This window comes from Papio anubis, chromosome 6 (genome assembly GCF_008728515.1).
Source record: "Papio anubis isolate 15944 chromosome 6, Panubis1.0, whole genome shotgun sequence".
Classification (NCBI taxonomy): domain Eukaryota; kingdom Metazoa; phylum Chordata; class Mammalia; order Primates; family Cercopithecidae; genus Papio; species Papio anubis.
The window spans coordinates 160,305,625-160,377,713 of record NC_044981.1 but is presented as its reverse complement, the minus strand read 5'-3'; positions in this window follow the sequence as shown (position 1 = coordinate 160,377,713).

Sequence of the window (72,089 nt, the reverse complement as noted above, 5' to 3'; positions counted from 1 at the left end):
AGAATAAGCAGTTGATGACATATTTTATAATGTTAAAAGTCATCCATTAGGATTCCAAGGCTTGCCTAGTTCTATCAAAATTTAGTCCATAGTTTATGAAATTACTACATGCGAGATGCTTTGCTGAAGACCTACATGCCTCAAAGCCTTTCATCCTTACATGAACTACATCTGTGAGATCAGAATTATTGGCCTCATTTTCATATGAAGAAACTGAAACCCAGGGAGATTAAGTATTCTTGCCAAAGTCTCATCATCAGAAAAGAGTAGACTTAAGATTTGAACCATGATCTTACCCATGACACCCTCCAACCTGTCTGCCTCCCTCATACTTTGCATTTTAGGGGAAAAAAAACTTGTTATACGTTGGCAAAATTTCATGAAGTGTTGAAAACTCCAAGAATAAAATGATATCGCTGTGATCAATTATCCTATAGAGAAGTTAAATGCTGATTAGCCACTTACTCTAACACGTTACCACAAATTGTTGCTTTATGCCAACAAGCATTTTATGGACCTAAACCTTGCCAAAAGCAATCACTGCAGACAGCAGGATGGATGTAAAAGATGGAAAGAATCATAAAATCTTCATCTCCATAAAGCTAGCAGAGGAGTCAAAGTGAGTTAACCATTTGATGGGCTGATGTGTATACATCAATTACAATAGTTTAGACTGCAACCCTCCCCACCGAGATAGGAACCATAAGCTTTCTCTTTATATATATTCTACAAGCCCCCACAAAATGATGTCTTCAATCCTTCAGTAGTAAGTGTTGTTCAAGGCTCAGTCTGAATGAATGAATACTGTTTGGATGCAGTTGCCAGAAAATCCAACCCAATCAATGTTGCTTAAACACATACGTATGTAAGTGAGAAGCTCAGGGTACAACTTGAGCCAGAGGCTTAAATACACCAAGACTCACTTTCTCTTCCTTTTGCTCTTGGCTCCATTTCCTCTCTGAGAACCTTTCTTAGACAGTAGGTCTTGGATTTGTTGTTGTTGTTGTTTTTATTTTTTTGACAGGGTCTTGCTCTCTCACCCAGGCTGGAGTGTAGTGATACCATCATGGCTTATAATGATGGCTCAGCCTCAACCTGCTGAGCTCAAGTAATCCTCCCACCTGAGGCTCCAGAGTAGCTGGGACTACACGCATGTGCCATCATGCCCAGATAATTTTATTTCTGTAAAGACGGAGCCTCACGATGTTGCCCAGACGAGTCTCAAACTTCCAGATTCCAGAAATCCTCCCACCTCAGCCTTCCAAAGTGCTGGGATTACAGGTTTGAGATCCCAGACAGTAGGACTTCCGTAGAGACAAGGATGTGTCTACAGTTTCTCACACCTATCCAAGTTCAAGTCCAGAGATCACTGGAACCAAAGTCCTGAGATTCACTGTGATTGCATTAGCTTAGATTATGTGCCTTCCCCAAGCTAGTTATTATGGGAAAACGTGCTGTGTGCTCAGCTCAAGACTGGTCGCATGTGCCCCTTCTGGAACCACAGTCAGAGCCAACTGAGATCACTTGGAGGGGTTGTTGAGAGGGGTTCACTTTCACATGAACATGAGGATCTGTTACTGAAGAATGGTGGAAGACACACCTGAAGGCAGACAACGTATTTCCCACCTCGCCCAGACATGGAAGCATTGCCTGCTGAGTCTGTGATATGCCTTGAAGGCTCTCCCAAGCATCAGGTGACATCTGGTTCTCAGTCCAGCCATTGCCTCACAGTAGAACTAGCAACAGGCTACTCTGACCAGGACCACGCCACTAATGCTCATTCAAAATGATTTCTCTACTTCTTCTCAGCCCGTCCCATGGACCAACCTGGGGACACCTTGTTTCCCACCCCAGCCTCTGAGTCCCAGCAGCTGTGGCAGGGTGACCTATCTGATCATGGCTGTGGTAGGAGACCCTCATTGCTTCCCAGAACTGATTTCTTTCTGTAGTGGATAAGAGAATGGTAACTACTGGCCAGGCGCAGTGGCTCACACCTGTAATCCCAGCACTTTGGGAGGCAGAGGCGGGTGGATCGTTTGAGGTCAGGAGTTTGAGACCAGCTTGGCCAACATGGTAAAACCTCATCTCTACTGAAAATACAAAAATTAGCCAGGCGTGGTGGCGGGTGCTTGTAGTCCCAGCTACTTAGGAGCATGAGGCACAAGAATGGCTTGAACCTGGGAGGCAGAGGTTGCAGTGAGCTGAGATCACGCCACTGCACTCCAGCCTAAGTGACACAGGGACTCCATCTCAAAAAAGAAAAGAGGATGGTAACTATTTAACCTCACCTCTCTAGGTAGATAGAGAAACTGGGGGAGGGGAGAGCAGAGAATGAGGCAGGAAAGAGGGAAAGGAAGAATTAGGTTAATTCAATCCCTTTCCATGGGCAGATGTCCCCTCTCCATGACCAGATGTCGGTTTCCTTCAGGGGAGAAGAGAACCAAGTTAAAAACTGGATGTTAATTAGTGGACCATCAAAGAAGAAATTCTATCCTGGAAAAAAAAAAAGCGCTATTTAATTTTATTTTCTTCAATTCTCCAAAGGCGAACAACTTACAGGTGACAATAAAAAGGCTGATGACAGAGAAGTCCAATCTGTCAGCTTCTCATTGCCAATTTCTATCCTCTGACTAAAGGGATGAACGTGGTTGGGCGTGGTGACTCTCACCTGTGACCCCAGCCCTTTGGGAGGCCAAGGCAGGCAGATTGCTTGAGCCCAGGAGTTCGAGACCAACCTGGGAAATACGGAAAAACCCTGTTTCTACAAAAAATACAGAAAATTAGCCAGACCTGGTGGCACACACGTGTATTCTCAGCTACCAGGGAGGCTGAGGTAGGAGGACCACCTGAGTCCAGGAGGTTGAGGCTGTAGTGAACTGTGATTGCGCCACTGCACTCCAGCCTGGGTGACAAAACCAGATCTTGTCTCAAAAAAATTAATTAATTAATTAAAAATAAAGTGAGAAATGTCCATTTTCTTCTCTACCTATTGTTTGCTAAAACTTTCAGTTTGTAGTCTTCAAAATTTCGAGCTGTCCTGGCCTAAAGATGAGTCTCTTTAAAATCTTAAGAGGAAAAACATCGACTTCCACCCTACAAAATGCTACCTATAGACTACATTGGAGAAAATTTACTTTGTTTTATTATTAATAATTTGTATACAAACATAAACATGAAACGATTTTTTTGAAATAATTATTTTCACTGAAAGGAAATGGAAAGCAACCCCTTCAAACAAAATGTGTGATGCTTTTTTTTTTTTTTTTTAGAAGACAAAGTAAACTATAGAAGCCCCTCAGGCCCAGTAGATTTCCAAATTTAATGGCTAAATACATCTAGAGTCATATACATACGGCTAAAAATATCTAGGTATTGTGCACGTACATCTAAACCTTGAAGCATCGTTCATGCCAGAAACAGTGTAACAATAAAAAGATGAATGCCAAAATATCACCCTCAGAATTACTCATCCATAAGTAGGTTTGATGGGAAACTAAATAATTGTGTTTTCTCATAAAGGAAATCCCAGAGGAAAATGGCAGAAGGCAGAGATGATGCAAAGAAACTATCCATGTTGTTTCTCTCTGAAACAGAAATGCTTTCTTTGGTCATTTTAAACAGAATTGGTACTTTGTGCAAGTATTCAGATACCAGAATTAACCAGACTTGCCAGGCCTCCAGTATCATATTTTGCTTTGAAGACCAGTTCTGGGTGAGTTGTTCTTGCACCCACCCATTTCCTAAAAGACATTTTTTTTCCATTTCACTCCCGTCATTTTTAACTGAATAAGCCCTCTTTCAACTGCGACACTTCCCATTGCTCTTAGAGTGGCGCTGAGGTCCTCCCGTGGCCTCCCTGCTCTGGGGGTCTGGCCCACACCTCCGGTGGCTCCTCCAGACCCCTCCCCAGCTCCTCACCCAGGCCCCTGCCCCTCTCGCTCACAGATAGCCATCACCTGGAAAGGAAACCAGGGGGTGTATTTTTTAGAATAAATTAGTATTAAGAGCCCTATGAATTTTTTTTTAGAATTGGAACCAATTTTACTTTGTCTTACTGTTTTACATTTTCCAGTGAAGTGATCGCAGCTCTCTCGCCTGGTCTCAGTATTTGGAAACGTAACAGCAAAGGCATATGGGGTTGAGTAAAGCCACGTAACTGCCCCATGTTCCCGCCTGGGATTCTGTCTGGAGACTTGTCTGGTATTCACAGCAGCGGAGGTGGCCGGCAGCCACAGCTCAAAGGTGCTGGACACTTTGCTGCCTCAGACCGTCCTGCTGATCCGCCAGGAGCCCTGTCTGTTTATACTGTGTTTAACCAAAGTCCAAAGCGGCCACGAGGCCGAGGCCCCCGTCCTGAAGGCTCCCCCCGTCCTGAAGGCTCCCCCGTCAGGGAGGCTCCCCCCGTCCTGGAGGCTCCCCCCGTCCTGAAGACTCCCCTCAATCCTGAAGACTCCCCCTGTCCTGGAGGCTCTGCCGTCCTGAAGGCTCCTCTGTCCTGGAGGCTTCCTCCTTCCTGGAGGCTCCCCTTATCCTGGAGCCTCCCCCATCCTGGAGGCTCCCCTGTGGAAGCTACACGTCGTTCTTCAGTCTGAGGGTCCCAGACTTCCCATGAGAGAGGACAGCCCGTCATGGAGGCTGCGGCCGTCCTCGAGGCTCCCCCTTCCCCCTGCCCCAGATTCAGACGGGAAAGAAGAGGGGCTGGAAGAAGGTAACTTCCCTGCAAAAACGCACGCGGGTCCCCTCACACCAGGAGGAATGGCAGGAAGGTGCTGACAGCTGGCAAGATTCAACTTTCCAAAGCAGCCATTTCAATAATTCTGGCGATGGCGATTGGGAGTCCTCGGTTCTTGTCTTCTTCGTTTAAAAGAATTTAAACCAGAGACACACAGCAGTAGAGAAAGGGTAGGAGGCAGCTTGATGCAAGAGAGAAAGGACACTGATAGCGAAGTGTAAAAGGGAAAAGACTCTGAAAGGTAAGTTGGAGCGGTGGATTGAGAGGTGAGACAGCAAACGCTGGAGGCTCCCTTCACCGGGGTCCTCCAGGATTCTTCCTAGCAGGTGGGAAGCAGCGCGACTGGTGAGCATGTTCTGGGTGGTCCTCTGGCTGCACACGCACAGCAGCTGCCCCTGCTTCTTCATATGTTGCATGTCTCTTTTGCTTTTTTTTTTTTTTTTTTTTTTTTTTTTTTTTTTTTTTTTTTTTGTTCTTGAGACGGAGTCTCACTCCTGAGACTCCCAGGCTGGAGTGCAATGGCACAATCTCTGTTCACTGCAACCTCTGCCTCCTGGGTTCAAGGGATTCTCCTACCTCAGCCCCCTGAACAGCTGGGATTGCAGGCGCCTGCCACCTTGCCCAGCTAATTTTTGTATTTTTAGTAGAGATGGGGTTTCACCATGTTGGCCAGGCTGGTCTCAAACTCCTGACCTCAAGTGATCCACCCACCTCAGCCTTCCAAAGTGCTGGGATTACAGGCGTGAGCCAAGGCACCTGGACATCTCATTAGCATCTTAAATCTCCACCCAGGAGTGTGTTTTTTACTATTCTAATGAGCAAAGGGTCAGCCTGAGGACAGGTAAAATGAAAAAGCACCTGCTCCCTACAAGGGACATTCCCTATTGGAGGTAGCTGTGCTTGAATGAGCTGGGCTATGACGCAAGGCTGCAGCTAATGGAGTTGACGGTGTGGTCGCCAAGATGGCTGCACCCGAGGACATGGTCACTTCCTTGACTACCTATGGAGGGGAGAGCACAGGAACTCCTGACCTGGAGCAGCCTCAGGGACATGGGAAAGTGGCTCAGGAAGGTGTCCCTCTCCCCTGCAGGAGGCGGGCATAAGCAGCCCACAGCCCACAGCCCACAGCTTCGGTGAGAGGAGAAAGCCAGCCAACCTGTCATCCAGGACTCCAGGGAAGAGCCAGGACAGATTCCGGATGCCAGGTAGGGCATGTATGTCCCCTCCGCTCCCTGGATGTGTAAAGAGGAAAAGAGAATTCCCTGCGATGCAGGAATCAGAACCTCCAAGCGCCTGTTCTCTGCTTTGAGGTCTCTCCACACAGAATGAGCACAGCATATCACAGCCGATCAAGACCCAGTCATCCCCGGTGCACCAGAATTTAAGGCTAAAACAGGATTGAAGCCAGGTGTGGTGGTTCACACCTGTAATCCCAGCACTTTGGGAGGCCGAGGCGGGCAGATCCCTTGAGGTCAGGAATTTGAGACCAGCCTGGCCAACATAGTGAAACTCTGTCTCTACTAAAAAATACAAAAATTAGCCAGGCGAGGTGGTACATGCCTGTAGTCACAGCTACTTGGGAGGCTGAGGCACGAGAATTGCTTGAACCCCAGAGCCTGACGTTGCAGTGATGTAGTGAGCTGAGATCGTGCCACTGCACTCCTGCCTAGGTGATAGAGCTAAAACTCAGTCTAAAAAAAAGAAAAAAGAAAAAGAAAAAAGAAAAAACAGGATTGAGAAGTTCCATCCTATGGAAAAAACTAGGACTGAAGAAACAAATCTGGCCCAGCAGTCTGATTGATGAATGGATGAATGAATCGTAGCTCAGCTCGGGAGACTCAGTAGTTAACAAATGTCAGTATTTATTGGTGAGAATGAAATTATGAGGACAGGATGTAAGATGGAATCAGAAAGAAGAATTTAGTGTGAAACAGGAACTTAAAGAGTGCCAATAAATCAAAGAAATAAACTAGGAAGAAATACCACAAAAAGTTCAAGCAACCCCATTAATAGGGAATGAAATACTAGAAGCCAGAATAATTGAGTTATCCCAGAGAGGAAATCACATGTAAGGACGAATTTACACAACTGTCCTGACTGATAGAGTGAAAGACACAATGAAGCTTCAAGTAGGTGGAAAATACAGAGATACAGCAAATATTCTCAAGAGACGGTGAACTGTCAAAGCAAACCGTGCCTCACCTTATCAGAGATTCCTGCTCCTCATTGATTCTTTCAAGTAATAGGCAGTCAGACTGCTGTTATTCAAACAAAATGGAAATCAGTTCACCAGGAAACCATACTTTTAGGGCTACACAATAATGTGCTATCAGTGACTTCACTAGGAAGCCACAATAAGACCATGTAAAAATGGAAAGGGGCCAGGCATGGTGGTTCACGCCTGTAATCCCAGCATTTTGGGAGGCCAAGGCAGACAGATCACTTAAAGTCAGGAGTTTGAGACCAGCCTGGCCAACACGGTGAAACCCTGTCTCTATTAAAAATACGAAAATTAGCCGGGTGTGGTGGCGGCTGCCTGTAATTCCAGCAACTCAGGGGGGCTGAGGCAGGAGAATCACTTGAACCTGGGAGGCGGAAGTTACAGTAAACTGAGATCATGCCACTGCACTCCAGCCAGGACGACAGAGCGAGACTCTGTCTCAAAAAGATATAGAAAGAGGCCAGGCACAGTAGCTCATGCCTGTAATCCCAGCACTTTGGGAGGATGAGACAAGAGGATTACTTGAACCTGGAGTTTAGAGGACCAGCCACAGGCAGCATAGGAGACCCCATCTCTACAAAAATTTAAAATTAGCTGTAGTAGTGGATGCCATTATCCCCTGTACTACAGAGCAGAGGTGGAGGTGCACTGGAGCCAGGAGTCAAGGCTGCAGTAAGAAAGCTGTGATTGTGGCACTTCCTAGTGCACTCTAAAACAACAAAGAGAAAAGAAGGAAACAGAGAAGAGAACACAAAGGAAAGAAAGGAAAAGGAATGGGGAGGGAGGAGGGGGAGGGAGGGAGGAGGGAGGGGGAGGGAGGAGGAGGGAGGGAGCCCGTACCACAGAGAGAGCCTGTTTGCTTTAGTTCAAGGAAAGACCTCAGCTGAAGGAAAAAGAGCTGCAGGGGCCTGAGATGCAGCCCTGGAGAGGAATTGCGTGTGCTTTCAGAGCCACCTGCTTGGGCATGCCCCGGGCAGCCACTCATGCCCATGCAGGACGGAAGACTTGGAGGTGGCTTCCTGCTCTAGAAATTGCTGGCGTGTGCTGCCTGCTGCCTCCTGGCAGCTGCCTGACACCACAGACCCTGGCTATTTGAATTGAGATGTGCTGTGTGTGGAAGACGCACGCTGGAACTTGAAAATATTTCAGTAACACTTTATATTGAATAAGAATTTAAATGATAGTGTTTTGAATCTATGGAGTTAAGTAATATATATTACTAAAATTAATTTCACCTATTTTCTTTTGCTTTTTTAATGTGGTTAGTACAAAATTTTAAATGTATGTCTCTCGTTATGTTTCTGTTGGACAGTGCTGGTCCAAAACAGAATGTCACAGGTGAGTAAGGCCATTGTCCCTGCCTTTTGGGGAACACTTGATGGCACAACAAAGCAGCCGCTCTGGGCGGTAGGAGTGGCCTTCTCCGAAGGCTCTGGAGGCAGCCCCTCTCCTGATGTCAAAGCAAGAGCGGGAGGGCGCCCTAGATACCCGCACTGTGACTGCAGGTGGCTAGACGACAGCAGCGGTACGGTGGCCCTGCACCTGAAGGATGGCAGAGGCAAACCCCTCCCCCAGGACCAGGAGGATTTAGATCACTCACCCATGTGACTCTCAGGGAAACCCAAAACTGGGGAAGGAGCCTGAGCCACAAAACCACTCTGCCATTCCTGTGACCACGACACTCTTCTATCTCCCAGCGAATGTAGAGTGGACGAATGAGTTATTTAAAAGATAATACATCCTCAGCCAGGCACAGTGGCTCATGCCTGTAATACCAGCACTTTGGGAGGCCAAGGCGGGTGGATTGCCTGAGCTCAGGAGTTTAAGACTAGCCTGGGCAACACAGTGAAACCCCGTTTCTATTAAAAATACAAAAAAAAATTAGCCTGGTGTGGTGGCATGCACCTGTAGCCCCAGCTACTCGAGAGGCTGAGGCAGGAGAATCGCTCAAACCCGGGAGGCGGAGGTTGCAGTGAGCCGAGATTGCACCACTGCACTCCAGCCTGGGTGACAGAGCAAGACTCTATCTCAAAAATAAATAAATAAATGAATAAATAAATAAATAAAAATAATAAGTCCTCATTTGGTGACCTAGTCAGGGAAAAACAGTGAATCCTGGAAACACAGAAGACAGGGTCACACTGCTTTGCTGGATCACTGTGATGAGGTACCGTGGACTGCGTGGCCAGAACAACAGAAATTTACTGTCTCAGCTCTGGAAGCTCAAAGTTCAAGATCAACATGTCTGCAGGGTTGGCTCCTTCTGAGGCTGCGAGGGAGCATCTGTTCCAGGTCTCTTGCCCATCATCTAAATTTTCCTTGTTTTTTATAAGGACACCAGTCACACTGGATGAAGCACCCCCCAGCCACGTCATTGATTAGGACTTCACTGTAACCTGATTCCATCTGCAAAGGACCTGTCTCCAAATACAGCCACATTCTCACCACATTCTGGGGTCTCAGGACTCCAACATATCACTTGTGGGGACATAATTTAATTCCTATCAAGGGAGAAATACAGTAGTCTATTTGAAATCACTCAACTGTAGGCATCTTTAACAGTTCTGTATCTCAATCCATAAAACTCAGATGTAAAGAACTGTAATTTTTCAAAAAATGTTTCTGTATTAGTCAGGGTTCTCTTAGGGGACAAAACTAATAGGAAATATATACATGTGTGTATACGTGTGTGTATATATGTGTGTGTGTGTATATATATACATATATATATATGAGTTCATTAAGTATTAACTCACATGATCACAAGGTCCCACAATAGGCCGTCTGCAAGGTGAGGAGCAAGGAGAGCCAGTCCGAGTCCCAAAGCTGAAGAACTTGGAGTCTGATGTTCGAGGGCAGGAAGTGTCCAGCACAGGAGAAAGACTAGGCTAGGTCCATCCCTCCTTTTCACGTTTTTCTGCCTGCTTTATATTCACTGGCAGCTGATTAGATGGTGCCCACCAGATTGAGGGTGGGTCTGCCTCTCCCAGCCCACTGACTCAAATGTTCATCTCCTTTGGCAACACCCTCACAGACACACCCAGGAACAATACTTTGCATCCTTCAATCCAATCAAGTTGACACTCAGTATGAACCATCACAGTTTCTACAACTTAATATCGGTTAAAGTTTTTACAGCTTAGTCAAATCAACGAACCCTCAACTGTCTTCCCATGTGGTGTCCCGATTTCAAGGGCTCGCATAGTGCAAAGAGCTTTTATTTCTGGGTTGGGTGGGGAGCTAGATTTTTATCTTTAACGTCTTTTATCCAAAGGGCCCTCTTCCGTGCCACCGATTGTCCCATGTGGACTTCAGTCATTGATCCATCAGAGTCTCCATGGACCCCTCTTCATCGTCATCTTCCTGCCCCTGAGGGCCGAAGGCTCCCTCTGCTTCCTCTGATTCCCTAAGCACCAGGCTCATGCCTGGTTTCTGGGCCACGCTGCGGACGTGCTTCCCGGCAATGCCTCCCCGCTCCTCCTCCGTCCACTCCATCCCCACTCCAGAGTGTTGCTCCTTCTGTGGAATCAGATGTGGGGCCGGTGGCAGGTCGGGGGGCAGGGATATTCTGTTGCTCCCACACTCCTCACACTTCCCTGGGCCTCTGTCTGGACCCTCCCAGCATGATGGCTTTCTTCACTTCAGCTGCATCTCACCAGTTCAGTCCAAGAAAATCTCAGCTGAAGAAGGGAAGCCCTCTCTGACTCAGGGCATTTCCCCCGTGTAACTTTTCTATGCTTGAAGGGTCTTTGTCAAGTGTCTAGGCTTCTGGAACACATGAACAGGAGAATGCAAGATTGCCATGTGGCCTACAGCATCTTGGAATGAGACTGGACGTGTGGGATGCCCATCTGCCTGGCCAGGACGTGGGGGTGTCGAAGAGAAAGAGGAGCCATGCGAACCACCAGGAGGAAGAGCCCATTGATGTGCCTCGCCTTGATAAAACAGACTAAACGAGAGACAAATATGCATTCATTTTGTTAAAATTGATCTTGATGGCATAAGAAAATATTTAAATTTGTAATACTAGTGTGCCTAGGACTGGTATAGATTTTATTATCAATTCAGTGAAACTTCACTAATTTGAACTTTAAGAAAAAACTATTTCATAGCTTTTAGGTAATAAAATAATCATGACATAGTTCAAAAAGTATTCACAAGCGGAATTTCAGATGGGCTCTGCTACCTGAATGGCTGCTGCCTAAACACTTTAAAACCTTTCCTTCCCTTAGCGTTTAACCATTCCCCAGGTAGCCTTGGTTTATCCACTGAGCAAGCCCTCTTCTTACAGATTGTACAAAGATGAACTTGGTCCTGAGGGTGTTGGATTTAACACATATTCCAAATGATCAATGATCCAATGATCAAATGATCGAATCAAATTGCGTCTGCTAGTCTAATTGCTTTACTCTCTCTTCAATTACCGATTTCTGAAAGTGGTAGAATCGTCACCAATTTTGAAGTTGTTTCAGTTATGCCACATGCAGCCAATAAATTCTCACAAGGCAGAAATTTCTCTCTATACCAGAAATGAAGATTTTACGGAGTGGTGAGTCAGCTTCAGATCTTTCAGCACCAAGGGGTTTGCCTAATAAGAGTGCTTAGCAAACCAAAGGGAAGATGATTGCAGAGTGATGAAATATTCAAGACGACAAAATAGCTACACACAGAAAGCAATAGCATTTGCCAGATAAGGGGATCCTTTCTCCAGGCTTACTCAAGGTAGTTCCATCTCTGGGAGGCAGCGCCCAACCCTGGGAGCAGATAAACCGTGGTCCAGAACACCTCCTTGGTGGCCTCCTGCCCCTCACTTGCTGCTCTGGGGAGCGCCGGCTTCCCATTAAGATCCCAGTGATCTTTGAAGTGCTGCATCATTTAGGCTTCCTGGATAACTAAATGAGGTTTCGGCTCCCTGTAGCCCCGGCCATGTTCTGTGCAGAGCAGATACTGGGCCCCGGCTCAGGGAGGAACACGGCCATAAATCATTCAGTGTCAGAGCCTTTTCAAGTCAAATCCCTCAGCTCTCAAGCCCATCACTCACAGAAGGTTCCAGGAGCGTCAGTTATGGAAATGCCTTCCAGTTAAGATTAGAGGTACATTTGGTTATTCATTTACTTTCCATTCCCAAATTGCAGTGACTATTTCAGGAATCATTTTTGCGTATCCTGTTTGGTACAATTTTCTAATATAAAGAGATTTCTAAAAATAAACATAAGCTATATATGTAGATTTTTGTGGTATTTGACCCACAAATGGAGCACTTGAAAACAATTCTTAATACTGATGACAAAACTGGAAAGTAACCTGGTTTCAAGTAGAATTCCTGCTGCACAGGCTGGAGAGACACCCGAGAAAGGAACCCACTCATAGCATTTTGTCGGCGTAGTCAAAAGTAGATTCCTAGCTTTTAAATCCATGCATCCTAATCCTTGCAACTTCTGGTGTGCCTCATAAACCCACCCTATAATGAGCATTTTATTTAAGCCAGTTTTAGAGATTAGAACGGAGTTCATTTCCTTCTACTTTTCATTCATGTTACTTTTAATCCCTTCATTCTATAAACTTAATTGCTATTTTGCTAGTCCCCAAGCAGCTAACCTAAGCCTTCTTTAAGCATTTCTTAGTAATTTTCCTTTAGTTATTTACTACATTTTCTCTTTAGTCAGCTAAATGAAACTTTCAGGATATTTCTTGGGTGAATAAAACTTTTCAGATGAAGCACTTGCTTTTTTGTTACAACTAAACAAATTTTATTTTGCACTTCTCCCTCTTGTAGGGGAGCATCAAAGAGATGACAGAATAATTAACGTCAGTCATTAGTACTGATGTTTTCTTTATCTTGGGCAAAACACTCAACATTACATTTGATACAAAAATAAATGAGCGTTTGAAGCAATTGCTACCATTTTCCTCCATCTTGACAAATTTGGATTTTGCTTGGGTGTGTTGGATGTTGCAGCATTCTCTATAGTTTGGAGGCCACACTAAGACAGTTATCCACTTAATCTGCTTGTCTAACTGCGATTTTACTATTTCACAAACACACCTGTTATGGCAGTAGCAGTGGCATTATAAAATAAATAAAAAAGCCTGAAAGAATCCACGGAGGCTTTGCACTATCTAGGTAATAACATTTCATCCAAGGAAAATATTTCCAAGAACAATTCAACTATTTATCTATTTATCCTGTTGGTTAAAATAGCAGCAAACATGACAAGTGGTTCAGAATTTGTCCTAAGACCCCAGCAATATGAACATATCAATAAATAGTGATATCCATTGAATCAGTTGCCATGGTAAATGTGTGTGGGTGTATTTGTTTATAAGATATATTTATTTAACTATATTTATAAGAATATAAAGCTTTGCATTCAGTGTTTCACAAAAGGGAGAAAAGGGATTTGGCCAGTGTATTAGTCTGTTTTCAAACTGCTGATAAAGACATACCCAAGGCTGGGCAATTTACAAAGGAAAGAAGTTTAATGGACTTACAGTTCCACATGGCTGGGGAGACCTCACAATCATGGTGGAAGGCAAGGAGGAGCAAGTCACGTCTTACATGGATGGCAGCAGGCAAAAAGAGTTTGTGCAGGGAAACTCCCCCTTATGGAACCATCAGATCCCGTGAGACGTATTCACTATCATGAGAACAGCAAGGGAAAGACCTGCCCCCATGATTCAGTTACCTCCCACTGGGTCCCTCCCACAACACATGAGAATTCAAGATGAGATTTGGGTGGGGACACAGCCAAACCATATTGGCCAGGTAACAGGAGGGCTGGATTAGTAACAGTCACATGAGTCAAATGTAAATAAAGGTAATGAAAGCAATGTGTTTGTCCTATCAGATCATTAGGGAGCTCACTTCATTTCCCTGTTTGCATCTCTTGTTGATATATCTCTTACCTTCAGCCCTGGCATGGCCTTAGCAATAGCAATTAACACTTCTTTCAGGTGCCCTACTTTACAGAAGGATTTCACATGTGTTTTCTCATTTGATCCTGTCACCTATGACCACAAAGGTTTTCATAACTAGGACAATTATTATTGTCCTATTTCACAGAGAAGAAAACTGACTACTACAGAGGTCAGGTGACCTATCCAGTGCCTCAAAGCTAACACAGGATATGAAAACTTAAATATCCCTCTTCCAATTCTAATGTTCCTTCAACAGCCCTGTTGCTACCTCCCACAACAAGTATTTCTGGGTCTTGATTTTAAACGAAAACTAAAATGTATGTATTTTTTATTATTCCCATCTAGATCAAAGGTTGAGTTGACTGTCACCTGTTCTGATGTACTAGTGGATTGCAAGGATTTGAGTAAGTAAACTAGGCATTGAAACCAATCCTGTGAAGCTCGTATACTTTCTACTCATCATCATTAGTCCTTGAGAATATCGAGCAGGAAAGAGACGCAGCTTGTCTATCGGGGGTTGGCCATTCAGATTAACCACTTGTCCTTATTCCATATGCAGCTAACTTGAATGTGAGTAATTATATGTGGTAATGAGAATTCAAAGTCTAAATGAAGTCCATCAATGCCTCTGTAACAAACTGAAATGGAAATTACTAACCTTGATATAACTACAAAATAACACGGGGTAAATACCAACTGTTTGCTTTATTATTATTATTATTATTTTTATTTTTTATTTTTTTAAATTTGAGATGGAGTTTCACTCTTGTTGCCCAGGCTGGAGTGCAGTGGCATGATCTCGACTCACTGCAACCTCTGCCTTGCAAGTTCAAGTGTTTCTCCTGCCTCAGCCTTCCAAGTAGCTGGAATTATAGGTGCCTGCCACCATGCCTGGCTAATTTTTTGTATTTTTAGTAGAGACAGGGTTTCATCATGTTGACCAGGCTGGTCTCGAATGCCTGACCTCAGGTGATCCGCCCACCTCAGGCTCCCAAAGTGCTGGGATTACAGGTGTGAGCCACCGCACCTGGCCTGTTTGCTTATTTTTTAAGTGGAAGTGTAAACATCAGCTACAAAGAATCTCCTCAAGCACACCTGCCTCAACAACAGCTACAAAGAATCTCCTCAAGCACACCTGCCTCAACAACCTCACTGGAGTCTTGTAAGTTTCCCAATCAAAATAAGATAATGATGCCTGTGGATGTGCTTGGTAAACGATAGAGGTTCACAGAAATGTGAATAGCATTTACAACTTTCACCATCATTATTATTATAGTATCCTGCAGATAGAATAGAAAAGCTTAGCATAACTGTAGTATAAGGTAGTATATTCAATACCGGCAACTTCCCAGAGTAGTACTCAAGCTTCCAGTGTAAAAGAAATCTATAATAAAATCTAAGCCGTCAATACATGGAGATGGAATGTCACCCCAATATAATACAGACAAAGGCAGAGGTGTACATTATTTACGGGCCTTATCAGCCAAACCCTCCTTCTTCCCCCTAGCTCTGCACATCAGAGTTTGGCTGAGATGGGAAGAAAAACAGGGATTGGGTGTGGGGAAGAGGAACCCAAGGTTAAGAAACAATGAAGACCCTCATCTACATATCCCCTGGTCCTTAATCCCCTTATCCTCATCCCCACAGCATCTGAACTCTGTATTTCAGAATGTGGCATTCTTCCTATTCATGTGACATTTATTTTCTCCTTGAAATACAAAACAGAAAATGTTAGTGATTTACCCGAAGGCACAAGCAAACAGCAAAGTTAAGTGTATGAGATTTGTGTGGTTCTTCAAGACAATGTTATAAAAAGCAGGCTCTACATTTCCAGAAAATGTGGAGCCATAGCCTAGTATTTTGGACTTTGTCTCTGAATATATGGGGGTATTTACTTCAATAAATGCACATCTTTACAGGAACTGTAATTGTGTTGTTGCTACTGTTAATAATAATAAATAAATAAGAAAATATACCTAATACTAACCTCACAGACAAGAAAAGTAAGGCCCAAGTTAGGCGTATTCAGAACAGTCCATTCTAGATCAGAGCCTGGAGTCAGGTCCTCCAAGCATCAGCTGATCAGAGGTCCCAGTAAAATGTGGTCTTTCTTAAAGGAAGTAATGATGGCAAGAGGACTGTCAGTTCCGATTTAATATTTTTATACATGTCCTACCTTGCACATTCTTTAAAAATCTATTTATATTCAATGTAGACATAAAAATCAATGTTTCAGCCCAGGGTCTATTCACACCTCAGTACAGTTTATAATGGGCAAGGCAGCAGTGAAATTAAAAATGTTGTTAACTTCCAAACGGGGCTTTTTTGTTGTTTTACGTTTGACATAACTGACCAAATGGGACGTGTTCACTTTTAATGTGGCTTTATTTATTTTTCTTACACTATTTCTTTAGCACTTCTTCTTCTCACATGACATATTAATACATAATTCAGAGCATTTATGTCTCCCTGCACTGTCGGCGTGATTTCTTGTGCTATTGAACTGCTCTATTTATGACCAAATGGCCAAAATGTTCTTATTATTCATTTTGGGGAGCAATTTTTAAAAGCTACTGGTAATTTTAATACCCTTCAGCACCAAATTGCTTTTCTGTGTTCCAACAACTTGCCTAAATTCTGGTCCTGGCCAGTAATAATCTAGGAGGTCTGACCCTGCCGGGGGTATCTGAACACCCCCACATACGCTGTGTGGAGGGATGAGCTCTGTTATGGGGAACAGAACCCAAATGGTCCTCACTCCCGTCATCTGTGGGGCTTCCATTTCCAATTCTTCAAGGCCACTTTCTTAGTTTTAGCTACCTCAGCCCCTTAGCATACAATATAGGTTTTTGTTCGCCTGATTTTTTTGCTAACTTGCATTATTTGGGGGAGCAGCATTTCATTGCCTGGGCTGTCTACAAGGTCCTTTGCAGCCTCAGGAAGGCTGAAGCTGGGGGCTTAGCAACCTGCCTGTCATCCGCGGCTGCTGGGGATGGTGAAGTGCCTTCAGGGGAAGGGTAAAATTGCATGGCATAATTATGGAGCATAGGGGCTGCAAGGGTCCTTGGAGATGATCAACATTTTTATCTCGGGTGAGAAAACTGAGAAATCATGTTACTTGCAAAGGCCACAAAAAGAGCATTAGTCTTGAACCCGAGTCCCTCGCTTTCTAGAATGCACTCTTTCTACCCCGCCTCCAAGGAAGTTTCTCAAAGACATGCACATATGTAAATTTCTGCTAGTTCGTGTCTGTGCTTTACGTCTACCTGCCCAATTTGCCCTAGGGCCTTGGCCACCTGGCCTCAATTCACCATGTGCCTGAATAGAGACTCAAACCCATGCAGATGGGCACATAAATCACCAGGCCTGACTAGCACCCAGCTTCACTCTTCTGTCGACTCTTCTGACTGCTGTTTTCTTCTGCACCAAGCATTCTACAATTAGAAAAAGTCCAAGAGAAGCATAAGGAAAGAGGAATGAAAGGATGCTGATGGAAACAGCAAAGAAGCTTTTCATTCTCCATTTTTTTTTTTCCTGTCTTGGCTAATTAATTTTCTACATTGTATATTCTCACATCTATCAGCTGCAGTCAGGCAGTCTTCCTTGTCAAAAAGATCTAGGTGGAGCCAGTCTCAGCACAGCCCAGGGGGCATACAAGAGTGGGTATCAAAGTAGAAAATAATTAATTGGGTGACATACATGATAAGTGAGGCAAGTGTAAGCCCATGACAGCCAGGTTCCAGAGTGGCAAATTCTAAGACAGTTGTGTTCCTCCCTCCCTTCCTCCTTTCCCCTTCCTCCTTTTCTCCTTTCTTCTCTCTTTCCTTTCTTCTTGCCTTCCTTCTTTCTTCCTTTTTTCTTCCTTTCTTCTTTTCTTTCTTTTTCTTTTTTGTCTTTCTGCCTTCTTTCTTTTCTTACTTTTCCTTTTTGAGAGAAAAGAGGCTACAGACAAACCTTTGTATCTCACCAATCTTTAAAAGAAAGGCGCTATTCAACCACCATTCACTCATTATATATTAATTCAACAAACACTTACTGACACTCTCTCTGCTTTCCTAGGCATTAAGATGGTCACCCAGACTGCAGAGATTAACGGAACCCAGCTTCTGCCCCCAAACTGGTGCATGAATTTTTTACTTCCAGCTGTCTTAGACCAGCCAGCCTTGTTCTGCCAAAATTGAAATTGCAGATCTGGACGGGGACAAGCCAAACATGAAACTCACCTCCTCGTCATGTTCAGCAGACATCCTTGGTTAGAAGAGTGAAAACTGATAGGCAGAGAATTGCACACTCAGCTATCAAGGTGTGGAGCAGCTCCACTGGCCTCCACTTCCCTGAGGGTCCCAGGGGTGTTAAGGCTCAGGCTGCAGAATATAAGGGACTAACTTGGACCTCTGTCTGCCAAGACAGTGCTGAGTAAAACCACACGAAATTATCGCTCTTTCCAAAGTTTGGGCACTATCCATATGGATAATAGTTTTTTTTATAGAGCCATGATTTTCTAATAATAAAAACAGCTAACAATTATTAAGCACTTATCCTCTACAAGGCACTGTTTCAAGCATTTCTTAAGTATTAACCATGTAAACGTCACATCAATTCTATGAATTAAATATTTGATTACCCCGTTATGGACTGAATTTGGTCTTCACAAAGTTCGTATGAAGCCCTCACTCCCAATGTGACTATATTTAGAGATGGGGTCTTTAGGGAGGGAATGAAGGTTAACTGAGGTCATAGGGTGAAGCTCTAATTGGATAGGATTGGTGCCCTTACAGGAAGAGAAAGACCAGAGATCTCTCTCCCGCACACTCACAGAACAGAGGTCATGTGAGAACACAGCAAGGAGCTGGTCATCTATCTGCCAGAAAGACAGGAACCACCAACACCAACCCTCATATCATCTTGATCTGGGATTTCTAGCCTCCAAAACAGTGAGGAAATAAACTTCTGTTATTCAAGCTACCCAGTTTCTGGACAGGATGCCAGCATGGTTAGGTTCCAGCGAAGACTTCCTTCGTGGCTTGTGAAGACACAGACTGCCTTCTCACTGTGTCCTCAGATGGCAGAAAGAGAGAGACAGCTCTGGTCTCTCTTCCTCTTCCTATAGGGACAGTATAAGGCCATCATGGGAGACCCACCCTCATGACATCATCTTAACCTAATTACTCTCCAAAGGCCTCATCTCCAGTTACCATCACACTGGGGGTAGGGCTTCAACACATGATATTGGGGTGGACACATTCAATTGCAAATATCCATATTTATTATTGTTTTTTAAATTTATTTATTTATTTATTTATTTTGAGATGGAGTCTCGCTCTGTCGCCCAGGATGGAGTGCAGTGGCCAGATCTCGGCTCACTGCAAGCTCCGCCTCCTGGGTTCACACCATTCTCCTGCCTCAGCCTCCTGAGTAGCTGGGACTACAGGCGCCCGCCACCTCGCCCAGCTAGTTTTTTGTATTTTTTAGTAGAGACGGGGTTTCACCGTGTTAGCCAGGATGGTCTCGATCTCCTGACCTCGTGATCCGCCCGTCTTGGCCTCCCAAAGTGCTGGGATTACAGGCTTGAGCCACCGCGCCCGGCTATTTTATTTTATTTTTTTACTTTTTTAAAATTATACTTTAAGTTCTAGAGCACGTGTGCACAATGTGCAGGTTTGTTACATATGTATAAATGTGCCATGTTGGTGTGCTGCACCCATTAACTAGTCATTTACATTATGTATTTCTCCTAATGCTATCCCTCCCCCATCCCCCCAACCCACGACAGGCCCTGGTGTGTGATGTTCCCTGCCCTGTGTCCAAGTGTTCTCATTGTTCAATTCCCACTCATCAGGGAGAACATGTGGTACTGGACTTTAAAACGGAGTTTTGCCACTTAAAAATTTCCAAACTCTGCTCTGTGACATGTTCTTTTAACAATTAAGAAATTGTTGGTAATGTTAGTAAAATGGCAGCATGGGAGGATCCAGCCCTTATGGCCCTACAGAAGCACTGATTTCAGCAACCATCCATGAACAAGAATGCCTTTGGAAAGTCCCAGTACCTAGCTGAGAGGCTCCAGCACCCCAGTGGAAGAAAAAATTTGAGATAAGTGAAAGGATTAAAAAGGGTAAGAAGAGTAGTTTCACTTTACCCCTATCACTCAGCATGGCCTGGTGCTGAAAGAGACTTCCTCAGCCCACAATATCTCCCACAGCGGAAAATGAGGGCAAAGTGAGCAGCTGACTTCTCAAATCTTGCAGGATGCACCCAGCATGCTTGTTTCTGTCTCATTCTACCCAGAACACTGAGGGGACTGACATGGCTGAATCGTCTGGGGGCAGCTAGAAACAAGGTGGCAGGGAGCAGCAAACAGCAACGGGCACATTTCTCAACAGCTGGCCACAGATCCTGCTAACCAGCTCATGGACTCCACAAAGTGGCAGTCCCCTGTGCACAGCACCCCATGTGTTCTGTGAACACTCCATGTAAGCTCCCACAGACAGCACGCTGGGTATCAACAGAGGTGTGGCTCTTAGCAGCCAGCTCAAATCTGCTGGTTTGGGAGAAGGAACTCAGTTTTGTTCCTTGAAGAACACTTTAGCGTACTGCCCTAGAGAAAATAAATAGCAGACTTACAACTTTGTGAGGCCTGGCTTTGTGGGAATGAGAGAAGGAATGCAATCTTAACATTCCCCCATAAGAATGAACAAGAAAAGTGGAATAGGCCCATATATAGAAAAGCTTTAGAGACCCCCAGAATCAGTAGCTAGGCCCACTGGTGAAGATCTTTCTCTCATGAAGCCAGTCAGTAAAGACTGGAGAAGATGACTGCTTCTTCAAATGCAAAGATAGCAGTATAAGTCTTCAGAGAATCAAGAAAATATGTCACCACCAAGGGAGCAAAATAGAGCTCCAGTGGCTAATACTAAAGAAATGGATATCTGTGAAATTCCTGACAAATAATTCAAAATCATCATTTTAAAGAAGCTTAGTGAGCTACAAATGAACACATAGAAAACTAAATGAATTCAGGAAAATAGTACATGAACAGAAATTCTATAGCTAAAGAATATAATGTCTGAACTAAACAATGCAGTAAATAATTTGAACAGCAGTCTCAATCAATCAGAAGAAAGATTCAATGAACTCAAAGACAGATCATTCAAAATTATCCAGTCAGAAAAACAAAAAGAAAACAAAACAGAAAACCTATGGGATACATGGGACACAACTGACCAAACCAATATACAAATTATGGGAGTTCCAGAAGGAGACATGAGTAAGAAAAGTATAGAAAGCTTATTTATAGAAATAATGGCAGAGAATTTCCCAAATGTAGAAAATGAATATCCAGATCCATGAAGCACAGAAAACTTCAAATAGGTTGAGCATGAAAGGTCTTCAGTTAGACATGCTATATAATCGAATTGCCAAAAGTCAAATGCAGAAGGAATTTTGAAAGTAGCAAGAGAAAAACAAATTGACACATACAAGGGAACCTCCATGAGACTATCAGTACATTTTCTCAGCAGAAACGTTGCAGATTAGTTGGATAATACAGTTGGCCTTCAAACAACAAGGGGGTTAGGAGCACTAACCCCCTGCACAGTCAAAAATTCATGCATAACTGTTGATTCCCCCAAAACTTAATTACTAGTAGCCTACTATTGACCTAAAGTGTTAACCAATGACATTACAGTCATTTAATACATATTACATATATCATATGCATTATACACTGTTTTCTTATGATAAACTAGTGCAAAGAAAATGTTATTAAGAAAATCATAACAAAGAGAAAATATATTTACTATTTATTAAGTAGAAGTGGATCATTATAAAAGCATTCATCCCTGTCATCTTTATGCTGAGTATCCTGAGGAGGAAGAAAAAAAAAGGTTGGTCTTGCTATCTCAGGGATGAAAGAGGTAGAAGGAAATCTGCATATAAGGGAACCCACATAGTTCAAACCCATGTTGTTCAAAGTCAACATGTACATTCAAAGTGCTGAATGAAAAAACTGCTAACCAAGAATACTATGTCCAGAAAACCTGTTCTTCAAAAATGAAGGAGAGGTCATGCAAAGTGGCTCACACCTGTAATCCCAACACTTTGGGAGGCTAAGGCAGAATAAGAGCTTCATCCCAGAAGTTTGAGACCAACCTGGGCAATATAGCAAGACCTCATCTCTACAATTTTTAAAAATTTGTCAGACATTGTAGTGCATGCCTGTAGTCCCAGCTACTTGGGAGGCTGAGATGGGAGAATTACGTGAGGCTGGAATGTTGAGGCTGCAGTGAGCCATGATAGCGCCACTGCACTCCACCCTGCATGACAGAGTAAGACTCTGTCTCAAAAACAAGCAAAAAAAAAAAAAAAAAAAAGAGAAGAAATAAAGACCTTCTCAGAAAAACAAAAGCTGTAGGAGTTCATCACTAAGCCTACCTTGCAAAAAACACTAACAGGAGTTTTTCAAATTGAAACAAAAAGACACTAATTAGTAACATGAAAACATATGAAGGAACAAAACTCACTGATAAAGGTGAGTATATACACAAATTCAAAATATTCTAATACTATAATGGTGGTGTATAAATAACTTTTAGCAGTAGTATAAAAGTTATAAGACAAAGGTATTAAAATAACTATACCTACAATAATTTTTAACAGATACATAATATAAAAAGATGTAAATTGTGATGGTAATAACACAAAATGTGTGCAAGGGAGGAGTAAAAGTGTAGAATTTTCATATGCAATTAAAATTAAATTGTTATCTGTTTAAAATAGACTGGTATAGATATAATGCTTTCTGTTAAGCTTCATGTTAATGACATATCAAAAACCTATAACAGATACAGAAAAAATAAATAAAACATACTACTTCAAAAATCTAGTCAAATCACAAAGGAAGAGAAGAAACAAAGGATTTATAAAACAACTAGAAAAATAGGCCGGGCGCGGTGGCTCAAGCCTGTAATCCCAGCACTTTGGGAGGCCGAGACGGGCGGATCACGAGGTCAGGAGATCGAGACCATCCTGGCTAACATGGTGAAACCCCGTCTCTACTAAAAATACAAAAAACTAGCCGGGCGAGGTGGCGGGCACCTGTAGTCCCAGCTACTCCGGAGGCTGAGCCAGGAGAATGGCGTAAACCCGGGAGGTGGAGCTTGCAGTGAGCTGAGATCGGGCCACTGCACTCCAGCCCGGGCTACAGAGCAAGACTCCGTCTCAAAAAAAAAAAAAAAAACAACTAGAAAACAATCAACAAAAATGGCACTAGTCAGTTCTTATCTATCAATATTACTTTAAATATAAATAGATTAAATTCTCAAATCAAATGATAAATATAAATAGATTAAATTCTCAAATCAAATGATACAGAGAAATTGAGTGGATTTTTTTTACAGAGGCAACTATATGTCGCCTACAATAGGCTCACTTTAGATTTAAAGACACCCATAGGCAGAAACTGAAAGATGGAAAAAGATATTACACACAAATTGTAACCCAAAGAGAACATAAGTGGGTATACTTACCTCAAAAAAAGAAAAAAAAACTTTAAGTCAAAATTGTCACACGAGACAAATAAATTCATAATATAATGATAAAGGGACAAATTCATCAAAAGGATATAACAATTATAAACATATACACACCCAACATTAGAGCACCTAAATACAGAAAGCAAATACTAACAGAACTGAATGAAAAAATCAATAGCAATACAGTAACAGTAAGGAACTTTAGTATTCACTTTCAATAATGAATAGATCATCTAGACAGAAAATCAAGTTAAGAAACAGCTTTTTAATAAGCAATGACTCAAAGAATGCTATAGACCAAATGGACCTTATAGACATACACAGAACATTCCCTCCAACAGCAGCAGAATACACATTCTTCTCAAACACATATGGAGCATTATCCAGAATAAATCACATGTTAAGCAACAAAACAAATCTTAACCAATTTAAGAGTATTGAAATCATATCAGACCTTTTTTTACCACAATGGTATAAGAGTAGAAATCAATCACAGAAGAAAAATTGGAAAGTTTATAACTAGGTAGAAATTAAGCAATACACTCCTGAATAACCAATGAGTCAAAAAAAGAAATTAAAAGGGAAATCAGAAAAGTATCTCGAAACAAACAAAAATGGAAACAAAACATCAAAACTTATGGGATGCAACAAAAGCAGGTATAAAAAGGAAGTTTGTAGCAATAAATGCCTACATTAAGAAAAAAGAAAGATTTCAGAGAAACAATCAAATTTTATGTCTGAAGGAACTAGAAAAAGAGAAACAAACAAAGCCCAAATTTAACAGAGGAAAATAATAAAGATCAGAGCATACAGAAGTAAAATAGAGACTAGAAAACCAATAGAAAAATCACAAACTAAGAGTTGGTTTTTTGAGAAGATAAAATTGGCAAATCTTTAGTTGGACTAAGGAAAAAGAGAGAAGACTCAAATAAATAAAATCAGACATGAAAGAAGCGAGATTACAACTGATACCACAGAAGTACAAAGGATTTTAAGAGACTACTATGAACAATTAGACAGCAACAAATTAAATAACTCAGAAGAAATGGATAAATTCCTAGAAATATACAATCTACCAAGACTAAACCATGAAGAAATAGAAAATCTGAACAAAAAAATAGTGAGTAAGGCAACTGAATCAGTAATCAAAAGTCTCCCAAGCAAGAAAAGTCCAGGACCAGATGGCTTCACTGGTAAATTCTACCAACATTTCAATAAGAATTAACACCAGTGCCTCTCAAATTCCTCCAAAAATTTGAAAAGGGAACGCTTCCAAACTCATTCTACAAGGGTAGGATTACCCTGATGCAAAAGCCAGGCAAGCACACTATAAGAAAAAACGACCAATATCGTTTATGAACATAGATGCAAAAATCCTCAACAAAATACTAGCAAACAGAATTCCATGGTACATTTAAAAGATCATTCACCATGACCAAGGAGAGCCTGTCTTTGAGATGCAAGGATGGTTCAACATATACAAATAAATAAATGTGACAGATCACACAGATCACACTAATACAATGAGGGATAAAAATTATATAGTCATCTCAATAGATGCAGAAAAGCATTTAACAAAATGTAACATCCTCTCATAATAAAAAACTCTCACAAATTAGGTATAGAATGAACATATCCCAACACAATAAAGGCCATGTATGACAAGCCCATAGGTAACATCATACTCAAGAATGAAAAGTTGAAAACTTTTTCTCTAAAATCAAGAACAAGACAATGATGTCCATCCTCACCGCTTATATTCAACCTAGTCCTAGAAGTCCCAGTACAAGAACAACTAGGTAAGAGAAAGCAATGAAAGTCATTCAAGTCAGAAAGGAAGGAGTTAAATTGTCTCTGTTTGCAGACATAATATTATACATAGAAAGGCCTAAAGACTCCACACACACACACACACACACACAAACTGTTAAAACTAATAAATGACTCCAGTAAAGTTTCAGGATACAAAATCAACAGGCAAAATCAATTTCATTTCTATACACCAAAAATGAACTATCAAATAAAGAAATTAAGAAAACAATTCCATTTAAAATAGCATCAAAAGGAATAAAATATTTGAGAATAAATTTAACCAAAGAGGTGAAAGATTCGTACACTGAAAATGTAACACATTTATAAAGGAAAGGTATCTGCACATAAATAAAAAGGTATCCCATGTTTATGGAATGAAAGAATCAATGTTGTTAAAATATTCATACTATCTGAAGTGATCTACTAATTCAATGCGATCCCTATTTAAAATTCCAGTGACATTTTTCACAGAAGTTAGAAAACACAATTCCAAGATTCACATGGAACCACAAAATATTTCAAATAGCCAAGGCCATCTTGAACATGACTAAGAAAGCTGGAGGAATTTGACTTACTGATTTTAAATTATATCACGAAGTAATCAAAGTAATATGACACTGACGTAAAGACACACACTTAGGCCAATGGAACAAAATTGACAGCCCAGAAATAAATCCATACATATATGGTCAACTAATTTTCAACAAGAGCTCCAAGAAGATGCAATGGGCAAAGGATAGTCTTTTCAAATGGTATTAGGAAAACTGGATAACCACATGCAAAAGAATAAAATTGCACCCTTATGCCATATACAAAAGTCAACTCAAAATAGATTAAAGCCTTCAACCTAAGAGCTGAAACCATAAAACTCCTAGAAGAAAATACAGAGGAAATAGCTCCTTAGTATTGGTCTTGGCAATAAGTTTTCAGATATGACACTGAAAGCACATACCAAGAAAAAGCTAAAATAAGCAAGTCGAACTACATCAAACTAAGAAGCTTCTGCAGAGCAAGGGAAACAATCAACAAAACGAAAAGGTAGCTCACAAAATGGGAGAATACATCCATGAACCGTTTATCTGATAAGGGTTAATATCCAAAACATAGAAATAATTCATTAAAGTGAATGGCAAAAAGCCAAATAACCCAATTGAAAAACTGAGCAAAGGACCATAATAGGCATTTCTCAAAAGAAGACATACAAATGGCAACAGATATATGAAAAGATGCTCAATATCACTGATCATGAAATGCAAATTTAAACCACAATGAGATATTACCTTACATCTGTTAGAATGACTATTAAAAAAAAGATAACAAGTGTTGCCAAGAATGTGGGGAAAAGGGAACCCTTGCACACAGCATGTTGGAATGTAAACTGGAACAGCCATTATAAAAAGCAATATGGTGGCCAGGTATGGTGCCTGTAGACCAATGGACTTAGTTGACCATAAATGTATGGATTTATTTCTGGGCTCTCAATTTTGTTGCACTCTCATGCCTTACATGTGCATTACATGCACACTCATGCCTGTAATCCCGGATCACCTGAGGTTAGGAGTTCGAGACCAGCCTGACCAACACGGTGAAACCCCTTCTCTACTAAAATTACAAACATTAGCCAGGCGTGGTGGCACATGCCTGTAATCCCAGCTTGGGAGGTTAAAGCAGGAGAATCACTTGAACCCAGGAGGTGGAGGTTGCAGTGAGTCAAGATCACGCCATTGCACTCCAGTGTGGTCAACAAGAGCGAAACCTCGTCTAAAAAAAGCAAAACAAAACAAAACAAAACACCAATGGAAATTCCTTTAAAAACGAAAAATACAGCCACCATATGATCCAGCAATTCCACTTCTGTGTATATATCGAAAGGAAATAAAATCATTATCTACTCCCATGTTCACTGCAGCATTAATCACAATAGCCTATATGAAAGCAAACTAAATGCCTGCAAACTAAGAATGGATAAAGGAAATGTGATATATACAAATAATGAAATAATATTCAGCCTTATAAGAGAAGAAAATTCTTCCATTTGCTACAACATGGATGGACCTTTAGGGCACTATATTAAGTAAACTAAGCCAGACACAGAAAGACAAATGCTATACAATCTCAATGGTGTGTGGAATCTAACTAACTCACAGAAGCAGAGAGTACAAGGGTAACTAACACCAGCTTCAGGAGCGGGAAGAAATGGGGAATGAATGGTTAAAGGGTACAAAGTTTTAGTGACGTAAGATGAATAAGCTCTGGTGATCTACTATGGTGTCTATAGCTAATAACACTGTATTGTATACTTAGAATGTCTTAAGAGGACAGATCTTAGGTTAAGTTTTCTTACAACAAAAAACAACAGAAAAGCCTCAGAAAACAATAATCATAATAAAGGGAACAGGAGGAAAATTTGGGAGGTGATGGATATCTAGGACCTTGATGGGTGATGGTTTCACAGGCGTGTATCCATCTTCAAACCCATAGATGTAGATATTAAATATGTGCAGCTTTCCATATGGCAATGAGACCTCAAAAAGGTGGTTTAAAAATGGGTTCTCTTTAGTTTTAAGATAGAATTGACAGATTGCTTATCAATGTCTAGTTACCTTTAGGTAAATGTTCACATCACCACTGGGGGGAAAAAAACTTTTGATTTCTATTTATTTTCTGTAGAGGAAGTTATTATAATAATACATTAAAAAGTCTCTAATTAGGGTACCTTTGAACCTCACTAACTTTTGAGTAGCATAAAACACAATTCAGGTGAAAGGAATTGTGGACTCACCGCTCTACATCTCAATGGCAGAGCTCCCGGGCTGAATGAACAGGTACTTCCACTCCGAGTGTACATGTAACAACATACACACATATCAGGAGGGAACAACTTCTTAACCATGGGGAAAAAGTTTTCTGTAGTGGTACATAAAGGAAATAAAATATAGGTACACAAATATTCCTTCACAGCCTCCCTAATATACCAAATGGAAACCTTTATTAAGCAAGATTTAATTTTTACAATTTGTTCTGAATTTACATGGATCTCTCTTCAGTGCAGAACTAGGCAGCAATAAGCAGAAGAGCAAAGGCTGTGCTGCAGGCCAAGGAGCTCAAGCCCTAGCCTCTCATGCGGCCTTCAGGACCCACCCTGTTGAATCTAGTTAGTCAGCACCTCCTGCCGTTCTCACCTTCAAAGTCCAAGGGAAAAGGATCAGTCACTAGCAAAACGATGAAGTCTGAGATCTCCAGCAGCATTTTAAAACATAAAGTAAAATGAAACATAGAGGGAAAAATAAAATAAAATTACAAATTCTAGCCATGATTGCACACTTACAGAATAATGTTGCCTTTGACGCCTCTTTAAGGGCTTGAAAACCCTGAGAATTTATAAAATTACAGCACCCCGGTTTGGTTTTGTACATAAAGAGTTGCCATTCAGAGACTCCTCTTTCCATCTCTACAGGGACAAAAACAATCCTCACTTAATTCTAAGGCTGCCAGCCAAGAGGGCTTCCCTACCTTTTGTCTTACTCAGCACTAAGTGTACAGCTCCACCGAGAATAGGACGCAGCCCATGGAGTTAAAGCCAAAAGAGTAATTCACTTATGCCTTTCAGTGTTTCAAAAATACAATTTCCATTTGTTATGGAATGTATGTTGCATATCCAGTCACATACCTGCATTTCAGCTGTGTCTAACGTGGTCCTAGATAATGTGCCTCCATATGCACTGCGATGTTTTCCCCTCACTTTGCTCCCACCCTACAAAACCTTAAGAACCCCCTTGTTCCTTGATAATTAAGGTTTCGGAAACATCTCTGTTAAAGGTACCCACTTCCCACGGCTTTATAACCATGGCATAAAACTTCACCTGGAATCAAAGGAAACAAGAACCATTTTCTACAAAGCATCGTTATTTTATTTTTATTTATTTATTTATTTTTTAGATGGAGTTTCGCTCTTTCACCCAGGCTGGAGTGAAGTGGCGCAATCTCCGCTCACTGCAACCTCCACTCACTGCAACCTCTGCCTCCTGGGTTCAAGGGATTCTCCTGCCTCAGTCTCCCGAGTAGCTGAGATTACACGTGCATACCACCATCCCCACCTAATTTTTGTATTTTTACTAGAGAAGGGGTTTCACCGTGTTGGCCAGGCTGGTCTCAAACTCCTGACCGCAGGTGACGCACCGTGATTTTAAAACAGTGTGAAAGAATTTATCCAATGGCTTGTATGCTGCATGAGACTGATTATACCAGCCCAACTCTGTAACTTGCTGATCAGGATCCAAGGCAGAAGAAATCCCTGTGGACTTACTCTGAGAGATGATTTATGCAATTGATTTAGTGGGGGCAGGTTATACTTTTCTGTGCCCTGCATAAAAGGGGGACAACGTATGCGGAAGTTCCAAACCAAGAAACAGATAAATCTCAAACAGAACACAGAACACTTTCCTAACAGCCATATGAAAAAGAGCCTCAGTACCTGAAATAAGTCACCAAATAAACTTTATTCCAATTTAATCTCTGATTTTCTTGTGCCACTTAACTTAGACAGCTTGCTGGAGAACATAGCTTTCAAGCAAAATCCTGAAATGTAAATATGTATGAGGTGACAGACACAAAGAAAATGAGAGAGAATCACAACAGAAGCACAACCTCTTCAGTTAGGCAGTGCCATGGAAGCACATTCCTCACAGCTGATTAAAATACACACTTTTCTTCCAAGCGACTTGGTTCCTATTTTAGAGAAGGTTTTGAATAGTCTGTTTGATATATAAAGCGAGACCAAAGAAGAGAAGGATGAACTCACCGCCAAAAGATCCTGTGAAAACTCAGTATCTACACACAAGGTCATTGCAGAAAACCACACATAGCCTTTTCCCTTTTCATTAATTTAATCGGCTGCTATAGTGCTTTTCCACACACGAAAAGTCAGGGCATCCTTCCATCCAGAGAACTCAGCATTCCAACTCTCTAACCAAGTTAAATCAGTGTCACAGCGGCATTTAGTCTCTTGGCTCCAAAAGTTGATGTATTTAAGTGTAGGGTACTTTCTGGGCAAGCATGTGGAGGAAATGATATAATAAAGGGTGGAACAAATGAATCCAGTTAGTAAACATTATTGAACACCCACACTGCACAGAACACTATTTCCAGCTCTAAGAGAGGAAGGGAGGGTGGGAAAAGGGTAAAGAGAGGAAAGGAGGCAGAGAAGGAGAAAGAAGACAATGAACAAAAGGAAAAAGAGGAAAATAACTGAAAAAGGCTGAAACCATGATAAAGTCTCCATAAGTGGAATTTACAAGAAAGCATAGAAGAGAATTAGTAGATAGAAAGATATCCCTACCCATTCCGTGAAAACTTACTTTGTGAGGAACTGAAAAAATGAAAACAAGATTGGAGGTAACCAAGTACATCAGCCACAACTGGCAACAAAAGGGAGTCACTAATCAAGCTGTTTCATGTTCTGAGGTGGTGAGAACGACCAGCTCCCAATCATTAATGCTAACTGTTTTTGTGTGGAGCTTGAAGTCTCTTCAGTTTTTCCTTTGCTGAGAACTTTCAGGTCACTTTTAAAGTTCTCATTACCTCCTTTGGTGGGCAAAAGTAGCAAGAGAAAAAAAGAAAACCCATTTTCTTGCTGGCAAATAGCCCTCACTTAATGTTTGGTTAGAAACAAATGGGAGTATGAACCAACAACACTAATGCAGGGGTGGATGTAGGCTGACTGATGGCCCAGCCAGTGGCATTTGTGGAGGGAGCACCCACTGCACTGAACATGAGGGGAGTTGGATACCGGCCAAACAGCCATCACACCAGCCAGGGTCATCACACCAGCCAGAGTCATCAAACAGGCCAGAATGATCACACCTGCCAGAATCATAACACTAGCCAGGGTCATCACACCTGCCAGGCTCATCACACCAGCCAGAGTCATCACACCTGCCAGGGTCATCACACCTGCCAGGGTCATCACACCACCCAGGGTCATCACACCTGCCAGAGTCATCACAACAGCCAGGATAATTACACCAGCCAGAGTCATCACACCCTCCAGGGTCATCACACCTGCTGGAGTCATCATGCCTGCCAGAATCATCACACCAGCTGGGGTCATCCCACCCTCCAGAGTCATCACATGTGCTAAAGTCATCACACCTGCCAGTGTGCCAGAGTCATCACATCATCTGGGGTCATTACACCAGCTAGAGTCATCTCACCAGCTGGGGTCATTACACCAGCCAGAGTCATCACACCAGCTGGGGTCATCACACCCTCCAGGGTCATCACACCTGCCAGAGTTATCACACAAGTCAGAGTCATCACACCTGCCAGAGGGCAGCAGGAGGGGCTCAGGGAAGGGAAGATGATTCATCAGGTACAGGCCAAAGGTAATGAAAATAAAAATAAGTAAATAAGGAAGAACTGGAGGGATGTGAAAATGGCATATTATTTTTATTGTAAGTGACATCAGCGAAGGCAGGTATTTCAGGGTAGCCAACTTGGCTCAGGACTGAGAGTTTTCCTGGACTTTCAGTGCTAAAACTATCCTTCTAGACTAACCAGAACAGGCAGCACCCTAGGTGTTCAACAGAAAACCTAGAAGGAAAATGTGTACCTTTGAATTTTTCAATTTGCTCTTGGGTTTGTGAAATGTTAACCTCTTACAGCTGCCTAATGTTTTTTAGGTCTAGGTTTAATTCTCCTGACAACAGTACTACCTACATAGCAGAATGCAGGAAGAGTTCACTCTGGATACAAAGTAAACAACATGGAAAGAACAGAATTAAGTACAGACTAAGGATGGCTTGTCTGGATTGGGGGAAAATCTGCATTTTATATTTTTGAGATAAACCAATGTATTATTTTCTGATACTTCAAAGATGCCAACCTTGACAACTCAGATTTGATTTTTTTTTTAAATACAGTGTCTCGCAACACTGCCCAGGCTGGAGTGCACTGGCTATTTACAGGCATGATCGCACTACTGATCAACACAGATGTTTTCACCTGCTTCATTTCCAGCCTGGGCTGGCTCACCTCCTTCTTAGGAAACCTGGTGGTCCCCTACTCCCAAGAAGTCACCGTATTGATGGTGAACTTAGTGTGAACACCCAATCAGCATAGCTCCCAGAACTCCTGGACTCACGCCATCCTCCTGCCTTAGCCTCCCGAGCAGCTGGGACTACAGGTATATGGCACTACACCTGGCAGATTTCTGAAGTGAACTGCTTCAGTGAATAGATTAAAATGATATGTTATTGGCAATTCTATTGTTTCTAAGTAAATGTATCCTTCTTAAATACTTGGGGGAGATTGAAAACTGTTTGGCTGAATCTTTAGTCACAGAGGATAACTTCTCTTTATAGTGTTTCTGCTCATCAGCAGAGGATGGAAGTCATGCAAGAGAGGACTGAAGAAAAGGCCTTGTGCAAAAGACTGTGATTGATGTCAAAGTGATGCCCCCAGGAACGAACCCATTATACCTGGGCATCCAGGACCCTTCTGCTTTTTCACTATGGGACAGCCCGAAGGTGGCTTCAAGACATTGAGGCTGCCAAGGCTACCCTGTGCTCTAAAAGTAGATTACAGTGGATGCTGGAGACACACAATGGCAATAACCCCAAAGATATGTGGCATGGTGATGGCTTGGAGAAGAATATGGTCTTGCTCAGGTATGAAACATTTTTTCTAATGAAATAATTCAATCCATGAACAGTGTTATAAGTCTGGACTAGCTACAAGTCATTAGAGGCCCACCAAGGTCATCAGTCTTGATTGCCCCTTTTGAGGGTTGGTTTTTTCAAAGGAAGCCCCAGCTTTAGACTGAGTTCCCCCAATGCATCTAGAAGGCATCCCCACCTTGCCAAGCCCTACCCAACACCAGACTCAGATCCACACTCAGGCTGTGGAGAGGCACCTCTGTGTTTATTTGCAATATTAGAAACTGAGTCATGTTCTGCGTGAAGAGCTTTACTGTGGGCATCAAGAAACAGCTCTTCCCTGTTTAACACCTAAAAGTAGACAGACAATAAATAAGATCTGACTCTATTAAAATTTTTAAAAAGCAAAATGGATAGGGCCCTCTTGAATCATCTGTGCTCACGTTGATGCACAATGAGGTACTGTGAAATCGTGGCTAAACCCCCTTCCAATTGCTTTCTGGTCAGCGCCCAAACTGCAACTGGGGGCTAAAAGAAAACAGTGTCTGAAAAACCGGTCCTGTGAAATGAAACCTCCAAGGTGACCACATGCCAAGGGTGCCAAGGGTTTGTTGTCCAGCAACAAGGGTTGTGGACTAGCAACCATGAGCCATGGCGTTGCTGGAGAGCTTGTTAGACATGCAGACCTTCAGGCCCCCAACCAGAGGCATTAAACTAGACCTTGTCTGCCGCTGGTTCGCAAGCACATTCAGGTTGAAGAAGCACTGGACGGGAAAGTAGATTGACCGCAGGACTATGGGCCATGACTCACTCTGCAGTATATTTGCTTAATTCAAATCTTAAGGGCAGGAAATAATTTTATTTGATCCAGGGATGTCAAAGGTGAAACAAAAAGGCACGGTCTGTTCTTATTGGTGCCGCTGAAACCCAAGCTAAGTAATCACTGCTTAATTCTAAAAGCAACAATAAATACAACATTTGACAATGCCTTTTCCTTGGCAAAGCACTTTTAATGTACATTATCTGTATTGACTGGTGACCACACCACTATTAGAAAATGACACACAATTACTATTTTAATCTTTATCAGTTACTGGATTTTCTGTCTCCAATTGACATTGTTTCTCAGTTCCCCAAACTGTGTCCTTATCCTAAATGTCTTCCCAGTCCTCTGTTGTTCATTCAGCCTGGTGTTCCCTAGATAAGGGTGTGCCCCGACACTTAGGAGGAAGATAAACTACAAATTCTTTGGACCGTATTTATTTACATTTCTTGTCATTTAGACAGTGAAAATTCAAACATCTATTTGCCTTTGTGACGTTTAACTTTGAGAAGAAATGATTTCAACAGAGAAAAAATATATATTATCCAGAGTCCTGATGATTTTTTTCTCTCATTAAGAAGAGTTACTTTCAGCAGTTCATCATAACTCTGTCTTCTGACTGTGAGTATCATATTATTGTCCTTGCCTTTTCTGTAAATGGCAAAATTCAGTGGGCAATTTTCCTGAATGAAAATAAGCAAAATTTCTGTAGGATTTATATCTTTCTCTTGTATCTATTTATATACCCATGTATATAGTTTAGTGTTTCCTTTAAAAGAAAAAAACAAAAGGCTGAGGAGCACAGACAAGCCTACCGTAAATATCTATTTCAGCTGAAGTGTAAGGCTGGGATATTCTGTCTTTTTCTCCACTACATGGAGGCTACATTAGTCTTTCGGAAAAAATAAAGAGGGGGAGCTCCACATATTCAAGACAAATTTTGCTGTACTCTGAATGATATGTGTGCTTTTTATGTTTATGAAACCACCATCCAGCAAAAAATAGCAGCCTAATATTTTGACATGAAGGTCATTTGAAAGTTTTACTGCCTGCAAGCATGATCCATTTTGTTGACAAAAAGCTCTCTAGGGCTCACTAAGACGCCCCAGCCGGCTCAACTTTCTCAGAGCCTGGCATTTCCGCCCCCTCCCTTTTCACCTCCTCCCACCAGACTAATTATCAGCTCATTAAGGCTGTCCTAATGAATTATGTTACGGCATTAGGAAAGGGTTTGGGCCAAATGTGGATGTCAGTGCAGGGGGATGGGAAAGGGAGAGGGAGCAGAGGGTCACAGACGCTGGTTTGACCTCACTGGGCTCCCTGCACACGCCCGAAACCGTAAAGATTTCAGCTGCATGGAAGCTCGCGTTGCTCCAACCATGCTCTTGGGAGGAGCTGGCTTCCTCATGTTCCTCAGCGTCACAGACACAGACATTCTCCTGATAGTGAGGGTTGCACACGCATGTCTGGTCAGGTATCCGAGCGTGATTGGACAGGGCAGAAAGGGACTCCGGCATTCTGCGGGGGACCCAGGCTGGCCAAAGCTGGAAGGATGTGGATTTTCTGGAGAGGCAGCCAAACATCAACAGAGGAGGGGGGGAAAGTATCCATGCAGTCTGTCTCTGTCTCTTTAAAAAACCCACATGTATAATTGTGTTCCTACTACTTGCTTATTTTATTCTTTTTGATGTTCCAGCCAACAAAATAAGAATATCCCTGTTTTTCTCCAACCTTAAGGACATAGAAATCATTGCTGCCCTGAGAACAAAGATGGCCTTTTACGCTTCGCTTGTCCCTGGCATAGCATTAACCATAACAAAATGATACAGACAGCAGCTCCAAACTAAATCAGATCCCACAACCGAGTTGAAAAACGGCATTGCCGAAGAGCAAAGTGCAGAGATACAGTTAAAATGGCAAATGGATTTTAAAGGGCTTGGTTTTTATTTTTCTCCTGCATTCAGGATTGTGTCAGTGGTATCGACCATAAGGGTATTATTTTCTTATTTCAATAACAGCCCACATCTCAAGCCTTCCATTTACCAAGTCTCAAGAACAGGCACACCAACCTTATAAAATCACATGACAAGCATCTGACTCTGACAGTTGTTTTGTTCTCTTTTTTTCTGGCTTATAATTATACTGATGTTGTTTTTCTTTATATAGCCTCCCAAAGCAGCATCCAACTGAGCTACTGAACAACCACACACAGGGGCCACTTCAGCCTCTAATGAGAGACAATCACCCTGGAGTTGGAAGTACAGAGCTAATTAATTAGCATATTTGGCAAAGAATCCTCTGTAGCTAAACAGATAATAGAGATGATGAATATCACTCCATCTATGGACTTCTACAACTATTAGAGGTAGGGGTGGTTAAATGATGCTTTTCTGAGACAACACCATGGCGAAAATTCACATTAGGGAAACACTGGTTAATTTCACCAGAAATGTACCTCTTAATGGATTCACTGCCTCTAAGCTAATGTAAATCTATACAGAGCTCTGAGTTGACATTTCTATGCAGATCCCTAAATCTTTTAAGGTAATTTTAATCATGTCACTGAAGCAGCAGCCATGGACACCTCGGAATGGAAGAGCCTTCGAAGATTAAGGGCTGTCAACTACAAGACATGTCATTCAAAAGCCCTTAGCCTCCTCCATTCACCTGACAGACTCCATGCAGAGATTTTCTTTGGTGCACATTTCTTCTTCAATCCTTTTCTCTTTTTTAACAGCCAACACAATTTAAGAACTTACAGACTGATGATACTTTAAATGTGGGGAAGGGCTGGGTCCAGTGGCTCACGCCTGTAATCCCAGCACTTTGGGAGGCTGAGGCAGGCAGATCACCTGAGGTCAGCAGGTCGAGACCAGCCTGGTCAATATGGTGAAATCCCATCTCTACCAAAAATACAAAAATTAGCTAGGTGTGCTGGCACACACCTGTAATTCCAGCCACTCAGGAGGCTGAGGCAGGAGAATTGCTTGAACCCGGGAGGCAGAGGTTGCTGTGAGCAGAGATTGCACCACTGCACTCCAGCCTGGGCACAGAGTGAGACTCTGTGTCAAAAAAAGTAAAAAGAAAAAATAATTGTGGGGAGGGAAGTATGTAAATGTTGGCCAAGAGAGGCCAGGGAACATAAAAATAGACCTGTGTGCACATTAAACTCTTTAGCCATACGTTAGCTCATCCATATGGTGCTGGAAGAACTTCTGTTCCTCAAAATATCCAAATGATAAGAAGACATCCAATCCCATGCTTAAACACGTTTTAGTATTGTCCTCTGTAAGAAAATGGACTTGATAAAATGCCTTAGCCACACTAAAACACTACTGCATGCCAGGCACCAGGCAAAGTGATCATTCATTTCATTCCCACAACTGCCTAGACATACGAGCATCCTTTTCGATTTACAGATGGGGAAACTGAGGCCTAAGAAGGCTAAGTCACTGCCTGAGATTACAATGGTCAATGGCAGTGGCAAGTTTTAAATGATGACCCCCGGTGCTACAGCGCCCACCATTTTATGTTTGTATTTATTTTAGTGTGGTGAGAACAGTTATGAGATGCATTCTCAATGTTGTACAGCAGAGCTTTTGAGCGTATTCATCCTGCTGGACTGAAACTTTACACCTGCTGATTACTCACTCCCAGTTCCCCCTTCTCCAATGCCCTGGAAACCCTCATTCCACTCTGATTCTATGAATTTGACTATTTTTGATCCCTTGTATAAGTGGGATCATGCAGGACGTATCTTTCGGTGACTTGCTTATTTCACTTCACGTAATATCCTCAAGGTTCATCCAAGCTACCGCATGTTGCAGAATCTCCTTCCTTTTTGAGGTTGAATAATATTCCACCGTGTATGTGTATAGCACCATTTTTTAATTTATTCATTGTTGATGGACACTTTGGTTGTTTCTACGTCTTGTCCATTGTGAATAGTGTTGCAGTGAATGTGGGAGTGCTAGTATCTCTTCAAGATCCTGATTTCAATTCTTTTGTATAAATGCCCATAAGTGGGATTGCTGGATCATATGCTAATTCTATTTTTAATTTTTTGGCAGAACCTCCACACTGTTTTCCATAATGGCTGAGATTTCCACCAACAGTGCAGCAAGGGACCCAGTTTCTCCCCACCATCGCCCACACTTGTCTTTTACTTGTTTGATGTACTGGCAGGTGTAAGTTAATGCCTCCTCGCCTGGGGCTGCATTGCTTCCAATCAGTCCAGGTATTCCCTAGAAGCCTGGCCCAGCCCTGTGACCGCTTATCCGCCAGACTTCGCTTTTATTACCAGGACGAGGACTAAGTGTTGCGCTTCTCTGCTGTTCTAGGCAGCGGGGTAGGCCATGGCTGCAGGTGCAGTCCTAGAGAAAGGCTGGACTTTGTCAAGAAAAATCCAAGCTAGGGCTAGCCTGGAGAGTTGGGCCCTGGTGCTGGGAGCCCGTGAGTGCCTGGAGCCGTCCCGCCCCGCCCCGTTGGGCAGGAGAGCTGAGTCAGGAGCACACCTGGCTCCATGCTGCCGCGGGGGATTTCCTGTCCCGCGAGTCCCTCCTGGCCACTGCTGGCACGGGCTTTGGTGGCAGGGGACAGGGTGTGAGTTTTGCTGGGGGTTGGTTTTTCTGTCTGGAGCCTCCGAGTTGAGAAGGACCCGTCGCGCTTTCCTGGCCTGGAGAGGGGCCCAGGCGGGCTCCAGAGCCACTCAGCCGGCGCCCCCTGCCAGGCCATGGGTGGCCTCCCGGGAGCTGGGTTCAGGTGCCCATGAAGCCACCGGCGCCGCCCACACAAGCCCGCACAGGGCCAGAGGCCGTGCCTCGCACTCTCCTTGGCGCACTGCCCCCGCTTTTCTCTGTTCCTTTCCAGTGCCCCAGCAGGGAGGCGGTCACCTGCACAGCTCCTGTGGAGGGGAGGGGTCCTGGAGTGAGGCTGGCGGTGGTGGGGCGGGGGGGTGGGGCAGGAGATGACTACAGGCCCAGGTGCCCTGCTGAGAAGCCCAGACCAAAGCCCAGGGGTGTCGGATGCATGCTTGCTGGATGCTAAGGCTCAGAGAGATGCTCCAGGCGAATAAACCAGTCCTCTCTCCCCACCCAACAGAAAAGCTCTGTTGTGCAAGGAGCTACCTTTCAAGTCCCTGCGAAAAGATCTGAGAGGATATGAGGAAGGAATGAGTGGGCATGAATACCAGCCGCAGGACCAGCCCTAATAAACAACCCAAGGCCAATCCTCAACCCCTCTTCCACGGGTGGCCTGGAAAGGGTCCATCAGCACCACCCCGTCACTGGCCAAAGACCTTGGTGCTTAAATAAATGCAAACACCCATGAAGGGAATATGTGTCAGGGCATGGCAAGTTCTACAGCAGTAACTTAGGTGTTCTTTTTTTAATTTTAAATTTTGTTTTGTCCTTTTGAGTATTTTGCTTATGGCAGAGTCAATGTGGAGTCATCCCCAAATCACTTTGTGGAAACGGATGCCCGCGTATTGAATAAGCATTCAGAGCCTGTTCTTTGATGGTTTGCATTGACTCCCCAACGTGACATATTTTCTAGTGACATGAGAGCCTCCAAGGGGGAAAATGATAATATGCATTATTATTTTGCTCTTAATAGCTACTGGTAAATAATAGAACATTAGCTCTATTCTGGTTCACTGTGCTTAAAATAGTTGCTTTGGAGCCAAAACAGAAGTTAGACATCAGAAAAACAACTTCACAAGATTCATATTTTAAGAGTAGTTCACTCTAAAATCAAAAATGACAGAGCAGAGCACCAAGGAAATCAGAATATAAAGAGCTCCATCTTTTTTTTTTTTTTTTTTTTTTTTGACACGTTCTCGCTCTGTCACCCCGGCTAGAGTACAGTGGCGCAACCATGATGGTGCACTGCAGCCTTGAACTCCTGGACTCAAGAAGATCCTCCTACCTCGGCCTCCCGAGTAGCTGGGACTACAGGTGTGCACCATCACATCCAGCATTTTTTTTTTTTTTGTAGAGACAGGGTCTTGCTATGTTACCCAGGCTAGTCTCAATCTCCTGGCCTCAAGAGATCCTCCCACCTTGGCTTCCCAAACTGTTGGGATATCAGGTGTGAGTCACTGCACCCAGCCCATTCCAACACAGGCTAGGCAGAATAATGTCTTCCCAGAGGTGTTCACATCTTGATCCCCAAACCTGTGAATATGTTAGGCTACCTGGGAAAAAGGAATTAAGGCTGCAGATGAAATTAAGTTTGCTAATCCACTGACCTTAAAGTAGAGAAATTGTTCTAGATGGTCCAGGTAGCCACTGTAATCACAGGGTCCATAGAAATGGAAGAACGAGGCAGATGAGTAGGTTAGAAAGATGAGCTGTGATGTGAGAAGGGCTCAACCTGCCTTTGCTGGTTTTGGAGATGGAGAAAAAGTCCATGAGCCACAGAGTGCAGGCAGCCTCTAGAAGCTGGAAAGGTAAGGGGACAAATTCTCCTCTAGAGCCTCCAGAAGAAACCGGCTGCACTGACACCTTGATTTTAGCCCAGGGAAACCCACGGTGGATTTCTAACCACGGGACTGTAAGATGGTGCATTTGTTTGTGGTAATTTATTATAGCATCAGTAGGAAACTAATGCAGGAGGAGAAGGAGATCTACAAGAAGATCTACTATTTACTGAGTGCTTCATGTGCCAAACCCTAGGTTAAGCTTGGCTAAGTATGGCACTTGCTTATCTCACCCATTACACTCAAGGGCCTTTCATGAGATGGGCACTAGCATTACTCCCACTGGATGAGTCAACTGAAGCCTGGCAAGTTTAAAAGTTCTGATTTCAAAGCCCCCAGCTCCTATCCACTTATCCATGAGCTCCCTCCATGCTTCTGTTGAGTAAAGAGTACAAAAATTCATGCCTTGTGGAATGATGGTACACTAACCAGAACCATCCATCATTGTTCAGAGATTTAAATTTTATAAGTGAAATCATAAGCCTGATGAGCACATCTCTGAGTTACTGGAAAACTATGTCAACAGCTCAACCATGCAATATTGGAGGCTTCCTAGATGCCTCTGTGGAATTATCTTGCATGCAGTGTTCACAGTGAATTTCTCCACAGTGAATTTCTCACTGTGAACATGGAAACTGCTTTCTGACTGAACCAAATTTGACATTCTTAATGGCCCAAGAAAAGCCTCTCCCTAATGATATCAATGATGTCACAGAAATCAAAGGTGACAATTATAATAGAAATGCTGTCTGTAGCGTGAAAGCAGGTGACTCCTTCCCACAGAGTCACTAGAACGCAAGAAGTCAAGGATGCAAGACCCAGCAGAAGCTATGGAGGGTTATGCCCATGAAGTTTGACCTCTCAGGGCTAAGATGGCAGATTCTGCAGGAGGAAGCATCTTTTTAAGAATGTAGAGTCTTCAAATCCTTCAGAAAAAAATTCCAAGTACATGTCATTAGGATTCTTTAATGAGAACAAAGCATGAGTGATATTCTACAGTGTCAGAGACAGTCAGATGTCTGACAAAGACATGTGCTCCCCTTCCACAGTGTAGCAGTGTTGCAAGGAAGTGAGTGCCTGGGCAAGGACCACATTGTCCAGCTCCTCTTGCATCTAGATGGGGCCATGATACCAGTTCTTAAGAGCTGGAAGCAGATGTAATGTGTGGTTTCTGTGGGCTGAATTAAGAGGCTAATGTATCTTCACCAACCCGTTTTTTCCCCCTTCACTGTGAACCTGGAAGCCACATGGAAAAGATAATGGAGCCATAACAGGAAAGGAGTTTGGATCCCTGAGTCACTACGTGGAAGTCTGTCTACTGAACAAGCTTGCTGGACTATTCCATAAGCAATAAATACAACTCTATTAACTGCAATTTCAGGGCTTATCTGTTAGAGCTAGTAGCCTTATCATAATTAACATATACATTCAAAAGGTCAAGAGAAGCCACCTCATGGCTTTTCGGATTTGGCAGCAAATCTCATAAGTACCTGGGAGAGAAAGTAGGAAGTTATTTCCATGTGTGGTGCGTAGCAATAAAGAATCCTTCACAATAGTTTCTCACAAGGCCTTTTGCCAGAGTTATTAAGGTCACCAATCTTTAAAGCTCAAAGTTCTGTCTGTTGGCCTGGAATTGATTCTGATACAGAAAAGACTGTAAAGGCGCATATTATTTGCCTCACCCTAAGAATCAATCGATATTGATTTTGCAAGACCTTTTCAGGGGAAGAACATCTTGCTCATAGATGATACCGTCTAAAAACAGCTCAAAATGCCTCTAATTTCAAACTCAGAAATATGCCACAAAAAGCAGCTGTGCTGGTATTATTTGCAACACATAGATCGGGAAAAAATAATAATGCTTCAATGGTTCTTCATATCTATACATCCGCTGAGCTTTAGAAGGTTGTGCAGGGTAGCAAGTGGAGAATATCTCAGGCGGTCTCATTGCACCAAAACACCCTCAAGCAAGTAGTTAGGTTTAAAAGATTATGCAGTCCATCAGGGATACCCTGAAGCACCTTGTTGAAGGGAACTGAGCCCAGCTTGGCCTTTGAAAGGCTACCATGCCTGAGCGAGCAAGACTCAGCCCTGCAGCAACTGCAAGCCTTGTTTCCAAGTAAATGCCCCCTATCACAGGAAGAAAGGCTGACCCTTTTCACCTTAGGAGGAACGTTTTCACCTTGTCTCTGAGTGACTGAGGTCAAATCAGAGAGGAAACTGACTCAGACTCAGCAGATCTTGGTTCTGTTGCTGCTTCCGCTGAGCACCAAACAGCTTTGTCCCAGTTGTACTGAGGTCTTAGCCTGGAGGTGTCCGAGTCCTCTCTTGTCCCAGGCAGGAGTATGAGGGAGTTGGGAAGCACTCCCAGAAGGGCCTCCATAACCATCCAGCCCCTCCACCCCAGCTCCACACTTTGCAAGGGTGCTGTTTACTTAACCCCTATCTCCATTCATTCCTTGGACGCTGGCAACCACAGATACTTTACTATGTTTCTGTTGCTACGTTACTATTACTATCAGGTTGATCATATGAAATTGCCATTTTTATAGATCAAAACTAGGCAAATATGTGCAATTTTGTGAGATTTTACTTAATACAAGATATTTACAAGGCAAATAAAATACCAGCACTATAATAGCTACAGCTCCTTGAGTTCCTGCTCTGTCACAGGCTCCACACCACATGCTCTCCATGCAGCCTCCACCACGGAGTGGCCGCAGCCACTCTCCTTCACTAAATGCCTTGCCTCCCTCCTCAGGAGTAAACATCCATACACAAAGGTACATCACAATTCTCAAAAAGGATGCACAATATATCTTGCATATTTTATAATCCAAATTATTCTCTTTAAAAACTATTAAATTCTCACTGTAAAAAAGAAATAGAAATTCCAGATGAGTAAAATGTAATCTTGATGTATCAAGAAATGGTGCAATTTCCGATAATGCCACATTTAAGACACTGACCCTGCTGGATGCTCAACCAGTTTCCTGGTTGTCCTGCAAAACCAGAGGCCAATAGCTTGTTACCGGGATGAACTCCTGTTACCAGCACCCAACACAATTCCTGGCAGGATCACAATCCTGGTGAACAGGAATAAATGACAATTATCCTCTTTGACATAAAATATTAAAGTTCGTAACTTTTAAACGTATGGCTTACCTAACATGTAACTATTAAAAATGTGTTGCACTCTCATCCCCGCTTCAGTAAAGAACATTTTTCTTATTCAAGCTCCACTTGCCTTGTTTTGATGCCATTTTATGCATTTTTTTAATCCTTTAATTCTAGTAGTAAACATCATCAGTAAAGAATCTCAGTAAACCAGACAAGAAAATGAAGGTATTTGCTCTAGGCAGAGTGTATTGGGGCAAAACCATTGGCCCATATCAACAGCTCTAAATACTATCGGTATTTCCCAGTCCAGCTTCTGCATCTAGCGTTGTGCAGATTTGAATTCTTACATCTGTAAAATTAAGGGGAAAACCCTTTTATCTTCCTCATCAGTAATTTGTAAGTTTTAAAAGTGAATGATCCATCATATTTTGAAAAGAGCTTTACTCTTTAAGGAAAATCAGTTTAATTATTCTTTTTAATAGCAATCTTCTACTGATCTGTCTGCATTTAGGGTTGACATCTGAAGAACAAAGGAGGGGTGTCCCTTGTATTTCCGTCGGTGGTTTCTTTAATAGCACTGCTGGCTGTCACGTCCCACGGAAGCCCTCCACAGTCTGGCTGTAAGCTGTGCCCTTTGAAACCTGAACAAGCCACCACAATCCTCCTTCTTCCTTCAATTAAAGATCCTGCCTGGGAATTGTCTCAGGTGGTTTAAGGATACAAACTTTATTCTTTTTATCATGTGCGGTTATTGACCAGACATCACCATCATCCCAGTACAGTACTAGCTATTGATTAAGGGCCCACAGGGATTGCCCGGGGCCCTGAGAACAGGTGTCAGCCTAGAACAAGGTAAATCTATGAGACATGCCCTTAGCTTCAGGGACTGTGCCCTCGCTGTTGGAGGGAGCAAGAGAAAGGGGGAAAGTAAATATTATTCAGATTTAGTCACAATCAATTGCTATCACTGGGTGGAAAAGAACAAAAAGGCAAGAATCTATTAAAGTCTCCTTACTCAGGAAACTTGTAATTAGTATTTGGTGTGTCGGTTTTTATAATGAGACTGCAGTGGTCTGATAATGCCACTCCAGCCCACTATGAGAGCGCTTTCCATTTTAAATCCCTGCTTTAAGGAGCTTAACGCCAGTCATCAGTGAAATCATCTGGACTGGGCTTAAACTCTGAATTTCATAGAGATAGGCATCACCACCGAGGGAATACGCTTCTTTAAAAAAACAAAAAGCCGCCTCTCTCTATTGGGTCCCTGCAGGATTGTGTCTTCAGTCCACCCTTCCCCAGCCCTCCCGCGCCCTCCTGCCCCATGCACCATGGGAGATACCACCATCTCCGAGAGCCCATTTCTCACAGGGCTTCCCCTGCAACTTCCCTGCTCTGCCGCAGGAACCACAGAACTCGCTGTGACTCAGCCCTTCCCTCAGCCATGCGCTTGCCAGGCCTCACACCTGGAGGACAGAATCTTCCACTGGGAAGTGTGTGGGAAGCCCAGCTCCACTGGACAGCAACACAGAGCTCACTGGCTTGGCAGGTCCACAGTGGCAGGACCTCTGCTCTGATCACTGGCGTGCACCGCACTGCACAAGCGTCTTTGCAGCCCATCACAATTTTGCATCCAAGGATTATCTCAGTGTTAAACAGAGCATCACACAGGCTGTGGGAAGCCACTTGGAAGAAGCTAAGCATGTAATACAATGAAGAAATACTTTGTAGTCTGACTTGCCACATACTAGCTTGGTGATCTTGAAAAGGGGATTGAAAAATTGTGAGCTTTGTTTAAACTGGAAAAACATAATACCTACCCACTACTTATAAGCTACATGATTTGGCCAAATTATTACCTTCATTAAACCCCCATTTTCCTACCTAGAAGATTAGTTTAATAATAACAACACTTACCTCATACAGCTGTGATGTGAGTTAATTGAGAAAATTCATGTAAAATTCTTAGCATAATACTTGAAAGATAGTGGGCATTTATTAAACGTTAGCCAATATTAATCATTATTCATCCATTCCTCTATTCACTTAACAAAGGTATGAGAATTAAACAAAAAAAGATATACGGAATGCCTAGCTAAATATCTAACACATAGTAGGTACTTGATACAATTTCATTCCCTTTCACAAATGGGAACACTGAGACGCAGAGACACTGAGGTCCTATCATATTTAATGTTGCTGCTAAGATCTCTGGATCAAGCAAGTCTCCTGCAAGAAGAAATGGAAAGAGAGAAAGGGAGGGAGAGAAATCTGAGCATCTCATATCTGCTTTAATTGATTTACTTGAGGTCAGACGCCAGGAGCCGTGCCATAGGTGGAAGTCCATTTAGCTGACTTGGAAAGCTCTGCTCTTGACCTCTGAGAACTGAGAGGTCTGTGAACTCATCTGAGTTGCTAAGGCTTCGGCCAGAAAGGAAAATTTCTCAGCCGCTTTTTCATACCGTCGAAATGAATTAATTTTCTAAATGGAAAATTGAAGTAATTGGGTTGTAGATTGAGTGACATTTACTAAGGTGAAAAGCAGGGAAATTTTTATATCCTTTATTAAACAGTTATTAGGTATATTAAGCAATATGGAGTAATTACTTTTATTCCCCCAAATGTGATTATTCTTTTCATGCCAAGACAAGCTGAAACTCACAAGGATCCAGCAGACCGTGACTATGCAGAAAAGCACAAGGTCATATTATTACCGCTCTTCCTGGGACCCCCGTGGTGGACTGGGCAGGTGGAGAGAATGGCCGCCAGTCACATGGAGCAGCAGAGGAATGTGGTTCTCAAGATGGTGTTCTGCTTTCTACATACACCGTGGACACACACCCTTGCATGTATGTTTCATTTCACCCAATCAGCCTGTCCAACAAGGACACTGCCTCACCGACTCAAATTATTTTGAAGAGCACCTACTACATGCTGGACACTGTTCTGAGGTCTCCGAGCCTACAGTCGTGAGAATAGCAGAGCAGCTTCTCACCTTCGTGAGATTTGCATTCTAGAGGAAGAAAACAGACAACTAATGAAATACATCAAATATATTAATATGTTCAAAGATCACTGCTATGGAGAAAAGGGAAATTTACCGACAGGTGCAGTTTTAATGAACCTCTAGGGGAGGTGAGAGATTTAGCCAAGCAGCTTACTGGCAAGAGCATTTTAGGCAAAAGAATCAGCAGTCAGCATGCACAAAAGCCCTAAAATGGCCCGGAGCATGGCCAGGGGGCCCAGGACCACCAGGAAGCAGGGACCGAAGAGTGACTGAGTAGGGGGTGGGTGGTCGGAGGAAGAACTGAGAGGTGGGGGAAGGCAGTCACTGTAAGGACTTTGGTTTTTATTCTGAGCAGGGAAGTTCCCACTAACAAAACACACAGATGCCCCTGAAAACGGAATACAAGTGGTTTGGGGAAACTCTCATTCCTCTGATGAGCACTGCTCCCATCTCCATCTCCCAGGTGATGAAATGACACATTTGTTTTAATTATAGAGTTGCCCACTGATCTGCATCGTTCCAGGTCTAGGAAAGGCAAGGAGGGGACAGAAATAGCACCTGGCACAAGGATGAGAACCATTTTTAGAATATTGATTATGAGCCCCAAAAGAAACTCCTGTGCCTGCCGACACAAAGCTGTAATTTCACCAGGTCACTGCATCTCTCCAAGCCTCGATTTTTACATTTGAAAAATGAGTGATTGTGAAGATCACATGAGGTGGTGCATTTAGAACATGTGACATTAACTCAGGACTCAATAAATGGCAGCTATTTTTATCTAAAGAATGACTTCTTATTTCCAAACACAATTCCTACCTCCAATTCTGTGTTCTTGAGCTTTCTTGCTCTCTGGAAAAGGATCCTTGGCTCCCGCCTCAATACCCACGTACCCACCTCCTACCACATCCCCATCTTCTATTTGATGCCACTGTCTTCCTCAAAGTTTTCCTCCACTCCCTTAAATCAGGGGTTCTCCCCAAGGAAGACGTGGTGCCCCGGGGACATTTGGTAATATCGAGAAATATTCATGGTTGTGATAACTGGAGTAATGTAATACATGGCTCTTAGTGGGTAGAGGCTAGGGATGCTGCGATACGTCCTACAGTGCATAGGGCAGCCCCATACAGAGAATTATCTGGCCTCAAATGGCAATCAGGCCGCAGCCGAGAAACCCTGCGCTGACAGCCATAAGCAAGGCATCACCCTTTCTTTCACATTGTAAGTCCTTATACACCTGCTTCTTCCTGATTGACTCTAACTGTGTGGTTCACCATTTCCCCAACAGCTCTGGCACAGTTCCCACCACATGGTGGTTATGGTCAATGACTAAGCCAGAGTTTCCCAAAACAGAATTGTATGCGAGCAACTTTATCATATAACTCCTTCTGAAACCTGCTGACCAAATTACCAGAGATTTGGGTTCCCATTGAAAATTTCCATATCAGCCCGGTGTGGTGGCTCACCCCTGTAATCCCAGCACTTTGGGAGGATCACCTGAGGTCGGGAGTTCAAGACCAGCCAGACCAACATGGAGAAACCTTGTCTCTACTAAAAATACAAAATTAGCCAGGTGTGGTGGTGGACGCCTGTAATCTCAGCTACTCAGGAGGCTGAGGCAGGAGAATCGCTTGAACCCTGGAGGCGGAGGTTGTGGTGAGCTGAGATCGCGCCACTGCACTCCAGCCTGGGCAACAAGAGCAAAACTCTGTCTCAAAGAAAAAAAAAAGAAAGAAAATTTCCATATTAAATTCCTTCAATTTCCGTATACAGTTTGAGACCCTTGCACTCTAAGTGGATAAAATAAGATCAAATTAATTAGTACAATCTCTGTAATTGTTTTCCAACACAATAGTAAGGCGTTACTAGAGAAGAAAGACATGACGTATTTTAATTTAAAACACGTTATGAGGCACAAAATGCTGCGAAAGATGGCCACCTTGTTGGGGTGGAGGTGGTTGTCCCAGACCCTGCTCCCCTGGGGCGCACTACAGTGAGGCTTCGCAGAGCACAAGGTCCTCTTCACAAGAGGAAGGTCGGTCCGTGCAGCATCTTTCTCCACGTCGGGTAGATGCAGGAGCAAGGGCGTGGAGCTGATGTTAACCACCACCTTCCCAGTGGCTGGTGTCTCTTTGCAGTGCTTGAAAGTCACAACCATTTGTGCTAGGCCTGCCCTTTTCTTTTCAGCTTATGCAAAATTATCAAGATTCCCTTACTCTAGAGAAATGTACCATTACTGCACAAATAAGGCATGCAAAAGAACTTGGAAACTAAGGAGCCTCATGAGACAGAAACTCAGAATCAATATGTCATGGGTAGAGCCAGCTATCCGAAAAGAAGCCAACCCTAGAAAGTGATTTGTGAGTGAGCGCGTGAGGAGACACGGGAGCATCCAAGCCCGCGCAACACAGCGAGGGCTTAATTTCAAGGGAATACGTTTGAATGCAAAAGAAAGTAGTAACCTAAGCTACCTTCTTGTCAGTTCACTTTGCTATAACAGTATACAACAGACTGGGCGGTTTAAACAACAGAAATGTATTTCTCACAGTTCTGGAAGCTGGAAGTCCAAGATCAAGGTGCCTGTCAGTTTGGTTTTTGGGGAGGACCCTCTGCCTGGTTTGCAGCCTTCTCACTGTCTCCGCACGTGGCAGAGAGAGGAAGGGTTCTGGTCTCTCCCTTTTCCTACAGGGGCACTAATTCCATCACATGCTCCACCCTCGAAACCCCATCTAAACCTAACCACCTCCCAAAGGCCCCACCTCCTAACTCCATGCCATGGGGGATTAAGGCTTCAACATATAAGTTGGGGTGTGGGGGATGAAAGACACAAACATCCAGTCCACAGCAGCTACTGATTCTTGACAGATAAAAGACTACGTTTGCAGAAGATCGTGTTCTCATGAGGTCTAGAGAAAGGGAAGTAGTCACTGTCGACCTCTCCCAACACCTTCTAGAAGTTTCCATCCCCTGGCTTTCCCCTGCCTCTGTCCAGCTCTGTCTCAGGCCCCTTCACTCACTCTTCCCCTCTCCAAGCCTCAGTTTCCTCATCTGTCACATGGAAGACAGTAGCATCTGCCTCACTAATATGGTCACTGTGAGGGGTTGGCACATGGGAGGCCCTGATCGGTGTTAACTTCCCTTCTCTATGTTTGGAAGTTTACTTTCATCTCTGCCCAAGTCACACTGCCATTTTCCTAGTGTGGTTAATCTTAGGTGTTAGAAAAAAGCCCTTTGGTTGAATGAATTTATATTAACATGTTCCTGATTAATAAATTATTGATCCTTCAAAAGGCATTTGTAATTTTTTAGGGACCATGTTAACCAAAAACATTAAACAACTGGTACCCTTGTGAACTTCAGACAGTACGACACAATGAAATGAAAAAAGTTCAGGCTAATGCTGATGAGGAATCAGACTTTGACATCAGCTGCCCAAGATCATTCCATTTCTCAGTCTCATCTTCCACCCGAAACCAAAGATTCACTATGAGTTTTGCATGGAACTGCCTGGCATTGTCAGTGACCTTTCCTATTTTAGCCCAGTTCTCTCCAGGCCACACCACACTTCCTCCCTGCCACTCTCCAGGCAGGTACATTAGTATGAACACAAAGAACTGAGCACCCAGCCCTATACTGTCCCCCTGCACTCCACCCCGTGCACATCATTATTTGTCCTGAGGTCACCTGAAGCAGTGTATGTGGTTCTACACATGCATGCACTTTGGGTCAGCAAAGAGGTAGCAGAAGCAACAGCCACCTGGAGCATCTGAAGGACAGGGAGTTAATTCAATTTCTATCGAATGGCTCAGAAAACTACGTTTGTCAGCCACCATGCCAAATGCAAAATCCCAGAATTATCCCTCAGTTCCGTGGCCTGAGATATATCTTGTGATAATGAATTTGGATGAATTTCTTAATCAGACAGATCTGGGTTGGAATCTCAGCTCTATCATTTAATACCTCTGCACTTTCAGAGAAGTTATTTATTCCTTTGAAGCTTAAATATCTTGTTCAGTAAAATGGGTTGAGAATGGTGTCTTCCTCCCTGGAAGGGTAAGCTGAGATCTCAGAAGGGTGGCAGCTGAGATCAACACCCATTGCCTTTGAAAGTGCTTTAAAAACCTGTAAAGTGGCGCCATTGTTGTTGGTGCTACTACCATCTCCTGGGAAGCAAGACTTCTGGTCCGGCTCAAGCTCCCCGGGCACCCTTGCTTGGGCCATGCTAGAATTGGGTGCATGGTGCTTCTCTGATCCCCAGCACCCATCCTGCAGAGCCAGCTGCCCTCCAGTGGGTTGATTTTTGAAGGATGTACTTTTTAAATATTCTCATGCACTAGCCTGCTCATCTCCTCTAGTTTAATGGTTTTCCTAAAAGAGATAAAAGGAGTGAACTAGATATTACTGAAGCAGTGGAAATTCGAATACCGTGAATGGGTGACAGAGAGGCAAAATTTTCATCTAGTTCCAGTGATTTTGTAAGATTTGCCAGTCATTGCCCACCAATGTCTCAGAATTACAGAAGCCCCCAGACACTTCCCACCTGTCTCTGCCTTCCCATGTTCCAGCTGTCACTCCCTCCCACAGCATGGGGCAAACCCCTGCCACTAGGCCCCAGAAATGCTGAGGCTCCTCTCTGCTTCTAAAAAATATGCTGTAAGTGAAAAAGCATACGGCATTAAGAAGTACAAAAATCAGTCCTACAACTTGTTTAATTAAGCAAAGTAAGTTCCATAGGAAGCCCTAAAATAATGACCGTCAAGGAAAATGCTGTTATGGTTGGCATATTGGTAGCAGACAAAATTATGTTGTTTGAAACTTGCCAATCCAGTAGTACAAAGAAAATTGGGGGATGGGGATCCTATTTCTAATCTATTCTGCCTTCTTTAAAGAAGGCACTTAGGATCAGCTGCCCTGAGGGGAATTGGAGACTTCTATGGTACAAAGACCAGTTCTGACAACAAGGTTAAAGTTCCAGTAAAGTCAAAGTGCCCACATTACTATGGTAAAGGCTTTTTTGGGGCAGGAGTTGTCCATGATGTCATTTTCATACTGAGGTTTCAGGGAAGCACTGGGAATCGCCAGGCATCTCCTCTCCCTCCCTCAACTGTCCAGCTGTCTATTCTACCAGCCCCGGAGAACCCTGAGGAGCAAAACCGCCCCCAGGAGGCACCGTTCCCTGCAGGACATGCCAGCTGAGCTTCTGCCCACAGGCATTCCCTTCTGAGCCCCTTCAAGCGAGAGGAGGAAGCTGGGCTGAGTGTCAGGCCTTGTCATTTCAGACAGCACGCAGACGCCCTGCGGTGATGTCACCAGCCACCCGAGCTCAGAGATGTCAGATATCCACAGCCCAATTTATCAAGAAGCTGGAAATATGACAGTCCTGGGAGAAACACCGAGAGACAGGCAGAGCCCATGTGGCTTTGTCAAATTAAGAAAAATAAAGGCTGGAAGACTGTTTCCATAGATATGCTAATGAATTTTGAGTTGGGAAGAAAGAGGAACCCTGATTTTAGATGGAATTGCTACCAAATGCTCTCAGATCGAGTGCACAGCACATTCCCGACTACATCACGTCACCCCAGTTGGGAGTCTACGGAGCTCTGATAGCAAGGGCAGAATAGCTTTCTTGAAAGCAAGAACTAGACAAGAGTGTATTTCATGAAGCATTTTGGTTAGCCCTAAAATGCTGTGCAATTCTAGGAGGGCAAAAATGGGTTCAATGCAGCAAATGTCTATAGATCACCAGCCTGAGTGTGCCGTCATGCACGGTGCCATGGAAGAAACAATGTTAAGAAACACATAACTTGTGGCATGAAGACTCTTAAATTCTAAGGAATTAATTAGACAAATACAAAGATGCTATAAAATATGGAGCAAAATGTCAGTGTCAGTGAGAAGCTCCAGGTGCTGTAGGGATTCAAAGAAGACAGAGATCCCGTCAGGTGCACCGGGATGAGGGAGGGTTTTAGCAAGGGCCTTGCAGGACAGAAGTTTAGAGATTACCTCGAAAAACAGAATTAGTGAACAGACAGGTGAATTCCAGCCTTAGGGAACCACATAAAGCCATAAAGACACAACCATGAAAGTGCAGGTATGAGGGGCGGTTGACGGAGGGAGAGGAGATGCCTGGCGTTTCCCAGTGCTTCCCTGAAACCTCAGTATGAAACATGACATCAGGGACAACTCGTCCACCCATTCATTAGTGACTTCTGCAGTTACCAAGGACCTGGTACATGCCCAGCACGGCTCTAGGCGGCAGAGGCAGAGCGGTGAATGACACAGACTGCCGGAGCGCCAAGCATCAGGCCGGAAACGCATCCGTGGGAAGTATCGTGGAGCACTGCAGTCCAGTAGGTATGGGATAGAGCGTAGCTGCGTGGCTACTGGATGAGGGGTCAGGTGTGTGCTCAGTGAGTCACACTCAGGCTAAGCGCTAGATGATGGAGCCCACTCGGGAGGAAGGAGTCCCAGTGGAGGCAGGAGCCGGCCCGGGCCCGAGGCGGGAATGATTGCCTGTCTGCAGAAAGCCAGGGTGGCTGGAATAATGGAGGGGAGAGGAGGGGCTCAACGTGAGGACCAGGGAGCTACTGAGCTGTGCCGCCAGCGGAGAAGCTTGGGTTTTATCGCAGGCAAGTTCGGACCTGTGGAGATCCTAAGCAAGAAGTGGTAAGATCTGATCCACGTCTTGGAAAGATAGTGCTGGGTGCAGAGTGTGAAGGACCAGGATGGAAGTAGGGACTCCTGGGGAGAAGCCTTTTCCACGACTGGGGCAGGACACCATAATGGTGTGCACAGGGAAGGCTGTGGTGGGCACGGAGGGAAGCAAACGCTTCAGGATGCTCCCAGGGTTCGAACCGGCAGCTCCTACTTGTGGTCTTGAAATGAGCCCGGAAGAAGAAAAGACAACGGCAAGATTTTTGCCTTAAACAACTGCTGGGTCTAGTTTGTGAGATCAATATGCCTGTGTGAGGGCAAGTTTATGAAGGAAATTCTATTTTGGCCAAATTAAGTTTGAGATTACCATAAAGATTCACAGTAAGACATCGAGAAGGAATACATACACACACACACACACACACACACACACACACACATTGTTGGGAAAGAAAAAAAATGAAAAATAAGGCGGTAGTTGAAAGAGGAGGTGGGGTAAGCTTTTTTAATTTTAATTTTTTTATTTTTTGAGATGTAGATTCACTCCTGCTGCCCAGGCGGGAGTGCAATAGTGCGATCTCGGTTCAGTGCAACTTCTGCCTCCCTGGTTCAAGTGATTCTCCTGTCTCAACCTCCCGAGTAGCTGGGACGACAGGCACACACCACCATACCTGGCTAGTTTTTTATTTTTATTTTTAGTAGAGATGGGGTTTCACCATGTTGGCCAGGCTGGTCTCGAACTCCTGAGCTCAGGTGATCCATCAACCTTGGCCTCCCAAAGTGATGGAATTACAGGCATGAGCCACCGCGCCTGGCCAGCTTTTTTATCTTAAAATCAAAACTATTAGAACGTTTTTATACATTTTTCTCCATCCAAATACAGTGGATAAAGCAGAAATGTATATCACAATTCATAACCATTTCTGATAGAAAAAGAAGATTATAAGAAAACCAAGAAACTCAAATTAAAACAATAATGAGATAATCTATTTTACCCAACAGAGTGAAAAAAATTAAAATGCCAGTAATACCCATTGCTCATGCAGATGTGGGGAAATGAGTACTTTCATGTGCTTTTGACAGAAGCACAAATTAGCCCAATATTTTTTGGAGTCGGCTTGGAGATAGCTATTGAAGCTGTTCGACAGACAATTCCCTTTGATATTTATTCTATTTATTCTGCAAAAATAGGCACAATAAGTGGTCAAAATGAATGTATAAGCATGTTCGTGGCCTCATCTTTTGTAAGAGAGCAATGAAGTAAATCGTTTTACATCTACATAAAGAAATACTCTTTAAACATACTGACATAAGAAAATGCCTGTATTTTAAATGGAAAAAAAGCAAATGGATAATAGTGGATACATAGGATTCTAATTTTATTATACATATTTACATTTGCCTGCGCCTATGTAAGATTTTACAGAGGAGAGAAGGGATTGGAAAGGTGCACATCTATTAACCGTAGCTGTCTTTGGGCGGTGAGAAGGGGAGGGGAGTCTAATTTCCCACTTTGTATGTTTCAGTGTGGTTTACATTTGTATAATGAGAAACATCAATTTTAAAGATTAACAATAGCAACTAAAGATAAATATTAGAAATGTACACAGGACAGAACAAAAATAGTAGGACACAGAGCACTAAACATGAGCATTTTCAGTACTGGTGGGGTGCAGAGAAACAGCCACCGTCATGCGCTGACGTGGGAAGTTAACCCAGGAAGTTTTGGAGGACAGCCTTGGCAATACTGTGTTAACGTCTTTGAAGTGTATATGCCCTAGCTGCACGAAAGACACTTCCAGGAACCTGTGCTCACGGTCCAATCAAAGATTTACAAAGCATATCCTCACTGCCACATTTTCACTGTGGCAATGAGCATCCTTTTCTGTAAATCTCTGGACTCTGAATATATGTTCCTAGAAGTGTATTTAGTGCAGGAAAACGAGGGTGCTCATTTTCACTAGTACTTATAATAGTGAAAATGTTCAAGAAACATATTATTTAATATTAGATCAATGGTTTTATAACTCACATTTAAATAGACCATGGCATGTCAGGCAGCATCAATGTCATGTTTCTAGAAATTACTGAATAACATGGGATATGTTTACAATATGCGCTCAGCATAAAATCAAGACGCAAATTTCTTCACATTGCATAATCCCTGTTTTACTCACAAATAAATGTATATTCATCCATTAAAAGTAACATTTGAAGAAACTCATCTAAAAGTTGACAGTGATTACCTCTTCATAGCAAAATTAGAATTTAATTTATTCTTTTTATAATTCTATTTTTTCCTAAATGTTCTTCAGTTGGTATGCCTTCCTTTTATAATCAGAATATTTGAACGGGAAAAAATATTAAATTAGTGATGTGGTTTGGCTGTGTCCCCACCCAAACCTCAACTTGAATTCTATCTCCTAGACTTCCCATGTATTGTGGGAGGGACCCGAAGAGAGGTAATTGAATCTTGGCGGCTGATCTTTCCTGTGCTATTCTCGTGATAGTGAGTAAGTCTCATGAGATCTGAAGGGTTTATCGCTTCCTCCTCATTTTTCTCTTGCCCCCATCATGTAAGAAGTGCCTTTCACCTCCCGCCATGATTCTGAGGCCTCCCCAGCCATGTGGAACTGTAAGTCCAATTAAACCTCTTTTTCTTCCCAGTCTCAGGTAAGTCTTTATCAGCAGCATGAAAAGGGACTAATACAGTTAGTACACCTATTTGTCTCAGAGCTCATAGGATTTTGTACTTTTGCTCAACTTTAAAAGCCTCTGAAGGTAACTCAACTAAAGTGGAAATTGCCTCCATAAAACAGGTACATTGTGCACATTCATTACTGTCCACTTTTTACACATTCCCAGTCATCAATGTTAAGATGCATGCATTTTCAGGGGTACCTGGGAGATCTATGAGCCCAAGCTCCGGGCAGCATCTGTCAGTACAACAGAAGGTCATTCCACAGCAGAAATTGAAATGGATGTTATTTACTCTAACAAACGCTGATTGCATCCCAGACCTATAAATCACATGCACACACGTGGAACTGAAGGGCCCAGACAGTGGCAAGCCAACGTCTGTATAACTGGCACCTTGTCCATCTTTATCCTAAGCTCCTAAATCCAGCAAAAGTTGATCACTCCAGATATAATCCATACCAACTCACACCCAACTTGTCCTAAACCATGTGAACTTCATGTATTGCCAGGTGTCCTATCGATGTCTTAGACACTTCAAATGGTTGGAAAATGCTCGCAGAACTGCCTCCACCTAGGTTAAACCCCAGAGCAACAAATTTAAATCAGCTGAGGCTGGTCTACAACCCACTCCTAGAAGAGAAGCTGGATGAGCTATCAGGGTGCCAGAATTGCAGTCCTGTTCTTCTCTGAACTCATATTTGGAAGCTCAGCAAGAGGCATACTATTAGTCCATATTAAAAACTGTCACTGAATGCCAAATAGTAAGCTAAGCCCTTGATGTTATGTTTGTTACATAATTTTACCATTATAACAGCCCTGTGACACAGAAAACTCCTATTATCCCCATTTTATAGATGAGGACCTAGGACTCTCGAGAGGTTAAGAAACATGCCCAAGGTCACCCACCTCACAGATGATGCAGCTGGAATTTGAATCCAAGGGGTCTGGTTCCTAGTCCCCACACGTACCTGCTAGGATGTATACCAACCACGTGGACTTTTGATGCCAGTGTCGTAGGACTATGTGACGTGGATGTATATAATGTGTTTCCAGAACTTGTACACAGTGAGACTTCAACAAATATCAGTCACCGTTATTCAACCTCCAAAACAAGGCATCAGAAAGAGAGAAGGAACAACAAAGATTTCTAGGGATTTCTGGCACTGTCCATTTCTCAGTTCTACTATCTACCGCATACAAGGTGAACCACTTCCCCAAGCGGGAACCACCAGTCTTTGCATATCTTCAAGCACTGACGGCTGCCGGAGAAGGAGGCAGCAGAGAGAGCCTGGGGAAGGGTCATGGGTGACACTGTGTGACTTGGGCGGAGAGCAGCCTCTCTGTGCTGGGTAAGTAGGATAATGATTCCTGCCCTTATTGTCTTCACATGCTAATCAGAATTAATTGGGGAAATCATTGTGAACTCTAGGTCCTCTATAGATGAGTGCTTAATTATAATACATCAATTGCTGAGAATAAGTACTTGGACCCTGGAGACGAATCTTCTCTCCTTATCCCTTCAATAAGGATTCAGTTCCAGACTTAAGCTCTATCATTCCTTTTCTTCTTTTTTTTTTAATTTTTTATTTTTTAATTTTTATTTTTTTTATTATACTTTAAGTTCTAGGGTACATGTGCACAACGTGTAGGTTTGTTACATATGTATACATGTGCCATGTTGGTGTGCTGCACCCATCAACTCGTCAGCACGCATCAACTCGTCATTTACATCAGGTATAACTCCCAATGCCATCCCTCCCCCTCCCCCCTCCCCCCTCCCCACAATAGGCCCCAGTGTGTGATGTTCCCCTTCCCGTGTCCAAGTGATCTCATTGCTCAATTCCCACCTGTGAGTGAGAACATGCGGTGTTTGGTTTTCTGTTCTTGCGATAGTTTGCTGAGAATGATGGTTTCCAGCTGCATCCATGTCCCTACAAAGGACAAGAACTCATCCTTTTTTATGGCTGCATAGTATTCCATGGTGTATATGTGCCACATTTTCTTAATCCAGTCTGTCACTGATGGACATTTGGGTTGATTCCAACCCTTTGCTATTGTGAATAGTGCCGCAATAAACATACGTGTACATACAAGAAAAATAACAGATGGTTATTTTATCCCTCTCTTTCATTTTTAATCAAATGGATTAAATAGAAAGATAAACAGCCATTTTAAAACATGAACTTTTTTTAAGTATCATAAGATTGTTCATTCCATAGAATAGATGGTGTATGGCCTGCTCATATAACTTGAAGTTACAGTACATTCTGGTGTTTTTTATCACCATCATTTAGTGTTTTAGTTGTAAACATGCTACATGACATGGAGGCCACTCACTGTCAAAGGGTCATGTGCCACAGGGCCAATGGCTACTTGCCTGTCCCCACCCCTTCCACTTAAATGTTGGAAGGAATGTGGGGGACCTGCGGAAGTGGGGGACCACATTCCTTAAGTGTTGGATGTTTCCAAAGAGCCCTCTCCTCATTGCTTCTGCAGTGATTCAACAGAGCCAGAGTCATACCGACTGCAAAAAGCTACCCCTAACAAAACGCCAGAACTTTGCATGAGGAAATTCAGTCATGCTTTGTTTGGCTGATCTCAAATATCTGAGCGCGTGTACCCAGCTTCTGTCACTGATGGTCTGTCTAGAAAGGGCCTCTGTGGTTCCTTCCTCTCCCTTTTGCCAGCTCCCCCACACCAACATTTCTTTAAATCAAAGGAAACTACTATCTTGTAAAGGCTTTAACATGCATATGTCCTTAGAACCTCTAAGCTGTTATAAAAATCACACAATTAGTCACTTGGCTCATGCCCAGACCTAAGCTCAGGTGGCATTTCAGAGCGTTCCATGCCTCAGGCACAGCCTGAAGAGCACCTCTGGCCTCTGCGGTCACCCCAGGCCCCGCTGCTGAGATCTTGACCCCTCCAAGTCCCTCCACGCAGCGGGCTGACCACCCTTCCAGGAAGCTGCTGCAGGACAGACTCCAGCAGACTACTCAGGATTCAAGGATGCATGAAGGTTAGAGCATTAATATACATCCACATCCTTCAGATGCAAGAGTAATGAAGAAATAATCGTCCCCGGATAACGGGATGAGTCAGAGGAGGTTCCAGGAATAGATTCCAGATTTCCATCTCCTATCACCATTCAACATCCCCACCAGGAGACTTCTGCGAGGGCAAAGTGACCTCACACATGTTCTGAGCCCAAAAATATTTGTCTCGAATGCTTTTCCAACTCCTCTCAAGCTATAATACACTGAACTTTAAATCAGCTTTTCAAATTTGACAACAGAAAAATCAGTGATAAAATCCCACTTAGAAATGTGTTTATGAATTTCTAACTTTTCTTGGGGCTTCGAGACATAAACCCAGAGGATAAAATGCTGCCCCTTCTGGCCAGGTTGGTGAGGACAGCAGAGGCCAGCTAGAAAGTCTCACATCCTGTTGGCAAATCAGCAAAAGCTACTGAAGATCTGCCACTGTTATACTTGACACGGAAGACAAGGAAAGTCCCTGAGGCCCGGAAATAGACAGAGTACTCACAGGAAAAGGGAGGGAACTTAGGTAGCAAGGAAGGAAGGAAGAGAGGGTGGAAAGAAAACAGAAAAGAAGAAAGAGAAGAGAAAATGGCACAGAAAGGGAAGGGAGGAAAGTAGGCGGAGAACTACCTTGGTAACTGCAGGCCAGTCAATGCAAGTTTTTTGGGTTTTTTTGGAGGGTGGGGTGTGTGTGTGTGTGTGTGTGTGTGTGTGTGTGTGTGTGTGTGTATTTGAGATGGAGTCTTGCTTTGTTGCCTAAGTCAGAGTGTAGTGGTGCGATCTCAGCTGACTGCAGCCTCTGCCTCCAGAGTCCCAGTGACCTCCCGAGTAGCGGGGATTACAGTTGTGAGTCACCATACCTGGCTTATTTTTGTATTTTTAGTAGAGATGGGGTTTCACCATGTTGGCCAGCTGGTCTCGAACTCCTGACCTCAAGCGATCTTCCCACCTCGGCCTCCAAAAGTGCTGGGATTACAGGCATGAGCCACCTCAGTCAGCCCAGTCAATGGAAGTTCGATGCTCAGAATTTATCCCAAATAAGGGTTCCTTTGTAAATGCAAGTAACAAAGTCCTGACAGATGCATTCTAGCTTCTTCTTTGACAATGACAGGCCTCAGAGATACCGGTTAAGGAAGGGGTACAATCTACCCATGCTTCAGTAAGGATGTTAATTTTGGAAGCAAAAGGGAAAGGCAATTTTAAGGCACAATTAAGCCTCCTGTAAACCCGTAGGGATATTGCAAGTAATGACATTCAGAGGAGTGAAGGAAGGAAAGCAACTGATCACTCTCACCGTGAACTCTTATCTGAATGGATGGGAGCCACCATGCCCACAGAGGACAACAAGCTCACCATGTCTTAGAACACAGAAATAATCCAAAGGGACTTGAAAAACATGATAAATCAGCCCTAAAACCATGACGAAATTTCACCCTGACTGTACTAGTCCATTCTTGCATTGCTATAAAGAAATACCTAAGACTGGGTAATTTATAAAGAAGAGAGGTTTAGTTGGCTCATGATTCGATTCTGCAGGCTGTACAGGAAGCACAGTGGCTTCTGCTTCTGGGTAGGCCTCATGAGCTTTTACTCATGACAGAAGGCACAGGGGGAACAGGTGTCTTACATGGCAGGAGCAGGAGAAAGGGTTGGGTAGGAGGTGCTTCCCTTTTCAACAACCAGATCTCACAAGAACTCACCATCACAACCAAGGGGGAAATCTCCCAGGATCCAAACACCTCCCACCAGGCCCCACCTCCAACATTGGGGATTACAATTCGACATGAAATTTGGGTGGGGACATGGATCCAAACATGTCAGTGATATGTCACTGACACAAGTCAGTGTACAAAGAAACATTTTAGAGTGCTGCATCTAAGTAACTAGTTCTGACTAACAAGGGAAGATGACAAATGCACTGTCTTTAATTTAAAATACATAAAATGAAACAAAATCATAAAATGTTGCCAGGTACAGGTCCAAGGTGGTCTTCTTAGAAGTCACTGGCTCATCAAAACTTATGAGAAAATAAATGGGTTTCAAAAGTGCTTGTGGGTGTTCTGAGGACTTCATTCACTTGAAATTAAACATTCCCCTTGAAGTTTGTTTTGTTATATTGATTTCTTAACAAACTGCATTGTTATAGATAGCACAATGATAAACGTCAGACAAGCCTCAGTGAATTATTACACATTAATGTAATACAAATCAATTGAATCTTCCTAACATAGGATGAGAATATGTCAGCCTTTCCCAAAAGTGTGTTCTACTGAAACTCTAGTACTAAGAAATCCCATGAAAAAGGGTTCCCAAGACAAATGCAGTAACAAAAACAATAATAACAATATAAATAACAACAACAACACACACACTCATTACTATATGCCAAGTACTCTGTGTTAGTCAGGGTTCTCCAGAGAAAAAGGACCAATAGGATATATTTAGAGGATATATATAAGAGGGGATTTATTGTGGGACTTGGACCACATGATTGTGGAGGCAGAGAAGTCCCACCATATGCCATCTGCAAGCTGGAGAACCAGGAAGTCAGTGGTATAACTCAGCCAACTGGAATGCCTGGCCCCTGTTTTATCCAGGCCATCTGCAATGCATGATGCCCTCCACATTGAAGAGGGTGGTCTTTACTCAGTCTACTGATTCAAATGCTGATCTCTTCTGGAAACATCCTTGCAGACCCACCTAGAAATCATGTTTTACCAGCTATGTGGGCAACCCTTAGCCCAGTCAAGTTGACACATAAAATCAACCATCACACACCATTTTAAGAACCAATTAAATTCAGAGAAAACAAACTTCACAAAATTCTATCTCCCTTTTATCCATACAAGACACATAACATTTTAGACTCTGGAAGGTCCTACAGCAAAGGAACCTCTCTGATATATCCTGAATTAATATAACCCTATTTCAGCAAAATTTCTGAGGTATACTCGTTTTTCCATTCCACAAATATTTATTGAATGGCTTTTTTTTTTTTTTTTTTTTTTTTTTTTTTTTTTTTTGCCAAGGACTGAACTAAGCAAATATTAAAAAGAGAGAGAGAAAAAAAATAATAATAGAGAACTAGATTCCAGACAGAACATTAAAAGAATAAACCAATAAAACATATAATGCAGTCTTATTTCTGTAAGAAACTGGAGGCTACAGCAGAAATATGCTTGGCAAAGATCACAAGGTCATGCACTGCTAGAGGCAGCTGGGCTCCATGTAGCACCCGCAGTCTACTGAGCTTATGGGCAGGCAGGCTGAAGAATTCTGGGAACTCCTATTCCTCAAAACAAAATTTATTTCAGTTAATTATGTTTAAATAAAGACCCTAAATAATGTATATCTGCATCAAATATAAAGAAAATTTGCTCAGCTATTAGAAAAATGCTTGTCTAAATGATTAAATGCAAACACAGGCCACCAAGAGAAGTTATAAGTCCCTGAAATCTCCACTAACAGGATTGATTGCCATCTTTACTATTCGGCTGGCTAGCGTTGCTTGAGGCAGGGGCTCGAACTAGCATAGCTCTGGGACTCCATTCCAGACCTTTAACTGAGACTGTGAGGACTGCAGAATAATATGAAAAAGTGTGTGTGTGTGTGTGTGTGTGTGTGTGTGTAGATATGAGGGAAGAAAATGGCCTGAGAACATCAGCCTAATATTAAATGTCAAAGTCATGGGGCAACTCCTTGCTTTTATTCAGGAATGCAGAGAATAGGAAAATAAAATGTAGATTTGAATTACCATAATGGCTTTGTTTGTTTATGTGTTGGGTAAAATTTGCACACCTTATTGTATCTTTTACCCCCAGTTATAGCAATTTCCATTTCCCCAAGGCAGTAACGGAGAAAGTTCAATGTACAGTAGGAATCCAAATGTCAGAATCCCCATTCTCTTAAATGGTGTTAAAGCCCTTTGTCCTTTCTCTCTTTTAAAATTCTTTCTCTTGCTTAAATTCCAACAATTAAGGACAACCATCCAGGTTGATCCTCTGGTTTAAACATCATGTTCTGGATTCTACTCTGCTCTTCAGGTTTGACTCTGAGCACCTCAGTAATGAGGTGATGATAAGTACACGTGAGAAAGCCATGACAACAAATGTGTTGCTCCACATCCTCATCAATGCCAGCCCTAGTGCAAGACACATTCGATCCATTGCTCTGGGGTTTCAGCTTTGGAGGAAAGCAGACTGTTGAGTGGAGCAACGGATAGCATTGCCTGCTGGCACAACAGCATGCGAAACAACAAATCACTCGGGTTGCGTGTGTGTGTGTGTGTGATGCACACAGACATGGACACATGTATATACACACTGTCATCATATAAACTCTTATACTAGCTTTAAAAACTGGGACTAACCATTTCTTTGAGTCCCAAACTTCCTTACTCTCCATTAAAAGTCTATGACACGTACTGTTAACACACACACTTCCAGACCATTGGGCCTGGACTGGCAATGGATGTCTGTTGCCATTCTAATTTTAGTCATAGGCCACCTGCATCAAAATATCAAGGTTTTAAGGCAGCAATGGTGAGTTAAATATATATATAGATATATATACACACACACAAATATATACACACACATCTCAAGGGAGATACACACACACACATATCTATTGATTATAGATTGATTTAATTGATTTCAAGAACTTAACTGGCCCCTTATGGCTGGAATCCATTTTAATCTCTAAATTGACCACTCTTCTTAATTGAATTTTAAAATGAAGAGGCTTGATGTTTCGGACTGGAATCATGAGAAGTCTTCTAATTAATTCTAACTGTAATTCTAGCTAATGCATAATTTTTGTAAAACAAAAAAAAGGATGAAAAATTATATATACACACACACACATATCTCAAGTGAGTACCCAGTGCAATTCACCCATCATTACTGTACACAAATAATTCCTTTTAATACCATGTAGGGAAACAAATGGTCACAAACCATAAATAGTAACTGCTGCTTTTTCTACAAACACTTAGGGCTCAAAAAGAACATTATGTGACCGAATACATCTCAACTTGTGTATTTAACTATTTGTATGATCTACATGTCCAAACACTGCGTGAGCTGTCCACAGCCCTACTGGAGACTGCGCTGCAGAGCAAGCCTTTGTTGCCATGACGGACCATCCCTCGAATAATTCAAAACAATTCAGTCTGAGCTGCCAACATTAACAAAGTTGGGCTTCAACGGTCCTCTGTTTATAAAAGACTTGCACGTAAGTTTCCTGCAGAGTCTGAGGAGCGAGGTTTCCTCCGGCTGCCACATTTTTCGGGTGTCTGTTCTCTTCAGAGAATGAGAGAAGGAAACGAGTGTCTCTACAACACAGCTCCTCCCCACGCCTCTGGGAGCATGAGCCACTCCCGGGCAGACTGTGTTTTATTGATACCTTGTGATGGAGAGAAAGAAAGTATAGTCTGTATAAAAAGAAGTGAATTTCCAGAACATTCCTAGTGAACAACTTTCCTTCCCTGCTCCATTGTCAACCTCCCCATGTATCAGACACTGTCAAGCACTCTTCTGAAAATCCAGACAACGAAAAGAATTCTAGTGCAGTGACCTTTCTTGCCAACTGAATACACATTTCCCAACTGAGTCTTGCCTCACCAACCTGACCCTGGATGAGTCTGTCTCCCTAACACCCACGAATCTAAATAGGCCTGTAAAAAAAATCATCGCCGATTTCTAGTACCATTTTTCTAATTGTTGACAACAGTTCCATCCTCTCCTCCTATCTTTCACCTTTACAAGGCATCTGTCCCTCTTTCAAAATATAGCAGCCCGGCATAAGGGAAAAAGTCCCAGATTCACGCGGCTTTTCACCTAGAAATATAACCTAATGGTTCCATCTGGTAAATTCCATGTACAAAGCCCAATGCACATGCTCTCTGCTGAAGCTTCAAGGCCTAGAAATTACTCCTGAGAAATTGAAAATCTTAATAAAACTGTAAGGAAACCCACTGACTTCTGTCCAGAATATGAATTTGAAGAAAAAAGATAACTGGGGAGGGGAGATACAGAGCTGGAGGCTGAGCTACCTTAAAAAGAAATTGAGGAGGCATGTAAAGACCCTGAGATGCTTGCAGTGCCGGCTGCGTGCCTGCTAACCGATGACTGGTGTCTTTTCTTAGTCCCCTGCCCTTCCTTTGTCTTGATCATAATTTTGTATTTCACCAGGCACAGCCCTGTCAAGTGAAGGAGAAACAGAGTCCAGACTCCCTTTGCTGTAAACTCGGGTGACTTTCATTTCTAAATGTTCCCGGGTTAGTCCATAGAGCACATGCTGCTTTTCCTCTTATTGGCTTGGATCTTGTGGGTAATTGATTTAAAGGACTTAACTGGCCCCTTATGGCTGGAATCCATTTTAATCTCTAAATTGACCACTCTTCTCAATTGAATTTAAAAATGAAGCGGCTTGATGTTTCAGACTGGAATCGTGAGGAGTCTTCTAACTGTAATACAAGCTAATGCACAATTTTCGTAAAACAACAACAACAAAAAAGATGAAAAATAAAATTATTTGCCATCCCTCTACCCAGAAATTACCATCCTTTTATGTTATGTTTTCTTCTGGCCTTAATTCATGAAAATTAATTTTGCTGTCATGGAAATGGCTTTATACAAGTACTGCTGGAAGTTTACACCTTAGCAATTTTATATCTCATGGTTTTAAACTTCAAAATGTAGCAAGACATAAATGTGCATCAAGAAAAAAACCACATGACCGATAAAATAAAACATAGAAAAATATTTAATGTGTGTAATACAATATTTTGATGGGCAAATATGTGATAAAATATAATCCTTCAGCTATTACAAATGAAGTCACGCTTGAGCGCTTACTAGGAGGGTCTATGACTCGAAAGCCGGTGGTGTGCAGCGGTGAATTTCTTTGTCTTAAAAATATCTTCACATTTCTAGCCAGGCAAACCTGGGAACTCTCCCTTGGTAGGTTCAACACAAGAGCAGCCTTCCCTCAGCAAAATGTTGGAGAAGAACCGAGGGGCTCCCTGGGGCCAGAGCCTCGGGCAGACCCTTCTCTGACAGCTGACTTCGTGCTTGTTCGCAGGGCTCACTTGCAGGATTCACTCCCGTCCTAGGAAGTAAACTGGGTTTGAGGTTTTGAGGTGAGTAATTAGAGAAACTCTCTGAGGGGACTTGGTCTGAAAGACAGTCCTAGTCGCTCCGACATCACAGTCCTTAGGTGGCCTGGCAAACCCCCTGTCTCCAAGGCTTACTTCCTGGTAAGTCAGGGCTTGCTCTGCCGCTGCTGCGTTCTTTTCAGGACCCCCTCTCAGGGCTGCTTTCTCCAAGTCCCCGGACGCTGAGACAGGCTTCCGTGTGAACAGAGCAGCAGGGAGGGATCCTCAGCTCCCAAAGCAGCCCCGCACGGCCACTCCCACTACCCCTCCGCCTCCAATTTTGCGAGCAACCAATCAAGACGGAGCTGCTCTTCCGCCAGCCAATCACAGCATGGGTGACTCGGCTCCACCCTCGGCAGGCGGGATGGTTAATTTCATGTATCCGCTGGTCCCAGGCCAAGGTTCCCGTTTAGTCAAGCGCTGTTGTGGATGTTGGTGTGGAGGTATTTTTTAGATGAGATGAACATTTAAATCTGTGGACTTTAAGTAAAGCAGATTGCCCTTCATGATGTGGGTGGGCTCCAATCAATCAGCTGAAGGCTTTAAGAGAAAAAAGACTCCTCTAGAAAGAGGAAATTCTGCCTCCAGATGGCTGCAACACCAACTCCTTCCAGACTCTAGCCTGCTGGCCTGGCCTCCAGATGTCTGACTCACCAACCCCCACATCATGTGAGCCAACTGTAACACAGATCTATCTCTCCCTCCCTCTTTCTCTAGTTTTACATTATATATTATTATTATAGACATGTTATCTATAATTATAATATGTAATTATACATATTTATTAGACATTTATATATAGTACATATGAATACTATATAAAACATATACCTACATTATATCTGCAATATACGTAATATACATACATATACATTATATATTACATATATAATTATACTGTATATACATATGAACATATGTAAATATACACTCACAGTCTACATTATCTCCATATGTACATATTATATAAGTAAGGCATAACCAACATACCCTATTGATTCTGTTTCCCTGGAGAACCTACTAACTTCATCAGTAATTCATCAGTGGCAGTGCTTCTTGCCACTCCTTTGTCCTCTCAAACCTCCTAGTACAATTCCCACTGTTACCAGCAGAGCCCAGACAGTCAGTTGGACTTGCTGAGGACAGACGTCACAAATACTATCATCTCCTTATCACTGGTGAAAAAAACAGGGTTTATGACACGTGAAAGCCTCACTTCAGGTCCAGGTCCACCACTGGAGAGTGTGACTCCCCCAGGCCCAGAGCTCCTTCTCATCAAGGGGCCTGAACTGTGGCCATCCCCACATGTACCAGGACAGCCCTAGCAGCAATGCCTCCTGTGCGACCATGCACCTGCGCCTGGCTTACTGACAGTCCTGAGGCCACTCTGCCCTCTTCCACTGGCCTCACCACCCACAGGGCCATACTGTTGTCCACGGGAAGCTGGGGAGACCAAAGGTTAAATCTATGCCCTTGGAAAATGGCTTCAATGTTATTACTTGAAATCATTTACAAAGGCCATGACTACTTCAAGGAATATCCTTTTTGTCAGGAAGGAGGAAAACGCTGGGCCCCTAGAAAGCTTTGGCTCATGTGCTCTGGGCAGCATAGGTGGAGTTCCCCCTCCCTTTATCCCCAGGCATTTCACCTCAGTCTCATTCCTGAGTGGAAATAAAAGTTGCAAGGGAACTTTAGGCAAAGTCACCTGCAAAGACAATACCCGTGAATCTCCTTGTTCCCACCGATTCAATCACTAATGCAAAACCCACGGAGCTTCAGAAATTTAAATCAGACTGTGCACAATTAACGACTAGAAACTCCAATTTCATGTTAATCGGTTTTAATTAAAATTTTTCCCTATGCTTATCTATATGGGCTTATTGTCAGTGCTCTGGCAATCTAATCTCTGAATTCCCTGCATCATATGCATTACCTTTGAAGTTAAACAATAAAACAAATCTCCGAACAGCACCTGAATGGTCCATTAGGGAACACGGAAGAAGCTGGTAATAAGGCAAGGAGAAGGGACACAGAAAACACATGCTGTAAAGTCACATGCAAAGATGACACCCAAGAGGCAGGAGGCTCATTTCAGGTTATCGAGGCATCAGTCACATTTCTCATCCCAACAAAACATAAAGCATATGCCCAAACTTCCCAAGGTGACCGCCGTAACGTGACTGGAGCATCAGGAATTTAAAAATTGGAGGGTTATAAATGAAACCATTTCCATCATCTATCAAACTAGGTAACGTCCCACCTTTAAAGGAAATAAGGAGGGGAGCATCTGCTTCTGGTCGTTTGGGTAGCAAAGAGCTACTTGGTTAATGTTAAAAGATGAAGGAATCTGTCACTTCTGCCAAACCACAAGTCAACAGCATAAAAAGGAATTGGTCAGGAAACTCAACCATCTTTTTCACCGCCTTCATGAACATTCCACAAAACACCGTACATAGACAAAAGATGCTTATTCACCTCTCCAAGCCATCTAATATACTCTCAGCTACACTTCTATTTTATAAGCTGCATTATTTGTGAAATTTTCACTCATCTCCATTTTGAGGAAGGGCCGTGAAAAGCATCCATTTAAGCATCTCCCATAATTGCGAATGTTAACAGCCAATTTTCTCCAACACTGACACCGCTCTGCCTATCTTCGGTAGCAAAAATACTCATCTTTGCTTCTAATCAAAGCTCTCACTCACGGTTTATATGCATCCCTTTTATTTTATTGTATTTTTGAATGTTCCATCAACGCAGCCTTACCCGTGGAACTAGTTTTCCCTTGAGCGCTCAAGTAATGATTCTTATAAGGTAACAGCTGTGGGCCGATAGATCCTATATATTTCTGTGGAAGCTACAGTTGTTTGGAAGGTCAGCCATCAAATGGAGCTCATTTTTCACTGGAGACAAAGGCAGTGCCAAGGTCTTTGCAATTTGTATGGAATTAAGCTAGTTTTGTAGAAGCGAAAACATGGGCACTAGAACAGTTTTCTTTTTCAAAAAATACAGTAAAAGATTTATATCTTTAAACATTCTGAAATATTGATCAACCAGTAAAGTTTTAATGAGATTCGTAAAACAAATGATAAAGCAAAAGTTATTGCTGTTTGTAGAAAAAAAATCCTTATTAAAGAGATATTATTCCAAAATTTACTATTTACTACACTAGAATTATTATAATTAATGAGATTAGACCTGTAAGATTAGAGATAGAAGTAACAGAGAGGGTAATGAAATAATAGTTTTTGCTGAGTGTTTGTTAATTCAGGAAAATTCAAAGAAACTTGACATTATTTCCATTAAAAGTTTGAAGCTATCTCTAAGCACAGAAATGCGTGCATAATACAAATGCTGCTGGATTATGGACACTTCTTTTTATCTCGACATGTGTTTTTTTTTTTTTTTTTTTGCTGTTTTTTTTTTTATTATTACTCCCACCTTCCTACACTCCAATATAAATCATTTCCCCCAGATAATCAATGTTTATTAACTGGCATGATTTTATCCAAAGCTATCTCATGGGCCATGTCATCATACACATGCATATATATTCATCTAAGATGCTGTTTTGTTTAAATCAAAAATGGAAAACAAAATACAAAATAGAAATGCAAAAACAGAAAACTTTCCTCTGCATTCGGCTTTTCTCACTTAACATGACATCCTGGAATTTCTTTATGTTAACTGGTGTCAAATCCCTTCTTTTTAATATCTGTGTCATATTGTATGGAAGTGAAGTACTATCAAATGCTGGCTCCCCAAAATATCACCAAAGCAACCTGTTGATCAGACTAAGTGAGCTTATTGCTTAGTGGCATAAAGCGGAGAACACTGCCTCCACAGAGCCATGGTAGTGTCTCGGAGAGGAAAGAGCAAATCAGGATATCTATTGAGAGTTTGAAATCTGATTGAAGCTGATTCTTTCAATTTGGAGACTTGGTTAGGTTGGGGAAAGATCATAAAATAATAATTTCCTATTTTCAGTTCTTGTAAAATTCCTATTGTTCAGCAGTTTTCTTGGGATATATTTGACAATTTTTGTACATATTTAAAATGGACAACTTGGCCAGGCATAGTGGTTCATGCCTGTAATTCCAGCACTTTGGGAGGCCAAGACGAGTGGATCACCTGAGGTCAGGAGTTCAAGACCAGTCTGGCCAACATAGTGAATCCCTGGCTCTACTAAAAATACAAAAATTAGCTGGGCATGGTGGCGGGTGCCTGTAATCCCAGCTACTCGGGAGGCTGAGGCAGGAGAATCACCTGAGCGTGGGAGGTGGAGGTTGCAGTGAGCTGAGATCGCATCACTGCAGGCCAGCCTGGGTGACAGAGCGAAACTCCATCTAAAAATAAAATAAAATAAAATAAGACAACTTGATAAGCTGCGATGTGTATACACCCATGGAGCCATCAGCACAAGCTAGTGAACATCCCTGCAGCTCCCAAAGTTTCCTCATGTTCATTTGCAATTCTTCCCTTTCTGCCCTCCTCTCACTCCATCCCAGGCAACCACTGAACTGCTTTTTCTAACAATACATTCTAGAATTTTACATCATGAAATCACATAATATGGCTTCTTTTTGTCTGATATCTTTCACTTAGCATAATTGTTTTGAGATTCACTTACACTGAATATACCAATAGTGCACTGACTTTCTTGTTGAAAAAGTATTCCATTGTATGAATATACCACAATTTTTCATCCTTTCATCACTTGAAGGGCATTTGATTGTTTCCAGTTTTGGCTGTTACTATGAAAGCTACTAAATATTTGTGCACAAGTTTTTGTAAAAAAAAATATGCTTTCATTTCTGTTGGATATACACCCAAGAGAAGAATGGTTGAATACAGTGGATTTTTATCTTCTGAAGAAACTGCCCAAGTGTTTTCCAAAGTTGAATCATTTTACATTCCCAATAGCAGTGTATAAAATTTCCAGTTTCTCCATATCCTCACCAATACTTGGTATAATCAGTCTTCTTAATTTTAGCCTCTCTAACAGGTGTGTAGTGACTTCACATCGTGGTACTAATTTCATTTCTTTAATGACTAATAATGTTGAACATAATGCTGTTGTAGAGTGGAGTGTGTTCTATAAGTGCTAACCAGGTCATGTTGATTGATTGTGCTATTCATCTCACTGTATCTTTGTTGATTTTCTGTGAACTTGTTATATTTACTCTGAGAAATGGCTATTACAATTTTTTACTATAATTGTGGAATTTCAATTTCTTCTTGCAGTTCTTTTAGCTTTCATTTTATATATATACATATATATATATATATTTATTTTTTTCTTTTGAGATGTAGTCTCGCTGTGTCACACAGGCTGGAGTGCAGTGGTGCGAACTTGGCTCACTGCACCCTCCACCTCCTGGGTTCAAGTGATTCTCCTGCCTCAGCCTCCCGAGTAGCCGGGATTACAGGTGCACACCACCATGCCTGGCTAGTTTTTGTATTTTTTAGTAGAGATGGGATTTCACCATGTTGGCCAGGCTGGTATCAAACTCCTGATCTCAGGATCTGCCTGCTTTGGCCTCCCAAAGTGCTGGGATTGCAGGTGTGAGCCACCGTGCCTGGCCCCAGTTCATATATTTTTAAAGCTCCATTTTCAAGACCATAAACACTTATAATTTTAAGTCCTTTTGACCAATTGTTCCCTTTATTATCATTATAAAATTACCTTCTTTATCCTGGACAATTTTTAAAAATATTCTTGATATTAATACAGACATTGAAGCTTTCTTTTGAACAGTCTTAGCATGGGATATCTTTTTGCATACTTATGTATTTAACCTATTTGTGCCTTTAAGTTTAAAGTGTGTTTCTTGTAGACAACATATAATTGGGCCTTGCTTTTTTAGCCAATTTGACAATCTCCGCCTTTTAATTGAGGTATTTAAACTATTTGTAGCTAATGTGATTATTGATATGATTAGGTTTAATTGGTCATTTTTCATTTCATTTATTTGTTACATCTGTTCTTTATTGTCCTTTCCCTCATTTTCTGCCTTCTTTTGAACTGAGTCTTTTTATGATTACATTTTTTCTTCTTTCATTGGCTCTTCAGCTATAACTCTTTGTGGTATTACTTTAGTGGTTGCTTTAGGATTTATAGTAAATATCTGTATCACAATCTACTTTCTTTTTTTTTTTTTTTTTTTTTATTTTTTTTTTTTTTTGAGACGGAGTCTCGCTCTGTCACCCAGGCTGGAGTACAGTGGCCGGATCTCAGCTCA